A 72,089-nucleotide genomic window follows, 5' to 3' on the forward strand; every position below is an offset into this window, starting at 1 on the left:
TATATATATATATATATATATATATAATGTAACACAAATTTGATTAAAATTGATGTGTCTCTCTTAGCCTGTGGCAACAAGGGAAAGTTGTGTTCCATCAACCGATTGAAACTTCATATAGTAAAACATATATGTGTATATGTTTATGCTTACATTATTATATGAAAGTGTGAAAGATTTTTAAAAAGTGATTTAAACTTTATACTTTATTAAAAGTCTCCGCAATAGGCAAAATTATTTAATTTTAAATAATTAAACGTTATACATGCAAGACACGCGCGGTTAAACTAGTATATATATAATGACGAGTTCACATATAAAACCAAAAGAGAACACAAGGATAAATTTATTTATTTATTTATTTATTGTGGGAGGGGGGGGGGGGTTAGTTGTTTTTTGAAATTTCTTTTACGTCAAATTTTTAGTAATATTTAATTTGAAGGCAGATAATGTTGATAATATAGAGGTATGGAATAATATCCTCGGTTCATTTTTACTTGTCTACTTTCTATTTTGAAATGTCCAACAATATTTGTTCAATTTATATTTATCTATTTTCATCCATTTTACTCTTGATATTAAATACAATTTATTATCTGATGTATTGTCCGAAGCATTAAATTTAGTTATATTCAATGAATAGTATAGTAAAATTATCCCTATTATTTATTGCTTTTAAATCTACATGTCAAAAGAACAGTAAACAAATAAAGATGGACGGAGAGAGTTTAACTTTAAAAGTAATTTAGTTTTAAAGATTTTTTTTTCTTTTAATAATATTACGTATCAAGCAAAAAATGTTTTTGATACATTAAAGTTGAAGAAAAGAAGATATCTGATTAAGGATGGAGGAGTTTCAATAATTCCATCATAATCCATCGAATTATGAATTTCCCAAGATAATCATGAGAGTATGTTCTTGAAGTATACAGTAAATACTCAGGAGTATGTTCTTGAGTAGCTGGTAAAGTTGTTGTCATGTGACCAGAAGGTCACGGGTTCAAGCCTTAAAAACAGCCTCTGGCAAGAATGCAAGGTAAAGCTCTGTACAATACACCCTTGTGATGGGGGCCTTCCTCGGACACCGCGCATAGTGATAACTTTAGTGCACCAGTCTGCTCTTTTATTTTTCTTGACAAACAATTGTAAATTGAGAATTTTTTTCCTCTAAATCTTGATATATCTTAAGATCAAGACAAATTTATTTGTAATTTCTATAATTTTACTATGTTAAATTTACTTGTGATTTGAGTTAAGTTTTTCACAATTTTAGTATGTTCTTGAAATTTACAATAATAAATTATCATGTATTATTCTTAATAAACAATTGCTAATTGAGAATTTTTTTTGTGTGTGTGGAATATTAATAATATATATGATTGAAGAAATAAATTTTCTTATGATTTGAGGTCAGTTTAAAAAAATTTTAGTATGTTTTTTATGTTTACAAAACAAATTTAGTATGTTTTTTTTATCTTTACATCCTCCTATGGTATTTATGTATAGTTTTTGTCTGTCGTTTTGTGAATTGATTTTATGTGTTTCAATATATATCTTCTATATTTGTGGTAGATATTGTGGCAAAGACTATGATGTTATTAATCTCTTGGTGGATGTCTTTCAATTTTCTTCCATTACAATTCTGCTTTACCATAATCTGTTCTGTTATTTTTAATTTGTTATAAGTAGTATTATATTATTATGTTCATGTATCTCTGTTGCCCTAGCTTCCGCTACATGATTTTGTTCGATAAGACAACTTAAGCTCATAACCTCTTCTGTCCTTTATACACGTTAAGAAGATGTTCATATAGTTAAAAGACATTGTTTAAGATTTCACTATTGAAAGTAATTTGAAGTTAAGCTTTTTGTGTTACTTTAATTTTTATTTTATAACTTATTATTTATTAACATTATATACACGTGCAAAAAAACCATACACTTGACTAGTATAATGCATATTGTGTACATGAAATGTATAATAAATAAATAAAAAAGACTATTAAAACATATTATAAATGTGTGTGTATGTAAGTATACCTTTAGCTACAACCACCAGAGTTGGCATAGTGGTTCAACGCTATGTCTCTTAAGCAAGAGGTCGGGGGTTCGATCCCCGCCTCTGCCGCATGGAGCAAACTCTGTGGCCAGTTCCCTACCGCAAAATGCGCTGATCGAGGAACGAAGGATTAGTCTCACGCAAGAGGTCGGGGGTTCGATCCCCGCCTCTGGCGAATGGAGCAAACTCTGTGGCCAGTTTCCTACCGCAAAATGCACTGACTGAGGAATGAAGGATTAGTCTCACGGCTACCGGCTGTGGGGATACCTTGGGAAACCAAAAAAAAAAATACATTTAGCTACAATGTGCCTTTTGATTTAGATTTAGGAAAAATTATGTATATACACAAGGTAACTATTAGTTATTACATAAAATTTCTATTTTGAAAAGTAATTACAAAAATCACATATTAATTACATAAAATTCCTTCCTTTTAGTCTTTCTCTCTCCCTCATACATTCCAAATCACCCGTATTGTGTTACATATCTGTCCGTCTTTTTCTCCATTATTGTACTCCTTATTAGGAGAGGGCATTCGGTATTCGGTTCGGTATTTTCAAAGTTCAAGTTCGGTAATTCGGTAATCGGTATTTGAACATAGATACCGCATACCATACTTATGAACATCGGTTCGGTAGTTCGATAGTAGGTAAATTAAACTTCGGTGCGGTGCGGTATTTGATTTTACCATATTAAAGTTGGAGAAGTGCAAATGTACGTTTAAACTTCAAAGAATATATTTAATAGAAACCTTATTTAATATTCTTTTTGTTTCTTTTTACGAATATATTACCATGTTTCCAAAGATTTTTTGGCATGACTAATACTATTGACTATTAGGTTGGTTATATATATATATATATATATATATATATATATAATTTGATATTCAGTAAATATCGAATGCCAAAAGGTATTAATATCTTGAACCAATCCCAATCCCAATCCCGAATACCGAAATGTTAAAATTTTACTCCCAAATACCATATCAAATCCCAAATTATCGAATGCCAATTACCAAATTTTTTTATTTGGTTCGGTAATTCGATTTTCGGTATTTTATGCCCATCCCTACTCCTTATTATATACCTAAAATAAAGCTTACGTGATTTGGAGGTTTCAAATTTTTCAATTTTTCAAGCATTAATTGAACAAGGTAATTAACTTCATCACCTTCTTCATTTAATTTTGAGGTTTTTTTTTTCAACTTTACCAAATCAAAATTTGTTCAAATTTTTTCTGTAATCCAACTGCATACAACAGAAACGTCCATGGAACTCCGGCATCCCTTCCACCGTCTCCGGATAACCTTTCGGCAACAACTCCACCCATTTCGCCACCAAATATAGCGGCATAGTTGTGGTAGAAGACGAAAACTATCGTTCATTCACCGTCAAAGTCGATGCCTCTACACTCCAAATCAATTTTCGAGGATACGCTCTTTCTCGCGGCGATCTAATTTGTAGAATCTCTCAAATTCTCAAATCACCTCTTTCAACTTCTTCCGATCTTTTTAGATTGGTTACATTATACATTAAATTGGCTACATTATACATTAGAATGGTAATATAACTTTTACCTTAACTGTGTTAACCCCTTACATAACAAAACTTATCTTAACGGCGTTAACCTAATACATTAAATTGGTTACATTATACATTAGATTGGCAACATTATACATTAGAATGTTAATATCACTTACCTTGAATGTGTTAACCTACACATAAAATTTTTACATTATACATTAGAATTGTAACCTCATACATTAGAATGGAGAGATAACTTTTTACATTATACAACAGAATTTGTAGTCTGATACATTAGAATGAAAAAATAACCTAATTTGACTGACTTAACCTCATACATTATAATGGTGATATTATACATTAAAAATGGTAGCACAACTTACCTTGATTGTGTTAACCTCGTACATTAGAAATGGTAATATTATACATTACCAAATCTTTTTTTAATTTTGAACTACTTTTACTGATTTTAAGAATCCACCAAATCAGTAAATTAATGAGTTTCGTTAATTAAGTTAGAGAATAACGGCGGCTGATTTCATTTCCTTAATTATAGGAAAAATGATTTTCCTTATCTAATTTTATCTCCTAATTTTAGACAAAACAGTTACCTCATGCATTGCACCAATGTATAAGATACAGAGACGTATATATATATTTTCAAATATGGAAGAGAGAAACTAAATCCGGAATCCTATGTAATTACTTTTATTCAAGATGGGATTTCTGTTGTTTATACTTTGATTTATGTGGTCATGTAATTGTCAATATATATATATATATATATATACTTAACTCTATTAATTAATCTATTATAATCTGTCCAAATTCAGTCAATCCATCAATTTGACCCCAAAACAATATTGTTTCAAAATCACAAACTTTGAGATTTTGTTGCTATTGATATATGAGTTATATACAACTTTTATATTAACTAATTTAGTTGTACGTGTAACTTTTGATTATTTAAAATTAAATAATTTTATCTATTATGAAGGTTTTAATGAAGTGCAAAAAGTTTAAAATATATATTTTATTGTAAGCAAGTATATATTTTACCACCATAAATTTCAAATGGTTAATGGATTTAATATAGCGTAGATATAAATGTAGATTTATAAACTATTTAAATCTTCTTAAAATCAAATTTAGTTGATTTACAATTCTTAAACTAATAAAAAATATTAGTTGTTATTAATTGACTTTTAATAAGTAAAGATTTTACCATAAATATATTTAAATAATTTTTAACTCTTAAATATTAGAAAAAAAATAGTGGAAAGACGATTTTGTCTAAATCAAAAACTTTTAATGAAGGGCAAAAAGTTCAAACGATATCTCTAAGGCTCTTCACACTTTTAATATATTATAAATATAAATATAAATTATAGATATAAATATAGATATTAATATATACTTAGCAATCTCTGATGTTAGAAGGAGGAAATTTGTATTAAGTTTTTACGTGGAAATGATCTCATAATACAAAAAGTTGACCTTTTAAAGTTTCTCACGTGTAATTTACAGTGTAAATATGAAAATCTTTTATAAAAATATAAATTTCTAACAAAATGGACACAACTAAAAACAGATTTACAATAAGGGGTACAAAATGATATCTTCCAGAGGCACATGCAACAAAAATATTGTACAACGTGCCTCAGTGCTTGTACAAAAAAAGCTATTGTAAGACGTGCTTCCATGCTTGTACGTCCATTTGTCCTAAAACCCGAATCCAAATTGCTAAAGCCCAGCAAGCAACACCAATTCTGTTCTTCAGTCCATATAACCAAAACAGATTACACATAAAAGGCACAATAACCCCCTTACTCCAGTGCTGACTAGAGTAATCCCGGAGCTCCAAGCACAGTATTAAACGGTATTTTTCTTCTCTAATTACTATAATTATCCAAAATTAACCAATTTCTCAACACTTTTGTTATCATTTAGGTGTAAATTCAACAACAATCATGAACGCCCTAGTGAATGAGTTCATAATCAAGCTCAAAAAACGGTAATTGCAATCTCGCTATCTCTCTTTTTGTGTGTGTGATAATTATTACAGTATTATTTTTGTATGTATTGAGTGTTGTGTGGTGATAGGAAAATTGAGGGGTCGAAAACGACGGCGAAATTGACAGCGGAAGTGTTACGTTCATGTATATCGCAACAGAGACTTCCGCAAACGAATCAGGCGGCTGCGCTAATTGATACAATTAGAGCTATTGGGGAAAAATTGATTGCTGCTAATCCAGTAGGTAGGTAGAAGATTCTGTTTATCCTTTTATGCTTATCGCTCGTGGTTTTTAGTAATAGTTTCGTGGCTGGGTTTAGGTTAGTTTAGTAGAAATATGAAATATTGGTGCATTCAAAGAGTTGCAAATTAACATAAGTAGAAGTGTCATGTCTCTAAGGGCTAGTTTGGTACAAGGGATAAGATATTACTAATCCCTGGATTAATTTTAGAATGAGTTTATCGCATATTTGGTTGGGATAAAATGCATGGGATAACTGATCCCCAGATTGTAGTGTCATTTTTATCCGGTATTGATATTGTGGGTGGGATAACTAATCCCTTGATAACTTGTTTCCTACCAAACAATCCCTAACAGTTTAAAGCTATGCTGTTTGAACTCTTCAAAATTTCAACATGTGTGTCGGACAGGGCCGGCTCTACATAGTTAAAACATAGGCAATCGCCTTAGGCCCTCAAATTTGAGGGGCCTCATTTTTTTCACAATAATAGATTATAGACTTTTTATAAAAAAAATTATTATGTACTATTCGTAGAAAAACTAAACTTCTTATATAAAAGTAAAGAATTATTAAAAATTTGATGTATTTAAACTTTAAAGTACTGTCTCAAGAAAGATTACATGCATTAGTTATATTAACGAAAAAAATTATTAAAAGAAATCGACTATAAAAAGATGTTAACAACTTTGTACTTCAAAATATCTAAAATATAGACTTTATAAGAAAATATATATTTATATTTTCTTAAAAATTTAAGACCTCCGTTGATTTTCGCCTTAGGCCACTGAAGTGCTTGAGCCGCCCCTGGTGTCGGAGTGAAGTTGCTCAAGCTCTTCACATTTGATGCCGCACTCATGTTGGATTCACCAAAAGTAGTATATTTTTGGAGAACCCAGACCTAGGGCAAGTTATATTTTCAGGTGAAGTGAGGGGGCGAACATATTTTAAAAGTTCATTAAAGAATTCCAGATGTACTTGCTCTTGACACTAGAATCCTTACGACAACAACTGATATCTTGACTTTAATTATTACCAATGGTTAGAGTGTGTTTTTCCTATCCAAAGAGGAAAAAGAACAAGGATTATGCTGAATGAATCTGCTAATATTTTGACTGAAGGGCTTAGGATATTAGCTAGTTTAAATTTCTTATGCAGGATGATTTTATTTTGTGTTCCTTCTTCTAGATGTACTTTCTTTCTTTGCTAATTTAACTTTTGGTGATATCGCATGAACATCACAGAGCTCGCTGTCGGTAACATTGTTAGGCGAGTTCTTAACATTATAAGGGAGGAGGATGTATCTTTGACAGCTGCTGCTGTTGGTGGGTTGGGTGTATCGGCTGGAAGTGATGATGAGGATGACTTCAGGCAAGATGATCATCCAGGTTTATCTGCCGCAGCTGTGGCTGCTGCTGCTAGAAGCACCTTGAGACCACCTTCCTTGCAGACTCTTCTTGAAGACCTCCCGCAATCAACAGCTCTACCTCGTACATCTTCTTCTGGTGGTGATTCTGATGGAAAAAGCAAATGTAAGCAGTCTATAGATCATTATATAAGGCATTGTTTTTGAGTGATAAGTTAGATCGTGATATAAAACTGATTTGAGAATCTTTAACACATTCGACTAATTAATGAGTTAGCAAATTACCAGTTGAATTTGTGAGAAATAATGGAGAAAAATATTATTGAATTGTTGTCTCTAAATTATTACATTGAGACCCTATTTATAGACACTACATTCCAATCCTATTCCTAACAGGACACTACATTACAATCCTTTTCCAAGTAGAATTCAATACGTTATTCCTATTCATATTCTAACACTCCCCCTCAAGCTGGTGCATACAAGTCATATGTACCAAGCTTGTCACAAATGTAATTAATACGGGGACGGGCGAGGGACTTGGTGAAGATATCTGCAAGTTGATCACTTGACAAATTTTGTAACAATATCTCCCGAGAGTATCTTTTCTCTGACAAAGTGACGATTAATCTCTATGTGCTTGGTCCTCTCAAGGAACTGGATTAGATGCAATATGAAGGGTTGCCTGATTATCACATATAAGTTTCATCTTACCAGTTTCTCCAAATTTAAATTCTCTCAGCAATTGCTTGATCCAAACTAGCTCGCAAGTTGCTGCAGCCATCGCTCGATATTCTGCTTCGGCACTAGATTGAGCAACCACACTCTGTTTTTTAGTCTTCTAGGATACCAAATTACCTCCTACTAAAACACAATATGCAGATGTAGAACATCTATCAGAGGGTGATTCTGCCCAATCAGCATCTGTATATCCAATGATATGCTCATGGCATCAATCCTCGAAGAGTAGTCCTTTACCTGGAGATGACTTTATATATCGTAAAATCCGAACAACTGCGTCCCAATGACTATCACAGGGGGAAGTCATAAACCGACTTACAACACTCACTGGAAAAGAGATGTCAGGTCTAGTTACTGGGAGATAATTCAACTTTCCAACCAACCGCCTATACCTTTCAGGATCACTGAGTGGTTCCCCTTGTCCTGGTAGAAGTTTAGCATTTGGATCCATAGGAGTGTCAATGGGTCGACATCTCATCATTCCTGTTTCCTCAAGAATGTCTAAGGCATACTTGCGTTGAGAAATAACAATACCTGAGCTGGATTGAGCAACCTCAATCCATAGAAAGTGTCCGCAGTAGGGGAAGCGTCAGGCGCAGGACATGAATCATCTGAGACTGATACTGGACTTGGGTGCCGGTGATAAGTCAAAAGTGGTGGCACTGTGGCTGGAGATGGAGAAGTAACCGTAGATTCCTCAAAGATTAGTGTGGGTAAGACTGGAGGTATGGGTAAAACCTCAGAGATATTAAGATGATCAGAAGATGTATAGTAAGGTTGAGATTCAAAGAATGTGATATCAGCAGACATAAGGTAGCGGCTCAAATCAGGTGAATAACATCGATACCTTTTTTGAACTCGAGAGTAACCAAGGAAGACACATTTAAGAGCACGAGGGGCTAATTTATCTTTTCCTGGGGCTAAGTTATGAATACAACATGTGCTCCCAAAAACACGAGGGGGGATAGAGTAGAGTTCTCTTAATGAGATAGCAAGATGTGAGGACCGCATCGCCCCAAAAACGCAGTGGAACATGGGATTCAATGAAGAGTGTGAGCAGTCTCAATGAAATGCCTATTTTTTCTATCTGCTATACCATTCTGCCGAGGGGTGTATGGACATGATGTTTGGTGAATGATTCCTTGATGAGTCATAAACTCCTGAAACTGGGAGGATAAGTATTCTAAGGAATTATCACTACGAAAAGCACGAATAGAAACACCAAATTGATTTTGTATTTTAGCACAAAAACTTTTGAATATAGAGAATAAATCGGAACGATCTTTTATTAAGTAAACCCCAGTACATCTTGAAAAATCATCAATGAAAGTAACAAAGTAACGAAATCCTAACGGTGAACTGACTCTACTAGGACCCCAAATATCGGAACGAACTAATGAGAAAATAGACTCTGAGCAACTCTCAATACTACGTGAAAATGTAGCACGGGTGTGTTTCCCAAGTTGACACGACTCACAATATAATGTGGATAGACTAGACAAACTAGGCACCATTTTTTGTAGCTTGGATAAACTAGAATGTCCCAAACGTTTGTGAATAAGGTTGGGAGGATTTGTAGCGGAGCATGTTGTGAAGGAATTTGAAGCGGTAAGATGGTAAAGGCCTTGTGATTCATGTCCTATACCAATTGTTTGTCCCGTTTTGCGGTCCTGCATTAGAAAAGAATCATCAAAAAAAGTTATACTACAATCAAGGGCACGTGTCAAACGGCTAACAGATGCAAGATTAAAAGGACAACCAGGGACATAAAGAACAGAGTCTAGAATGACAGAAGATAGGGGTTTGGCTTGTCCAACTCCTTTTGGCTCTGTTCGAATTCCATTAGCTAAAGTAATAGTTGGAACTTGGAAGAGATTGTGAATAAACAATATTAGACAAAAGTGATTTATCACCAGAAATATGATCAGAAGCACCCGAGTCCACAACCCATGATCTAAAGGTAGGAGATTGTGCAGTTGAGGCTATTGGTAGAAATATATGCTTATTTGCTTGATATTGAAGATACTCATTATATTCCTTGTCAGATAAATACATCCGTTGATCACCTGTGGTGTTAGACTGAGCAATATGAGCATTTTTAGTTGGTCGACCATGCAAAGAATAGCATATTTCACGAGTATGTCCAAGCCTATTACAATAACTACACTTAGGTCTAGAATAACATACGCCACGAGTATGTCCAAGCCTTTTACAATAATTACACCTAGGACGAGATCGTCCAAATTGACCTTTCCTTCGTTGATTCTTCATGGACTGTGACGTTTGATTTTCTGATCTTCTCATTAAGGGCTCAGATTTAATCATGGGACTTAAACTTCCAATTTCAATATTTTTGGAGCCAAAGAAAAAAATATCATGCTCAAAAGATATCTTGGGAATTTGACTTGAAAATCCCAAGAACCATATCTGAATTTCTGAAAACAAAAATCCCTGGAAAAAAAAACTGAGTCCCGGAATTAGGGTTCCGGCGGTCGGAATCTCAAAATAATTATCGGAATCTGGAAAGGAGCAAGTAGTCGGAGTCAGAATAGACTGGCGACCCCAACAGAAAAAGAAACAACTCAAAAATTGACCGGAGATGGGCTCACGCACCGGCGCGTGACGCAGATCTCACCGGAATTTCTGGATTCCGTTTGGCGCGTGGCGGCGTGTGGAGGGTAATTTTCCGGCGATTTTCGTCGGGTTTTTGTCGCCTGATCTTTCTGATCCTTTTGGTGGTGTTGTATTTTTCACACAACCCACAAAATAAAAATTGACCCAAATCAGTCACCGGAATTGACGCACGGTGACTGCGTTATCTTTTCTTATATTTCTAACCTGCTCTGATACCATGTGAGAAATAATGAAGAAAAATATTATTGAATTGTTGTCTCTAAATTATTAAATTGAAACCCTATTTATAGACACTACATTCCAATCCTATTCCTAATAGGACACTACATTACAATCCCTTTCCAAATAGAATTCAATATGTTATTCCTATTCATATTCTAACAGAATTCAACTAGCAATCTAATCTTTCAAATAGGTCTATGAATTTTGGGATGTCTAAGAAGTTCAGATTTTCTCATGGGATGGTTACTACTTTCTTTTGTTATGCTTTACTTGAGATGAAGGTCTATTATGAAACAACCTTTCTACCTTCACAAGGTAGGGGTAAGACTGCATACAGTCATACACACCACCCTCCCCAGATCCACTTGGGGGATTACACTGGGTATGTTGTTGTTTTAGCAAATTACAATGAGGCCACCGCCCACCAGCTGTTGTGATTGGATTGGTGCTGTGAAATGCATTTAAACACTTGATGTTGTTCTAGAAATGATAAACTGTTGGTACTGGGATTAGGAGAAATGTCTCTTGTCAGGTTGTGACTTGTTTCACATTTTCTTTACAGCTGCTGATAAGAATTCAACGAGCAAGAAACTAAAGCATAATGTCATTGAGGCTGTTAATGAACTTATTCAAGATATTGCTACTTGCCATGAACAGATTGCTGAACAAGCAGTTGAGCATATTCATCACAAGTATCTGCCTTCACCCTCTTTCTGATTTGGCTGTCAGTTTTTTTCCCCAATCATATTTCTGATATTTGGCGTCACCTTAGATCTGGCTGGGTATGATGAATTCTGGTTTTGCCATAAATTTTTTATTTTTTGACATCAACTTACTTTTCAAATTAGCAATCAGCTTTAACAGCCATCCGTTATCCAAAAGGTTTCCTTTCTTTTATCTCTTTAATGAGTAATTTGCTGACAAAAACTGCACAAGGAACGGAAGTGGTGGAATTTGTACTGCTTGAGAGACTATTGGTTCTTTCTATTGTACAACAATAACAATAGTAATATCTATGTCTCAATCCCAATCTAGTCATGGTAAGCTATATCTCTCCTTTCTTTACAATAACATCCAAAAGAGTATCAACATGATCTACATTGTTCATGTTACGCTAAAAAGCCAAAAACCGTAAACCTCTAAATTTATACATGAGGTGCTTTCCTATCTAGACATCTAGATTTTCTTCCTTTCCAGAGAACTTTTTGTAGAGGAATGTTTAATGCACCGGGCTGCCCTTTTTATTTTCCAATTTCTTCAGCTGCTGATTGCTTCCATAAGTTTGCTACACGTCACCCATTCGATACCAAATAGGCTAGTGAATGATCTCAGATCTGCCATGACACTGAACAGTGCGGCAACAAGTGTGCTGTAACTTCTACTGGACCTTCACATAAATAGCATTTACTGCACATGCTAAGCTCCCTTTTCTCTAAGTTTTTCCCGATTTAATCACGCTTTGTGTAAAGCAGTCTGAGGCTCTGAGCAAAGAACACTGATGGTGCTTTCTCTTCCTCAGATTTCTCATTTCTCCGTGGCCATTGAGTATACCTTTCAATTTTCATTTTTGTCCAGTATTCTACCGCAGGATTTAACAGTAAAAATAGCCATTCCCATCTGTCTGCCAGATCAGCCTAGTCTTTTGTGACCCTATATTCAAGGTTCTGTTGTGTATAAATGATCAGGTTGCTTATACTCGTCTCACATCCATGTGGGGGGGGGGGAAGCATTTTTTTAATCATTGCATGTGCACCATGACTGTTGAAAGACCACAAAGAAATGAAAAGTTAGCACTATGAGTACACAAGGTTGTCTTGTCATACATGGCTGTCATTAGCTTTGGTGAAGAAGCCTATTCACATATAACTAAGGACCCGTTTGGCCATGAAAACCAAAAACATTCACTTTATTTGGCATTTTTGAAGTTGAAAATAGAGTTGGAGTTGTGTTGGGCCATAGTATTTTTGAAATGGGGTATTTTTGAAGTTAAAGATTATAAAAAGTGAAACAAATTTTAAAATTTTTGAGTTTTATGAAAATTAGGTTATTTTATGAAAATAAAAAATTTAAATTTTTTTGAAAATGGATAAATTAAAAAGTGCAAAAGATGAATCCAAAAATAGCGAAAACACCTCTTGAGGTGTTTTTCAAAAATCCAAATATTGTGAAAACATATTCCGGTAATATTTATGGCCAAACAAGTATCCCTGAATAAAGTGAAAACACATTTCAGAATATTGTGAATAATCTTTATGGCCAAACGCCTACTAAGTCAAGCTTGGAACTACCACATCAACAATTATGTGTCAATTGCAAGCTAATCCAATTGCTTAGTGTGGCTTGTTGCCCAAGTGGGGCATTAGAATCTAAGTTGCGTGGACTCTTCACTTTTGATGCCGCACCCATGTCGAATTCTCCAAAAATACACTAGCTTTGGTGAATCCGACACGCACCCATTGGTATTTTTGAAGAGTCTGAGCAACATAGGTTAGAATGATGGTACATTTATAAAAAGATCCCTCAAAAAATTATTTATCTAATTACAATGTAATAAAAAATGATGGTACATTTATAAAAAGTTTCCTCAAAAAATTATATATCTAATTACAATGTAATAACCTTCTGCTGATTCTTTTATAATAAATAAGCTTCTGTAAAACCTTACAAGACTCTTATGCTAAGCCTGCCATTTGGATTTTCATATTGAGTATAAAACTATTCTGGTAGGACTGCCGATGGAATTGTTAGAAATCTATTGGTGATATCTGCTTTAGTAACAATATTTTCTGTTATCATGAAAAATGACAACTATTTCAACCCAGGATGTCCTCTGCTACCTGGGGATCATATTAGTAGTGGTTATGTAGAACTGTGATGGTCTATGGTATCCCCTATGCAGCATTCCTGCAAACTAAAAGCATAAGAAATTCAGTTTGGTTGATCGATATGTTCAGTGAAATCAGACAGATGCGCACTCAACTAGTGAAGTTGAACTGACACAAAAAGAGGGCTTACTATCACTTCAAAATTATTTTCAAATGCATTGTTTTATGTTTCATATAAATTCTTTGCTATTTCTAGTAGCTGTTTATGGATTGAAAAGTATGGGAAGGTTGATGCTATCCTCTCTGATCCAGCTATCTGCGTTTCAACTCTTTCTTCACCTATTAATTGTTGTCCGTTCCTACTTTCTTTCAGTGAGGTAATTTTAACTTTAGGCAATTCAAGAACAGTGATGGAATTTCTATGTGCTGCAAAGGAAAAGAAGAGATCTTTCCGGGTTTTTGTGGCTGAGGGTGCCCCGAGGTTGTAGAAGTGGTTACCTTTGATCACTAAGTGTTGTAATACTGTACAGTTTCTGTAATTTCCTTCTTTTTTAACTCTATGTTTCTTCTACTTGTTTGATTGTTCCTACATGGTTTTACTTAAGGTATCAGGGACATGCCCTTGGAAAAGAATTGGCTGCGAGGGGTCTACAAACCACAGTGATCACCGATTCTGCTGTTTTTGCAGTCATCTCTAGAGTCAACATGGTATGTCAGTGCTGTAACTTCTTACATTTAGCTATGAGGCCATAGTCGTTCTACCTAACTTCTGATATTTCCTATGAAAAGGTGGTTGTTGGAGCCCACGCTGTCATGGCCAATGGTGGGGTTATTGCACCTGTTGGAATGAACATGGTGGCTCTAGCAGCTCAGAGGCATGCAGTTCCCTTTGTTGTTCTTGCAGGAACTCACAAGGTATTTTAGCATCACTAAGGCACTGGTTTGTTCCTTCAGGAAATTAATATTTTTTACTCTCTCTAGTTCGATTGAAAAATTTAATGAGCTAGTTCCATAAAACAGATTATATAAATATTGGAATCTTCTGCTCCTGACTGAAATATAGTCCTTGTGGTCTAGAGTCTGTTTTTGATGCTGCAGTAGTAGCACCTATGATTTTGCCTCTGACACTTGATGAATCTGATATTTGAATTTAAGTAGAAGTTTTACTTGGGATAAGTATGAGAATAATGCAAAAAGGCAGGTCCCTCTTGCTTTGATTTTGTGTCAATAAAAGGTCGAGAGCATTTCTTAAAAGCTTTGAAGAAGTCATTTCACAGCTGGAGTGTCGTAATAAAAGGTTAATGCTCACTATTTAATTGTGTTGTCTATGCAAAAGAATGCAAGTAACTTATTTGAAATAAGCACTCAGTGAATGTGATGTTGCAATTTCGTGACATTCATCCGGTTTTCGTTCCCCACTCATCTGCTTTATATGTCTCTCTTCTTTGGTTCAGCGTCTGTATCCTTCCTAGGCTTTTGGCTAAGATCAAGGGTTTATGTCATCTATTGTGTGATGGATTCTTTTTCTAGTTTTTCGGGTTTGGTTCCTATATTGGCTTTCATCAGATAAATAGTGGAAACTTACTTATCCATTAACACATTTAAATATAATTTTCCTGTGACTATTTTGTCTTTATTTTGTTTAATTTCCTACAGGAAATCTTAACTATCCTTGCTTATTCTCTAAGATGTAGTGCAGCTTCTTCAAGATGTTGAAAGGCCGTAGGTTTGTGTTATTTGTAAAATTTAAGTGATAATTGTGCTAAAGAAAAACTAGTATGCAAGTTCAAAATTTTGGAGAAAGTAGCCATCGTTCAGTTTGAAAGTAACTCTTTAATCACTGCCCTATTTTTAAGAAACTTCATAAAATTCTCCACATTCGAGAGTAGAACAGCGCAGCCCTGTTAAACTCTTTGGGTGTGTTTGGTACGAAGGAAGATATTTTCCGTCTTCTTGGTTAATAAGTGGGTTTCTTATTTCCTAGTGTATGGTTGCAAGCAAAAAATATTGTGCCAAGAATATTTATATGTAATTGAGGAAAACACTATAGCTGTGAGATGGGGTGGGGACTTGGGAGTGTTTGGGTGGAATGGTCAAGGGGGTGGGGGTTCGGGACCGGTGGAGGATGAGGAGAGGAGACAATGAGCTTGGGAGGCTATTTATGAAACTTGTTTCCCTATTCCCACTAGGAACATCATTTTCCTGATTTTAAGGTTATGCTTTTCCTAGAGAAAATATTTTGACCAACCAAACATGGGAAAATTGAAAAACTTTTTCTGGAAAATGTTTTCCTCCATATTAAACACACCCTATATTATTTATAAACTTACAATCTGTGTTAGATTTTCCCGAGACAATAGGAAGGTGTCAGGTTCTAGTTACATCATAGCAGTTGTAACATGGTTGCTTGCTACTGATGGAAACAAAACAATCAAGTAGCCGGTCCTCTGGTGGACTGTCTGCAAAAAGAAAAAAGAGAACACAGCCTTAAACAGAGATGTATTTTTTGTTAGCTTTTTCATGCAATCTGGTTATTGTACATGATTTACACAGAATGTTGTTAGATGGTAATAGATGGACTGCACAACCTTTAATTATGCTTGCTGCACTGCCTTAATGCACAGATTAATAAAACCTTAATTACTTGTCTCAAATAAAAAACCAATTAAATTAGCCTATGGTAGAATACCAGAGGGAGATTGAACCAGACTTTCTTAGCATACAAATAGGAAAATGCAGAGCTGTCAACTGCTAATAGGCAGTGGTGGTAAAGATAAAGGAGAGGGAAATCCACCTTTGCTGGGGTCCTCAACACAGGTTCAACTCAAAGACATCTATCCGTAGTTTGTTTAAAAGAATTAAGATTTTAACTGACACGTGGACTAAGATTATTGCCACTACTAAAACGGTCTCGGACCTAAGACTACTCAGTAGGACACAAATGAATCACTAGAGGTCGAATCTGTTTATGCTTGCTTTAAGAAAAGGTATGAGTTTGACCTTCACAGAGTTGAAGAGAGAATAATTTGAATGAGTGATAACATTTGTGCTTAGAAGATGTACAGAAGACAATGGTGAAAGTCTCGAAGAGTGTAAGGATGTTACATTAAACTGAAAATAATATAATGCAGCATTCCTATGTATTCCTTTGTGTGGGGGTTTTCCGTTTAGAAGGATTGAGCTCTAGTTCAGGCTAAATGCTCAAATTAGTGCCTAGTCGCAATTCAAGTCAAACCTATTCAGTATTCACTATTTTTACAGTCAAGCTTGAGCCTACTAGTGATTCTTAATCAAACTCTCATCAAACTAAGGCTTGATTTCATACCACCTCATTTAGTTGAAGATTGATTGCAGAGCTACCTGGGACACTTAATTATAGATGGCACATTTTGGCTTCCAAATTTTATATGTTATTATCTAGCTAATTGCTCGGCGGTGTCCTAGGTGAAATTCGAAAAGGATTGTGACTATGTTCTAGCTAGCAGTGGTTCCATCCTATTCAATATGAGATTAGTCTCCCACTTTGGTATTCTTCCATCATAGTCATTGCGACTCAGCTCACTACCAAGTATCAGAAGCTGACTACAACACTACCACGCCACATCTTGGCTCCTCGATCCTCACTATGTTAGAAACCACAAGAAACACACAAATGCATCTAATCTTAAGAGTCATGCCACTATCAATCTCTAGCCAATAGCCTACTTAGCAGTGATGCTGAAAGAACTATTCGATGTATTTCATGGTTGAAGTTGCATTGTTATAGGGTACTGTCCTATGGCAGGATTATGATAGTTCACTCCGTAAAGGTAATGAATATATCTCATTAGTCATGTCGCGATTAATAAGTTTGAAATGGAACCAGAAACATGAAATTTCATGGGGAAGCGATACTGGTTTTGTATTCAACTACCACAAAAAAACATAATTTTACAAATGCTAACTGAAACCGTGCAAAGGGCCATAAATTTTCCATCTCGAAAGAAATATATGATAGATTTTAAGCATCATATGATGGTATTTAAATTTGAATAAAATCACATACCTATTGACATGGATAAAATAAAGAGAACTCTTATAAATTGGAACCTGAGCATGAAGAATGAAGAAGGCAGCTAAACAAATCGCACTAACATTGTAGGACATGCGTTATTTTAAAATACTACTTGTGATTTCTTGGTATTCTCGTAGTTGAGTGAAGGAATACCATAAAAATTGGTGAACTATTTTTCTCTGGTCAAATGTCTTTTCTTACTGCATCTGTTTCAACTGAGAATCATTTGGAACTCTACTTATTTGTGCAACAGTTATGCCCTTTGTATCCGCACAATCCAGAAGTCTTGCTAAATGAATTGAAATCACCAGCTGAGCTACTGGATTTTGGAGAATTCTCAGATTGCCTGGATTTTGGGAGCAGCTCTGGTTCCCCTCTACTTCATGTTGTTAATCCTGCATTTGATTACGTGCCACCAAATCTTGTTAGTTTATTTATAACAGACACGTGAGTTCCCCTTACTGCTAGTATTTTTGAGAATGTATTTCATGTTATATTACTCCTTGGGGAATGCTAATTGATAGTGATGTAACCCGACCTTAACATGCATGAGATTAATTTACAACTCAATCTACGTAAATGCAAGAAGAAATTTCCCTGGGAAAACTGTCTGATCAATATTGACTGTACAAACTAACAAGTTTGTGAAATATTTTGTTTTCTTATATTGTAACATGTTCCCTTTTTGGCAATACGGAATCATATGACACTGGTTCTCTCTAACTTGACTACATGATCTTCTATTATGTTTTTGATTTCTTTTCCCTTTTTTATTTTAAAACTCTTGAGTTTATTCTCTTTTCCTGTTTCAGGGGTGGACATAATGCTTCATACGTATACAAGCTCATAGCTGACTATTATTCTGCTGATGATATTGTGGTGAAACAGAAATTGATTTCTTGAAATAGTAGTATCAAGCTTCAGCTGTTCTATAGATATTAGTGAGGTATCATTCCTTTTTTCCTTCTTGATTAGGTTTCTTAGCATCAATGCATTTCTCAGTTTTGGTATGGCGTCCAATAATTTGACTCTGTAGTAGGGGTGTGATGTAGCAATAAGGCACGATGAGAGACATTTTCTTTTTTCATTGCTTCCTCGTAATTGGACTCACATTTAAAACATCTATTTTCCCTCTTTTATTTGTTTATAGCACTGTGATTTCAAATGTTCTCTAAACCAGTTCAATTCCTTTTTAAAGAATACTCTGCAAATATTTAGTTCCAGCCAAACAATTTCTGAGGGCCATCGGACTGGATGAAAACCCTGAATTACCCGTGGTGCACTTGCGGGAAACTTCTTGCCGAGGGCCTGTGCACCCTCGGGATTAGTCGAGACTCGAAGAGTCTCTGATACCCGGTGCAAGTCAAAAAAAAAAAAAGAAAAAAAAAAAAAAAGAGGCCTGTTAGGTATTTGTATCTGAACACTTTAGATTTCATTATGAACTAATTCAGCTATATACTAACTATCTGCAAATATAGTTGATTGATGTTAGGCAACTCATTCAGCTGAACCTAAAACAAGCTGCAGGCAAGGAGTGCTCTCCCAGATTTTTTACAAGTACATGATACAACCGTATTCTTTTATGAAAACACACACCCCGATGAAGTTCCTGTAGAGACACGCCTTGAACAACTGGCGTTATAGTCAATAACACAAGTTTGGTAATCATTGTCCCAGAGGCAACACTTACATTGTACTGAATGCTATAAACAGATGAAAGAGCATCCTGATCTTCGAGTATGGATTGATTCGGGAGATTAGATTTGTTCTTAAATTTTGTGCTTTTGGATGTATTTGACGCACTTCTTTTTATGGTCTTGAGGTAGTTTTCCTTTGTGATATTCTCATGCTATTTGTTGACTGAAAAGTTTTGTCCATTGATTCATTCGTGTGTTGTCAACAATTGAAACAGTGGTCTAATGTTAGAGAATTGATGAAATTGTTTTCGCGAGAATATTTTAATCTTTTGCCTTTGAATTTAGGTCCACTCAGTTTAATCCAAGCTTAATTTTCCAGTGATTTAAATAGGTGTATCATAGAGAAGATGATTATCGAACCAAATTCAATGGAACCACAAAGAAATGGAACGTCATCACTTTTGAGTTAGATATTGCTTCATAATGTACCATCGGTAACAACCATACAAACAAGCTGCAAGAGATGCGATGGTTCATATAGCACAATTATTCGTCCGGAGAATTTGAAAAATGGCCAAATTGGCAGGATTCACTAGACAAGTGAACTGAGATGTGGGCCTGTTGGGGACGTTGCAATTTGAAGCAACTGAGAGGGGGGCCTCTTGGAGACGACGCAATTTGAAGCAACATAATGTTCTTCATGCTGCCAAAACAATATAATTATACAAGATTCTGTAGGGGAGAAATTAGGTGTTGGGGTCTGGCAAAGCTCCTTGTAATGCATCAGCAACAGTGAAATGCTTTTCACTGGAAGAGCTACTACTGTTATTAAAGAACCAAGAACTATTACACAATGATACATTAAAACTGAGTACAGAATTAGAAAAATAAGGTACAGCCAACACTCTCTCAGGCCCTTCCTCTTTTACAAGATAGGTGACGAGAGGATAACGACAATTGGAACCCAGCGGAAGTAGATTGACTAACTAATTGGCAATTCAACGGATGCAGGTTCCACAGTATTCTTGTCGCCGTCTTCTACCTCAAACCAGAAGAAGAGTGATGTACGAGTATAAATGACTCGTACTCGTTGCAACGAAAGTGTCCCACTGGTTAGGACAGCTTTGGCACCTCCTTCAATTCGAGTTCTCACAACCGAAACACCATTATTACAAGTCTCGAGTGCTGATGAGACAACCTCAGCAGCACCAGCAGTACTGATAATTGCATAGGAGAGATGGTCCAGAGGGTTCGACTCACACTGAAGAATGCACCCATCAATTGTGAGCTTCCCGCTTCTATGAAGCAAGCAGCAACCGAGCTCTGTCCTCACAGTCAAATTAGCCAGCTTGCATGTGGACATGAACTCTAATGCGCTGTTCAGAACAAAGAACAAAGATGCATACAATAGCGAGTGAAAACAGTTCCACATATCAGAGAGCAAATCCAAATTCGGGTTAACTGGTCTTATACAAACTTGAATAAGCATTGCACAGACTGAATTGAAGATGGTGTAATGTAATCTTGTTGTGGTTCGTTTAATATTTTGATCAGAATTGCAAAAAGAATCTGATGCTCTAATTTAAGGTACAATGTCAAGTTGATTAAGGAGAAAAAGTAGTAGAAAAGTAATGAAGGTCTCACAAACCTGTCTGAACTGCGGGAGCAAATAAGAGTTGTATCATCAGGACTCTCACCTGCGCCAATCTGTAAAAAGGAAGTTGAGGCCGCGAAAGTCTAGTGCCTTTAATCTGATAGATAATTTACATGCATTTATTTTTCTCTTGCAAGGTATATGCCTATATGGCAAGGGAGAAAATCTTGACATGGGTGCATTGTATGTGAACAGTCTAGGGTTGGACAACCATCACAACCAGAAGCGAACCTAGGATTTGAAGGTTACCGAGGCACTACTACTTAAAATAGAGACAAAAAAAGCATTGTGCATTGAGTCAATTAGGGGAAATTTGGGTTCATTTGGTTCAACTTATCGAAGGGGAATCTTGGAGCAATGGTAAAGTTGTCTCCATGTGACCTAGAGGTCACAAGTTTGAGCCATGGAATCAGCCACTCATACCCGTGTGAAGATTCGCATAAAGATTGGCTGTCTAATTACACCCAAAGGGTACAGCCCCTTCCCAGACACCGTGGATGCCGGATGATTCGTGCACCAGACAGCCTCATTGGTTCAATTTATTAGGTTTTTATTTGAAAAAAAAAAAAGACTAACCAAGTATTTGGTTCTCTCAATTTGCAATTCCAACAAGTATACCATATAATATGGTTTTCCAGCATTACCTCCATACATCTAATGAATTTACATTACTATAACTATTCGCGTGCACATCATATCATCCACAAACTAAATAGAAGCTCTACGAGTGGGAACAGCTATAATGTGACTTCACATAATTATATAGCTTTGAAAAAACTCTCAGAAATCTCAAGACTCTGAAACATCAAAAGATCCAGCATCTTGTAGGCATTAAGTATGTAAAGTAATCTGAGGTTAACATTTCAAAGTTACCAAGCAAAGTGGCTTTTCAATCTGAATATTTGATACACGATGGCTGCCTCCTGCAGCAATCAGTATAGAGTCCCCAGGCCTGAACAGCATCTATGACATCAGCTTGTAAGCCCAAGATCAGAACAGAGAAAACAAAGTGGTATAAAAATGCTAACCTTGCAGCAGATACGGCCATCTCAATGTTCGGATAAACTCCAGGATGAGACAAATCTTTCACAGAACGATCTACTCGCAACCACAGCCGAGGGTGACATGCCAAGAATCGCCATCTGTGGCAAACGAGGGCGGTGTTATACCGATCTGCAACTCAACAGCAAGTTGTGACAGAAAAGAATCACATAGCACTATAATGTGGTCTACACTAACATCAAACAGATTCATCCTGTTGGAGCACACTAGAAAAATGAATCACAGTGCACACATGCAAATGAAAAAATGAATATCAGTGCAAATATGGAAATTATTTCCTCCTCCCAAATACACACAAACGAAAAAACTAATAAGGTTTTCCAGATGACCACCCACAATAAGTTCTAAGAAAGAAATTAATCTCTTCTTGTAATCCAATAAATCAAGTATAGCTTTAACAGTGGTGCCGGTGCTTAAAAACTACTGCTCATTGCCTTTAAGAAATCTGGGGTATGAGTAGACAAACTTTTTTATTATTTGCTCTTTTTAAAAACAAGTAATGCTAAGAGCTCTTAAAATCTTTTTTCCACAATAAGACTACTTGCATTACTCAAGCCTCACGACAGAAGCAGACGCAAATGCTGAACTGTTCAAGTATATGCTCCTCCACCAGCATTGAGCTAACAGGTTAAGGTTGCTTGCCCGGTTAATTGGCTGAGCTTACAAAGAAACAATAAGGGATAATTTACACGAAATCATAATTGAGGGGAAAAAGGGAAAGATGAGTATGTAATCAGGCTACTGTGAGAGCTGGTGAGAAGTCTATAGTTACCTTTCACAGAGATCAATGAAAAAAGAGCAAAGACAAGAGAAACTCATAGGCAAAACCAAGCTGCTCTCTAGATCACGTGTTCAAAGCCTAACATTCAGCTGTTTTGAATGGAAATATAATAATAAACTAACAGTTCTCAGGTGATAAGGTGTAAAACAAGTTCATATCCAAGTCACATTTTTTTTGTGCTTTGGTTATTATTACTTTGTTCCCAGCGACGCATGGTTCGAATCTTGGAAAGAAGAAGGCATAATCCAGGTGCTACACTAAACTAGGCAATACCTGGGTCCACACGACACAAGCAGTCTCTAGCTGTGCGCGTGCCTATTTTGCTTTAGGAGGTATCAAAGCAAAGTTTTGGGTAAAAACCTTTTGATTTATACTAATTCTCTTCTTGATGTATCATGTGCATGACGATAGCAATGGAGTGTTGTTGCTTCCTTTTGCTAGATTAGGAACCCCTATTGATATTTGAGAATTCAAGAACCAAGATAGCAATATACAAAGTTAATGCCACTCATCTAGAGCTTGTCAATCAATAAGCAGCTACGAAATGGGCATGCATAATAAAACCACTGCTAATGGATGTAAACCGAGGGTCTTTCTGAAACAGCCTCTCTACCTCCCTGAATTAGGGGTAAGGTCCACGTTCACTCTACCCTCCCTAGACCCACAAGTGGGATTTCACTCGGTATGTTGTTTTTTCTTATGGATGTAAAGAAATCTGGGGTGTTATCCATTCATATGTTAAACACATTAACCATAATCTCGAGCAAGTATAACACAAACAAGACCAGAAATTGGACATAGGAGAAAAAAGAAAAAAGAAAATTTTGGAGCAAATAAACTTTCACCTAAGCTAAAAATTAACTAGGATGAAGTCCGTAAGGGCATACAAAAATCCAATCTTTACAACCTTTTATTGGGTTTTGCAAAATTGAACTAAAGAAACAGTTAATTCTAGCTGTAAATCAACTATGATGAAAACAATCAGTTGAATTCCCCCCCCCCCCCCACCACCACCACCACAAAAAATAGAATGACTTTTTGTAACCTTCAAGTGATAAAATCAAGAATTGGGTTTTGCAATTCTTGAACCAAAGAAATATAAATTTAACTGAAAATAGAAAACTGTTTAAAAAGATAAGGAAATAATAGAGAAAATTTTTTATATGAAAGAGAGATAGGAGAGCGCACAAGCTGTCCCGGACAGCGGTTATTAAGAAAAACAAAAAAGATAGATAGATAGGTAGGGAAGTAGTAGTTACTGTTATTATACCTGGAATAGGGTGAAGAAAACTAAAGATGTGCATAAGACAGCCATCGTCTAGATTGTTGATTAGAGAAAAATCAGTGGAAAGCCTCCATTTTTTCTTGTGTTGCTCCATTCAGCGTTGGGGTTGTGCGATGAGAATCAATAAAGGATGCGTTTGTTGATGAAGACCGACAACAATGCTCTTTTCACTCTTTCTCACTCATTCACTCATTCTTGGGCTTGGGTTTGGGCTTCACTGACATAAGTATTTGGTAACTTACATAAATCCCTCAATTTATTAAATTAAATTATATTCTAATTTTTAAATTTATGATATATATATATATATATATATATATATATATATATATATTATAATATAATATATATAATTAGTGATATATTTAAAATAGAAAATATTTTATTTTAGAAAGTAATGAATTTAATTATTACGGAGAGTAAAATTAGTTACAAATTATGAAAAAAATATATTTGGTTCCAGATGTATCACAATGATATATCTAGTTCTAGATGTATCACAATGAAATATTTCGTAAAATTACTCATTAATCATTAAAAATTTAATATCACATTAAAATAAATAATTTACATATGTCAAACATATGTTAAATGTATCAAATATACATCATATTTTGGATTTTTAAATTTGTGATACATATGTTATAACGTGATACATATAATTAGTGATATATTTAAAACAGGAAAGATTTTTATTTTAAGAAGTAACAAATTCAACTATTACGTGGAGTAAAATTTTGGCACAAATCGTGAAAATGATACTCCAGATGTATCATAATGATACATCTGGTTCAGATGTATCACAATGATATATTTCGTAAAATTACTCACTAATCATTAAAAATTTAATATCACACCAAAAATAAGTAATTTACGTATGTCAAACATATGTTAAATGTATCAATATTTATAAATAAACATATTTTAAAGTTGTATTAATTGATGATAATTTGGAAGAAATTTTAGGGATGAAATATTTGAAAAAAAAATCTTCAAAGTTAAATAGATTGCATGCATTAATTGTGGAGTAAAAGTAGGATGAGATTTTTATTCATATGTATTAAGAGTAAAATATAAAATTTGATATTTTAAGTAATTATTTAAAAAATAGGAAATTTTAGATAATAAATTCTCTTAAGTTTGTGATTTTGTGTAATTTAAGATGGAGTTGGGCTTAAGCAGTCCGTAGCCCATCAATATAAGCTTATTAAGGGATAATAGAAAATTGTGAAAAGAACACAAATGGCCACACGGCTGAAATTAATTCCACAAAAATAGTTATGGAATTCAAATTTTATTTTCTAGCCATTTTAATTCGTTGGCATGTTCTATGCAATTTCTATACATATCTTATACATATAAATAGTCTATACGAAAATTATATAGTTTCGATACACAATTTATACAATAATTGTACAATTTTTTTTACACATTTTTTGCAACAATTATATAATTTTTATACACTCTTTATATATATTTTTATATATATTTTATACATATACATAATTGATGAAACTATACAATTTCTATACATATATCTTATATAAATACAAATTCTATATAACAATTATACCATTTTTATACAAGTATATTTAATTGTTATTTTTAAACAACAAAAAAAAAAAAGCAGAATTTTTAAAAAAGAGCCGAATGACCCAAGTTGGAAATTGTATCAATATTGTATATGCACTGTATCAATATGATAAATAAACTGTACCTGTACTACATGAGCCAAAATAACCCAAATTAGAAAATGACTATAATGTGAAAATAAAATAGTCGACTGACTATTTTTTGACTAAATACAAAACTTAGGCTATTTAAATAAAATATGACCATGTCGTGTCTTTTTTTCAATTTTGATTGGCTATAAAAAAATCTTAAGCCAAACCCATCGACAACCTCCTAAACTTGACACGATCTTTTATATTGGCACCTCAAGTGAACGTTGTTCACTTTTGACACTTCAAGTAGCTATAAAGTGTGTCATTTTGATACCTTTCGACATCAACATTGGTGAGTGTATCTCACTCACTGCCAACGTGGATAAAATGATCAATTGATTTGTGCCAACTCATTTAAATTGCCACATCACTATATGCATCTATAATTTTTTTTTTTAAAGACTAAAACACATGAAATTTATGTTCAATAAATTAATGACACATGTTTTTTTTACTAAATAATTACAAAAGAGCCCCCAACAATGTCTTCCCCACCCAATCTTCTTAACCTCCATTAATGGAGGTTAAATTTTCTAAGGATGACAAACATATCTCCCCATTCTCTAAGGTTGACAGATACACATTAAAAGCTTCACGAATTTCAGACAAGCTATAAAATGTGTCATTTTCAAACACAAACTTTACGAAAATATACCTCCCCATTAAAAATTGCTTCACGAATTTAAGAAACAAAAATGGTTAAAATCAATAGAAGAAAAAATCAACCATTCTTGTTTCTTAAAAGAAATTATTTTTATTTCTTAATTTCTTGTTTCTCAAAGAAGGAAAATTTCATTACAAAATTGAAAGAAATCAAATTTAAATTGTTCTCCACCTAGAGAGATTGGCACTACACCATGGTTGTTAGAAAGTGAAGGAGACGCAAACTCCTTAGTCTGTGGGTTCAATTTCGAAAACATTATCTATAATTCCCTCATCTCCTGTCAAAACGTTCACCTCCCTCAATTGTATCAGCTTCACCATTCATTTTCTGATGTTGAAAATTATGGTGGTCCAGCACTCCATTACTATTGATGCTTTGCTGAAAAATATTAAATTTGTGGCTTATGCTGGACACTGATTTTCTGAGGTTGCTGTGTTAAGAAAAGAATAAAAAAAATGGTGGAAAAGTTAATGGGTTGAAAGAGTGAAGAAGAAAGAGAAGAAAGATGAAAAAATTACGAAAATACTCCTGCCACGCGCCCAAAAGCAAGTGTGATACACTCTCTTTACTGAATCAGCAAAAAGTGTCAAAATGATATACTTTATAGCTATTTGAGGTGCCAAAAGTAAACAACGTTCGTTCACTTAACGTGATAAAGTGAAAGATCATGCCAAATTTAGGGGGCTGTCGATAATTTGGCCAAAATCTTTAACATAACTTTCCTATAATTATATTTAGGTCCTTATCATTTATTCTTCTGCCTGAGATTTGAGTCGTGTGAAATTCCTTCTTACACGCGTCATGTCACGTGATTTAACATCTATCAAAGTTAGTCTTTGTCAAAAGCTAATCTGTTGTTGCCAAATGGCATGACATTTAACATTGTAAAAAGAAATTATGAAATTAATTGCTAAAGAATTACAAGCTCCATTTTAGTTTTATGAAAATTATCCGATTGAATTGGTTGCAACTTGAAGTTTGTTTCAAATGAAACAATAGTCAATAGCTACCACTCTTCTGTTTTTCGATGATTAAGAAAGATGTCTTTTTAATTTAGAATGCTGGCCACCTTATTTAATAGATTTGTTGGTTAGAAAATTTAAATAATTTTCTAAACGTTGTTAATAAATTATGTGTGCATTTTTATTAAACCTAATTTCTCTTATAATTTATAACAATTATTAAAAAAAATGCATCCTTCAGTACTTGATTACAAGTTCATTTAACATTGATTTTAATTTATCATACGTCCTAATAACTCAAACGTCAAAAAGGAAAAAACAGTAACCATTTGTATCTCCAATGAAGTAAATGAGGGTTAGGAAAAAAGGCAAATGAGCGAAGAATCATTTTTAATTCGACAATTTCAAATTGCTTCACCAAAATTTACTACCTTTCTATAATTCAAAAGAAATTTCAAGATTTTCTTTTACAATTAATAAAAGTGAAAATTATCTTGTATATAATTAGTAGGTTGTTTATCGCAAGTTATATCAACACTTTTACATAATTATTGAACTAAAGATTTAATTGTAAGTTATAACAATTTTTAAAAAATATATATATTTTTTAAATAAATTCGTTTGTTACATAATTATTAGTCAAATTATCTCCTACTCCCTCCGTCTCATTTTACTTGTCCCAATTTGATATTGTACATTGATTAAGAAAAATAATGGTTACTTTACCATAGTACCCTTATTAAATAATGTTTGTATTTTAATTTGAAGAAAAAATAATTAATACTAAGGGTAAAAAAGAAAAAAGAATTTTTTTTTGTCTTGATTACTGAAAAATGACAAGTAAAATGAGAAATCAAATTAGAAAATTTGAGATGAGTAAATGAGATGGAGGGAGTATTTCTTAGTCTTTAATATTCTATCTCTTCTCATTAACTCTTTTGATAATTATGGTAGGAATAAATTTTGGTTTCAATAATAATCTTTCTTTATATATATATATTTTTTTAACTTTATCAATAAAATTACAACATTTGTTCTTAAATTAAGGAGTAAAATTTGATAAAAATATTTTTTATATTAATACACATTATTCCTTCAAATCTTCTTCCATTTTTGAAGATAATCACAGATTTTATCTTTTTACCATAATATTTTTTCTTACTTTTTCAGTATGAACTTATACTTCTTCAATATAAATTCAGATATATCGTATTTTTTTTTAATAATCTTTTCAGTATGAAAGATTGTAGTGTTCATTCAATTGCACCAGATACTTTTTTCCTCTAATTTTCACAATGAAGTGATATGTTTCAACATTTTTTCCTGTGCCCTATTTGAAATAATGAAAATTTTGTTTGTTCTTATCCTTTATATCGTAGTTTTTTATTGATAATTTGACCGTTCAACTTATTGTCAACAACATATTTCTTCTATTTTCTTCTTATTTATAGGATATGTTTGGACTTTTTGGTTTCTTATCTTCCTTAATATTGAGATACATGGTTTGCACGTTTTAATTTCTTCAAATTCAATAACCAAAGCTCCTCCTCCTCCTCTTCTCCTCCTCCTCCTCCTTCTTCTTCTTCATCATCATCATTATTTTGTTTATGATATTGATATATAACATGATTTAAACTTGGTTGAAAAATTAAATAAAATGTAATACACATAAAGAGTGTGTAATTAATGGGTATAAATTTATTTTTCACACATATTCACATAAAAATCATAATATTTTTTTATTGTATTTTTGTTACGAATTATATAAATTGAGATCCTGCTAAGAAATATCATTTAGTAAATGAGATGGATATATAAACTAATTTCAATATAATTTGTTATAACATTCCTCATTAGTAGATTTTATATCATTTTCAAACACTAAATATAGAATTTTATATTATTTTCATAAATCAAAATCAAAGAACTCAGTGGCAAGATGAAAGTAAAAGTAAATTAATTAAGGAAGAAAGTGTACAGAGGCGGATTCAGGATCCGACTCTGTGGGTGCCAATTGCCAAGTAAACTTATCGATCAAATAACAACAAAGATAATATGCGATATCTTTCTCCACACTATACTCCAATTAAATCGAATGTGAACCTTTAAACCAACTTGAAGCAAATTGATGCATTCTACCTCCTATTTCACGTGAAGGGTATGATTTCAAGACAGGTTGACAAGACCCTTTTTTAATATAATATTTCCTTACTTCATCTCGTATTCGACGATCATAATCAGAAATAGGTCTTCTTTATTCCAGATCAGCTTTAAGTGAACACAAATCGAGGTCAGTTATAAGATAAGAACGATTGACATTGACATTACTAAAACTTGATTGAACATAATTAACCTTCTAGAACTTGATTGAGAATAATTAACCTTCTTGAAAAAATTCTCCATCTCAATTCACAAAATTAGAATATTTTCTCCTAAATCAAGATAATTCCAAATTTGAATTTCTAAGCTCAACAAAAGAGAAACAAAATAATTTTTTAAAACAACTTACAAAGAGGGCAAGAAGCAACCAGAGAGAGAGAGCAAGCAGAGCAGCAACAACAAACCTCAATAGCCAACAACAAGAAAGCATTTTGATTAGCTCTGATTTGGAAATTGCCAAAAAGGTTTTTTTTTGTTTATTTTAATGTGAGATACTTTATTAACCTTTTTAAACAACAATTAAAAAAAAAGTCAAAAACTAATATTACTTTTCTATAAAAGTTAACTGATAATACACCTTTATTAGGTGTAAAGTATCCTTTTTTGCTGTTGCCTTGTTTTAATGAAGCAATTGTTAGCTAAAAAAATTTAAAAAATCAAGTGCAGCTAGCCAAGTTCGAACACACGACCTTGGGGATACAAAAATAGCACTCTACCACCTACAATAAACAATACTTTGTTATTGTGGGTGACAGATCTAATATATAACTATATTCTTATATATATATAACTATATATACAGTGTTTCCGTCGAAGTTTGCGAGTGGCGTGCCACCCCCACGAGCCTTAATAGATCCTCCCCTGAGAGTGTATTAATGGAAAGAAATTTTCAATCTATAAAGAAAATAGAGATTTAAGCTTGTGTGAAGGGATTTCATCATCAAAATTGAAATCTGCAACTTGCTCAGTCAAAATATTTTTCCTCTTGTTGTTCCTTTTTTTTTTTTTAGGAATAGCAGATTTCTTCGACAAACTATCACTACGCATGTTCAAAATAGGTTGCTTCAACGGTGATGTATGTTCGCATCAACAATTATATCCGAAACCAACTTACTTTGATTGTTTAATATACTTTCAATCTTAACTTTCTTCTTCCTTGGTTGAAGAAGGGATGAAGCAACCAAAATCGAACAAAAATTTGAAGAACTTGAATTTCACATAAAATACTCAAATTTCTATTTCATATCAATTTGAAGAACTGCAATAGAAAAAAATTATGAAATATTTTGGTTGAAAACAATATATGTTTGTTGATATGTTGCAGGAACAAGAACAAACAAAAACTTAAAACGTTAAAGAAGAAGAAGCATTTTAAAAAGAAAAAAAAAGATAGAAGAAGAGGCACTTAAAAAGGAAAAAAAAATGGTTCAAGAGAGATTTTGGGGTGCGATTGATATCTATTATTAACTACAATCTATTTTAAAGGAAGATTTATTTAATTTGGTTATATAAAATCTGTTATTTCCTTATTTGATTGGTGTTATTTAATTCTTTATAAAAATAATTTTTTTAAAAAAGAAAAACTTGCCATAAGTTGCAAACTAAAAAGATTTGTTATAACTTGTATTAAACAATCTAATGTTGTGTATTTTTTTCCTTAATAAAATAATTTATAGACACATAAATTGTTATAGACTATTTTAGACCATAAATAAAATATTTCTTTTTTTCTTAAATTCAATGTCATATCAAATGATGACACATAAATTGAGGAGCAAGTATTAAGAATAAATTGTTGGACCCGTGCTTAGCTCGGACATCGCCACACGAGTAAACAACATAAATCCCACTATTGTGGAGCTAATTACTCTTTATTCAATATCTTTTTGTCACGAACCGAACCAGGGCCTAGCCGTGACGGGCATCTCAAGTCCCACATGGACCGGAGACCACCCCCTGCACCTAACCAAGTGAACACAACATCCCAAGGTCGGATGAATTCTGAGCATATAACAAGATAGCATAAAAATAAGCTTAATAATATTTAAATCATGTCTATAACCGATAATCGGTAACCGGCCAAACAACCTACCAATATCACCCAAGTCCATAGTAATCCAATGAAGCCTTCTAATAAAAGAATAAAAAGTTAGTCTTGATCGAAACATGTCTCCGACTCTGACAATGGCAATGATAATGTTAATGATAATGAAAACTCTCAATTCTAATCTAGGATAAGAACTGAGGAAATGTTTAAGCCTTCCTGAGAAAGGAGGCTCACCACTTTACCACAACGAACTAATGAATCGAGCTGATCCACCTAACTCTGCACAGGAAAAGTAGAAGTATCTCCGAGGCCTGTATCGCATGGGGATATAATGTCTGGAGATGGTAAGTTGGGTGAACACTAGCATGTAAATCAGGGATAAGGATTACATAATATTGTGATCAACAGTTTAAATCATTCAAATTCAATGCATATATATATATATATATATATATATATATATATATATATATATATATATATATATATATATATATATTAGGAAACAAGGCTTAACATGCACTTTAAAACTTTAGCCTGAATTGTGTAGCTCAACCGTCATAACATAAGAAGGCACCCACAACTATATGGGCCCAACTCTCCCCAAGCTGGAAGGGCCCAAGTGCTTGTGGTTGCAAGAACCAGAGAATATACATACGCTCTATGGGAGACTCGAACCTCCTAGCATATCAAGGTGAAACAAACACCCATAATCATGTAATATAATATGGGGGACTCGAACCTCCTAATCATATGATAATAATAAGGGGGACTCGAATCACCCAGTCATTTCGACCCCTACGTCCGCAATCGCGATTTCTAGTATCGGTCCCTCAGGACCTCAAATTTCATGACTCAGCTACACAACCCTCATTAAAGCCCAATTAAATCATTTACCACACATTCTCATTCATTGAACCATACTACACATTAAGGCATACATTGTTGGTATCATCATACTAACTACACTTGCAAGGTAACATCAACATGCCAAACTAATTATCATCACTTTGGGGAATTCACAACCCCCTTGGTCTAATTATACATTATCTTAGGGAATTATGTAACCACTTAAGGTTCAATTCAAAAATCATTATGCTTCATTGACTTTTCACATTATACAATAGTTCAAGAGTAGTTCAATATGGATATTTTACATATTCAAAATCGATTTCACAATGTAAGGTTGAGATTATAACAACTTCAAAAGTCACAAGTTAGGGGAAATCACAATCTCCTTGTTTATTCACCATACCTATGCACCCACAGGTTCGAAACCATAACTAAAGCATGAACAGCCATATGTAAACCATGGGAAAACATAGTTCAACAACTAACATTCAAAAACCTCAACCCATGTTTCAAAACAATTATCAATACCATATGAACAATACTATAAAATATATGCTTTTAACAAATTAGCAATTAGGGAAGAGTAACATGCTTGTAATATCCAAGTTTATGGAGAGAATTCTACTCTTGAGTCCTTGGATGATCTACCTTTTCGAAACCCTAAGTATGGCTGCTTGGGAGAATTGAGAGAGTTTTGAAAGTCTTTGATCATGTTATGAATGAGAAATAACCCCCTTAAGTGTTTTATGAACGTGAGGTTTTAATTGGGTAATTAGGAAATTGTCCAAAGTGCCCTTAATTTAAAAACTGAAATTTAGTCGTCAGTGACTACAAGTCACTGTACGACTCGTAAGGTTTCATTACGACTCGTCGCCACGAATTGTAGCCAAGACAGTTTTCAGGGCACCCACACATAATTAACCCTATAACTCAACTGGTACGACTCGTAATGGGACCCTACGACCCGTAGGGTCCAGTCGTAGTCAACACAGAACCCATTTGAGGGTACACACTGGACGTCCTACGATTTGCACCCAACAACTTGTAATGAGTCCTTACGACTCTTAGTGAGCCACTCATACTCAGAGCAAAACTTAGGCTACGATTGGGTCCCTAGGACCTGTCAAGACTCCCTACGACTCATAAGGATAAGTTGTAGTCAAGGCGGTGAGGATAAAATTTCAGGAATTTTTCAAGAACCAAAAATCTGGGGTGTTACATACATACCCCCCTTCGAATCATTCGTCCTCGAATGATAGGACAAGACATTTATTGGCACGATTTGACTCTAAATACAACCACACTTACTTTTAACAAAGACAAAAACAAAGAAACCAAGGAAATCAAAATTTTCTTTAACAAAGTCAGAAAACAAAGATATTAAGGAATACACATACCTCAAGCACGATTTTTTGAAGCGGGGAACAAGAACTAGATACTTGGACTTCATGCCCTCCTCGACTTCCCAAGTAGCTTCCTCAATCATTTGGTTTCTCCAAAGAACCTTTACTGAAGCCACATCCTTAGTCCGCAACTGACAGACTTGTCGATCCAAAATCTCAATCAGGACTTTCTCATAAGACAAGGAATCTGAAATGCCTACCTTTTTCGAGGGAACAACCTTCGAAGGATCACCCACGTACTTTCTCAATGTCAAAACATGAAATACCGGATGAATGGAGATCAAATTAGAAGGCAACTATAATTCTTATGCAACATTACCAACCCTCTTCAAAACCAAGTACGGACAAATATAACAGGGACTGAGCTTTCCATTCTTACCAAACCGCATTACTCCCTTCATAGGAGACACATTTAAGATTACCCAATCACCAACACTTAACTCCAACTCCCTTCGCCTCACATCCACGTAGGACTTTTGGCGACTTTGAGTGGCCGGCCTTAAGTATATCCTTAATCACCTTCAACTTTTCCATGGATTGGTGAACTAAATCAGGTCCAAATAACTTATTTTCACCAACCTCAAACCACCCAATAGGAGACCTATACCTCCTACCATTTAAGGCTTCAAATGGGGCCATACTAATGCTAGAGTGATAACTGTTGTTGTAGGAAAATTCTATGAGAGACAAGTGGTCAGCCCAACTTTCACCAAAATCAAATACAAAAGCCCAAAACATATTTTCCATGGCCTGAATAGTCCTTTCCGTTTGCCCATCCGTCTGCGGGTGAAAAGTGGTACTAAGGGTTACCGTAGTCCTCAAACCTCGTTGGAACGACCTCCAAAAGTGAGATGAGAATTGGGTTCCTCGATCATATATGATAGAAACTGGAGCACCATACAACTTCAGGATATCCTTAATGAATAACTTGGCATAATCCTCAGAAGAGAAATTAGTCCTCATTGGTAAGAAGTGAGCAAAGTTAGTCACCCTATCCACTATGATCCAAATCAAATCAAATTGCTGGCGAGACTGCGGAAGACCGGTAGTAAAATTCATATTAATTATTTCCCATTTCTATATCGGTAGCTCAATCTCTTGAGTTAACCTATCGGGCCTCAAGTGCTCCACCTTCACTTGCTGATACACCATGCACTTAGCCACAAAATTGGCCACATCCCACTTCATATTATCCACCAATAAATTTTCTTAAGATCATGATACATTTTTGTCAAACCAGGGTGAATGGTATAACGCGACTCATGAGCTTTGGCCAAAATTTTTCCTCGTAAACCATCAACATCGAGAACAAATAATCTTTCTTGGTACCTCAAGATACCACCACCATCAATCTTGAAAACCATCACCTTCTGCCTACCCACATCATTCTTAATTTGTATCAATATAGGATATAATATATGTTTCTCTTTTACTTCAGCTCCAAGAGATGACTTCTCCATCTCTTGAACAACCACACCACCGTCCTCGAAATCCAAGAGACGGACTCTTAGATTAGGCAAATAGTGAATATCCTTTACCAAATCCCGTTTATCCTCATCCACATTAGATAAGATTCCCATGAACAACCTTCTAAGAGCATCAATAACCACGTTAGCTTTACCTGGATGACAGTGGAGACTCATGTCATAGTCCTTGAGCAATTTAAGCCATCTTCTTTGCCAAAGATTTAGCTCCTTCTGAGTGAACACGTATTGTAGGCTCTTATGGTCAGAATAAATATCAACATGGACCCCATAAAAATAATGTCGCCAAATTTTTAATGCAAACACCACAACCAACAATTTCAAATCATGAGTCGAGTAATTTTTCTCATAGACTTTCAGCTGCCTAGAACATAAGCAACCACCTTGTCATGATGCATCAACACACAACTCAATCCCACTCAGAACGTATCACAATAGACAATAAAACCCTCAGTGCCCTCAGGTAGAGTCAAGACTGGAGCCGAAGTTAACTTATCCTTCAACTTCTCGAAACTACCCTCACAAGCATCAGACAATAAGAACTTTACCTTTTCTGAGTCAACTTAGTTAATGGGGCAGCAATAGAAGAAAAACTTTCCACAAACCTTCTATAATAACCGGTTAAACCCAAGAAGCTCTGGATATTAGTTGGATTCGTTGGTTTATGCCACTTCTTAACCACCACAACTTTATGAGGATCCACCATGATCCTTTCACTCGAAACAACATGACCTAGATAAGTCACAACATTCAACCAAAACTCACACTTAGAGAATTTAGCATACAACTGCTTCTCCTTAAGGGTCTGTAATACTAAATGGAGGTGATCGACATGATCCACCTCATTCGTAGAATACACCAAAATATCATCATTAAAGACAATGACAAACAAGTCCAAAAATTGACTGAAAACCCAATTCATAAGATCCATAAATACCACCGAGGCATTTATCAAACCAAAAGACATTACCAAAAACTCAAAATGACCATATTTGGTTAAAAAAGTAGTCTTAGGGACATTCACATTCCTAATTTTCAACTGATGGTACCCAGACCAAAGATCAATCTTAGAAAAGTACTTAGCACCCTGAAGCTGATAAAAGAGATCATCAATTCTCGAAAGGGGATACTTATTATTCAGAGTCACCTTATTTAATTGGCAGTAATCTATACACATCCGAAGGAAACTATCCTTCTTACACACGAAAAGAATTGAAGCACCCTATAGAGACACTCTAGAGCGGATAAAACCCTTATCCAAAAGATCTTTCAACTGCTCTTTGAGTTCCTTCAACTCAGTCGGAGCCATCTTATAGGGAGGGATAAAAATAAGATGAGTGTCCAAAAGAAGATCAATCCCAAAATCAATTTTCCTATCGGGAGAGATAACAGGAAGATCATCAGGGAACACCTTGAGAAATTCACAGACAGGGACAGTCTGAAAAGAAGGACCTTCGGATCTAGAATCCTTAACATGCACTAAGTGATAGAGGCACCCTTTAGAAACCAATTTTGGGGATCTAAGATACGAAATGAACCTTTCCTTAGGCGCTAGGAAACTACCTTCCCATTTAATCATCGGCTTATTGGGGAAATTAAACCTGACCTTTTGAGTCCGATAATCAAGAGATGCATAGCACGAATGCAACCAATCCATCTCTAAGATCACATCAAAGTCTACCATGTCCAACTCTATCAGATTCACCTAGGTTTCCCTACCATAGACCAACATCACGCAACTCCTATAGACCTTTTTAGTCTCAGTGGAGTCACCCACTAGGGTGGACACAAAGAAGGAATCTGAAATACACTCAGGGTCAAAACCAAAATGAATAGCCACATAAGGGATCACAAAAGAGAGGATAGACCCGGGATCAAATACAGACACACAATGTTTAGGCTATAATTAGGTCCTTAGGACCGGTCAAGACTTCCTACGACTCTTAAGGGTAAGTTGTAGTCAAGGTAGTAAGTAAGGATAGAATTTCAAAAATTTTTAAGGACCAAAAATCCGAGGTGTTACACTTTTCAATATTACATAAAATCTCCCAAAAAACTAAATCTCAGATACATTACATTATCACGATACATTGCATTGCTCAAAAAACTGATATCTCAAATACATTGGTTGTTACATATCATGATCATAATTAATTCATTATACATAAGTTAACTCATGGTATCTACTGACTTTTGATACATTACTTAACTTTCTTCGAATATATATTATCTTCGGATATATTACTTAACTTTTTGGATATATATTAACTTTCTTCGGATACATACTGTCTTTGGATATATTACTTAACTTTGCGGATAAATATTGTCTTAGATACTTTACTTAAAATATGGAATGAGATGCAATTAAATAAAAGATATGAAATATTATTAGGTATGATAAAATTATTAGTGTTGTGGTGTAATTTTTCCGAACATCAAAACAAAGCCCAATCAAGAGTCCAATATCAAAGTTTTTGGGTTTTTACTCTTTTGAAATTTTTAGGCCACATGACGATTTACAAGCACTATTTTGTTTAGGAAAAATTACAGAAAATAGCATACTTAACACTATAATTATAATAAATAGCAACACTTTTATAAAATTACAGTTTATAGCAAGAGTAACATTATTTCACTCATTAACTAGGCAGGTGCATGTTTTACTCTCACTACTTTACATTTTTCTATTTTCACTCCACTATTTCACCTCTCCCAAATATAGCCTTATCTTTTACCCTTTTTTTTTCATCATATTTTTTTTTATCATTTTATTCATTTTATTTTTATTTTTTTATTTTCTCTCTTCTAAATCTCTTTTTTTTCCTTTTTCCTTTTTTTCCTTTTCCATATTTGAAGATAATTATCTCCATGATCTTCAAGATTTCAAAATAAAACATCATTATTTTTTCCATTCTCTTACATTTCTACCTTTTTTTTCTTGTTAGTTTTTTTTCATCTTATTTTTTTATAATTTTATCATTTTATTTTTTTATTTTAATTTCTTTTTCTTTTTCATTTTCTTCTTTCCACTTTATTTGCTCTCTTCTATTTATCCTTTTTTCCCTTTTTCGTTTTCTTTTTTTCTTTTTCTATTTTCATTTTTTTTAAATTTTATTTTGTTTTTTTTTCTTTCATTTTTACACTTCTATTTCTCTTTCTTCCTTTTTTTTTTTTTTTTTTTTTCACTTTTCTTTTTTCATTTTTCTCTTTTTATATTTTTATTATTTCGTTTTTTTACTCTTCTATCTCTAACTTTTATTTTGAAAAGACAAATATGTATATCACATACACATATTCAAAAAATATACAAAATACATAGCCATACAGATCTGGATATGTATTTACAGTACAAAACATACATATGTATTTACAAAATACATATCATATTAAACATTAACAAACATAACTATATCATATATCTTCATATGTATTTGAATACAAAGGTGACTCATATAAAATAAGAATATACATATGGATCAGGTATGTATTCTATAAATATATATGCAGAGCTATATGTATTTTATACGGTGTTGAATTTGTCTTTGAACTGTACATACTATGTCATTTTAGAGGGTAACATATGTATTTATTTATTTTCTTTTACTGTTTAAGATGTATATCATGTATTTTTTTTATTACCGATATGTATATGTATATAATTGTTATTTTTGTTATAAAAATTTTGTGTCTTATATGTTTATATATACATGTGACTCAGATATGTATTTTTGTAAATACATATGCAAATATATATATATATATATATATATATATATATATATATATATATATCTTTTTACCGTAAATATATATGCGGATCTGTATGTCTATTTATTTTCAATATTTTTTGATTATGTATATATGATATAGATATTCGTCTTTTAAAAATAAAAGATAGAGATAAAAGAGTAGAAAAAAATAAAACGAAAAATAAAAATTCAAAAACAAAGAAGTGAAAAACAAAGAAAGAGAAATAGAAACTAGAAATACAAGTGTAAAAACAAAAGCGAAAAAAATTAAAAAAAGAAGAAGAAGAAGAAGAAGAAAAATATGAGAAAATAAAGTGGAAATAAAAAATTGAAAAAGAAAAAGAAATTAAAATAAAAAAAAGGATAAAAAATGAAAAAACTAACAAGAAAAAATAGTTAGAAATATAAGAGAATGATATTTTGAAATTTTGAAGATCAAGGAAATAATAATCTTCATATTTGAGTTTGATTCGAAAAAGAAATCTACTAATTTAAATAAAAGTAATTTATGAAAATTTAATTAGATGGGGTAATTATTCCTTATTTAACTCAACTAATTTGAGTAAAACAAGGGCAGTAATCTTGCTGTATATGTATTTGTATAACAACAGTTTACTTAAATACAAAATACAATTTGCTATTTTTCGTAATTATGAAACTGTTGCTATAAAAATTACAATAAGGCTCTATATTTGCTATTTCTAAAATTTCCCCTTTTTTTTTAATATAGATACTAGTTCGTTAAAGTAAAAGGAAACCTTGGAATGACCGATAAAGTTGTTGACATGTGACTAGTAGATCATGGATTCAAGCGTGAAATAGCCTCTTGTAGAAATGTGGGTAACGTTGCATATAATAAACTCTTGTGGTTTGACTCTTTTCCAAATCCTGTGCGTAGTGATAGCTTTAGTGCACTGGACTTTCCCTTTTTAGTTCGTAAGTTTGAAGTAACAATTGAATTGTAGCAAATTTGTATCAGTATTGCGTGATAATTGTATGATGAGTCATATGAAAATTGAATTTTAAGATTCATACATTGTTGTACTTGTATTAAAGTTTATCTAAAAATATGTTATGACAATTTAAGAAGATGTTATCATTGGTATATCAAACTTTTTGAAATCAATATAAACTTTATACAAAATTTATATAGTTATATACATATATTATACAAAGCTGAGGGAGATTTGAAGCGTGAATCAGAAGCCTAACATAAACTTTAAACTATTATATACATATTTCATATCTATACTAGTTTAAACACATGTGTCTCGCACGGTGTAACTTTTGATTATTAAAATTAGACGATTTTGTTTATTGCGAAGATTTTTAGTAAAGTGCAAAAAGTTCAAATCACTTTTCAAAGATTCTTCACATTTTAATTTAATTACATAAAATATATTTTATTGTAAGCACATATATATTTTTACCACCATAAGTTTCAAGTGGTTAATGAATCATCACTTTTGCATTTATTGTACGATTATTTCTTTTTTTATATTTTAATTTTTTTCTTTTTGTTAAAGTTAAATCTTAGAAATTTTTTGATTACTTACTTAAAACTTTTAGAAAATTGGTACTTTCTTTATTTTTCTCTTATTCTAACTCTTTCATGTTTATTTATATATTTTTCAAATCTTCTTAAAATCAACTTTAGTTGATTTAGAATCCTTTATATGTTATGAAACCTTATATGTATTTTGATTGACTATATTTAGTGGATCAATTTCATAAAGGTAGAAAATAATTTTCCTTCTTTAGTAAGACCTTTTCTCCCTATGAAATCTAAAAATATAATTCCCTACTTAAAAAGTCCAAATCATAACAGATATAACAAGAAAATTGTGTAAGAATAAACATCAAACGATATTTTTAGGAAATGATTTTTTTTTTCAAGATAGCTCATTTTACTTGTCACAAGAAAATAAGTGAACTTACCCCCTCTCATACTTACGGCGCCCAGCACACATCTAATCGCGACCCTGTACACTACCACCCTATGACAAGTTGTTCATAGGCTAACCATGATGAGTCTATATCGTATGAACCTGGAGAATTTAAGAATTTCAAAATCAAAAATAGAGGAACCAAACATTGAAGCATTTAATATAGACAAAACATGTTCGTGTAGTTTTTTTTTTTTTAGATTATAACTATCATTATTTTTGGTATTAATATAACTATTTTTGAAAAATATAATCCCATAGCCATACAGGACTCATTACTTAGTTTGCACAAGAGTCCTAATACAATGAAACTTTAATTCAATTAATTCGGCCTCCAAGAATTTCTTCTCCAATATATTTTAGGATTGTTTAATTTTTTAATAATTAATTTATAATTGAAGGAAATAAGTAAAACGATACTTTTATCTATTGTGGGGTTTTTAATGAAGGGTAAAAAGTTCAAACAATACTTGTAAAGCCCGTCACACTTTTAATACATGAAAACATGTGTTGCACGTTTATTCCTAAATGTTTAATATACTTAAATTGATTATGTAAATAATAATTTTGACGTATAAAAAAGTGGTGTGTATATATATGTATATATTTTCTCCATTCCTTTAGTTGCTCCATTTGGGTTGGGCGCACTCTTTAATAAAAAACCCTTACTCTTATAAAATTCAAAGTAATTTAACCAATATATCACTAATTAAATTTATACCTCTTTCTAAATCAATAATGGTTGCATTTATTGACAAGGGTATAATCGAAAGATTTTGTTCAAACTATTCTTGAAAGATTAAAGGAGCAAGTATTTAGGATTATAAACACAACCCAAATGTGTAAATAAAAATAAATGGAGAGAGTATTATTCGACTTTCTCTATGCGATAAAATAAAAATCAAAACATATAAAAAAAAAGTAACAACTTGTAAGAGGATTAGAAAATCTTGCAAATTTAATGTCACTTTAGCGATATGTATAATCTATTAATTTAAATATATGCATGAATAAAAATATATACCTCATAAATTATACAATTATGCACACTCATCCACCTCGAGATCAAATTCCTTAGCAACAAAATCACTCTTATTCTTTTAACTTCCCCACTATTTATTTCAAAAATATATATAAATATATGAATTAAAACAGTATGAATAATGTGCAGTTCCCTCTCAAATGTCTTTTCAGAACATGTGCCAAAAATGACTAACATAAATAAGTCCAACCTAGGCCTAATATTTACTCTTCTTTCAATAATTTTCTTGAACACAAAAGTACTTGGTACAATATACTCACGGCCTATGGTCACTGTCCATGCACAGAATGTTTTGTACTAATATTCTGCCACTCTTAAGTTGTTTTGAAGGTCAATTCTTATGCTGTTGTAATATTGTGTAATCCCATAAGTCGGGTTTGGGGAAAATAAGATGTAAGCAATCAGATCATACCCTTATCTTTTCAAGATAGAGAGGTTGTTACCTCCGACTGAAAAAATAACAAATTTAGATGAATTTACTAAAATTTATTCAGATTCTAGCTAATGAATATCAATTAGGATAACTATGAGATTGGTCTTTTGGTAGTTGAGAGGATCTGTCTAGCATAGAAAATTAACTACAGAGAAGGCCCTGCCTTATTCGGTATTTATGCTTGTAGGTTATATAGGCTGATAGCAGATCACTTGATAAATTAGATGGCGTATGCCTAGCCAAACAACATCACACCATTATCGTTATTAAAAAGAAATATTGAAAACACATTGAAACTCACAAATTTTAGTCTTCAATAGAATATACTATCACAGTGGAGCTATTAATTTGAGAAACTTTTACATGATGAATAGTTGGACCTTTGCACTGATGGAGAAGAAGTGTGTGTTTGTAAAAGAAGTCATATGTTCATTGAAAAAGTTTGATAAAACCCTTTCTTATATAAGGTGAAATTCTAATTTCTTTTTGTTTTTATTTTTTTCTGTTGGATATAGAAGTTTTGCATACTTTTTACATCTCAATCAATTTGGTAGTAATTTAAATCATAATAAGAGACTAATATAAGAAGAAGAAAAGAGATGAAAACTGATTTCTAATATACTACGTATTAAAATTCCATGAGCCGAAAGGACATAAATCCAATTTGCTCGCAAAGAAAAAGAGAAATTGTTAAAGGAGAATTAGTAGAAGAGTTTAATTAATCTCACAGTAGACAATAATTAAATGACAATTGCTGGATAAAATAAGTGAAAAGATAAAAAGACTTACCATATATTTTAGGAGTCCTAATTTTATTTTATCATGATTCTTTCCATATATTTAGAAGTTAATATTATAAATAAAATTAATTAATAATTGAAGAAAATAAGTAAAATGACGATTTTGTCTAAAGAAGAGACTTTTAATGAAGGGCAAAAAGTTCAAACGTGATTTATAAGGCCCTTCACACTTTTAAGATAATAGAGATTATACAACTTTTTTATACATGATCTGTTTTTTTTTTTTTTTTGGTTTCTCAAGGTATTCCCACAGCCGGAAGTCGAGAGACTAATCTTCCGTTCCTTCGGTCAGCGCACTAAATGGTAGGGAACTGGCCACAAGGTTTGCTCCATTCGCCAGAGGTGGGAATCGAACCCCCCAACCTCTTGCTTAAGGGGCGAGGTGCTGAACCACCACATCAACCCTTGTGGTTATACATGATCTTTTTTTTCTCTTCAGAAATCGAACATGAACATTACTCAAAATTTATACAATTATATACATACTTCATATCGTTTTTATACAATTACCTACTACTTTACCATTTTTGTTTTTGCCCTTTCTAGCTAGTTGTTTCTTTCAATCTCACTCACAGACTACTGCACTATAAATGTATGATATTCTTTATTCATCATGTTCGAAGTGATATTATGTGTTCTTGGCCATTGTTTGTTTAGCCTAAGAATCATTTTGTGAAATAAATTTTTAACTCACAAATTCGAAATTAGGTTAGTGTTATTTAAATGGGAGAACATTGAAATTTATACTTGATATGGACTAATAATTTTCAATGTGAAAACAAGAAGTAGAAGAGTTCAAGAACTCCTTTACATCTAGGGCTCATTGAACTTGATTATTATGGTTTATAAAATAAGTTAAACATATATAGTTGGTTTATATTGTCGAAAAAATTACTATAATATTGATATAGAATTGGAATTAATAATAGTAATAAAATATTCATAAATACTGTGTCGTGGCAAGTCATTGTCTTGAAAGCGATTTTGACTCGACTCCGGTGCAAATCTTTCTAACCGATCATTCCCCAAGATTTCACAGCTACTTCCAAATACGTGCACTTATGGCTGAAAGTTTGGAAGTTGGTCAAAACTATTGCCCCAAATTAGAAACGTAGGAAGGAGGAAGGGAGATATTTTTTTTTTCACTTTGTTGGTATTTCTTTTGTTCACAAATAGAGTGTTTTATATAGGTGAGGAATAAAGAATGTTACAAGAGCGAATTAATGATGAATTGAATGAATTATCTCATTAGTTTAACAAGAATTATCTTACCAAATGAATTCATCTGTTCAAGAAAAATTAAAAGGACACAGTTACAAAAGAATTAAGAAGTTACAATTTCTTACAATGTATTTAGTAAATTTTTTTGATAACAACATATTTGAACTTCTCTTTTTGGATAAGATTAAATAAGATTTACACTTTTACTCTGCATTTAATAAAAATGCTTTCAATCTCCAACAAATGCAAAGACAAAAGAATAGTAACACTTTTTGGCAAATAAAAGGAACATATTCTTGAGTGTCAATATCTTTTGATTTGAATTGACACATAGTGATATGAGGCAACAACAAATATTCAAAAAGTGAAGTACTCTTGAACTAGAAGGACATAAGTTGAGACCCTCACAACACATATCAAATCCTTGATTTTAAGCAACCTCCGTGATATTATAAATTGATTTTATGGTCATGCGCACAAATCTTGGGTCTCATGAGTGTTCTAGAAAGACGCCCCAAGTCTTTTATAAAAGGCGACCAATCCTTTACAGTCACGTCGGTGATCTATCAAGTCTATCTCATGGACCACCTTAAGACTATAGATCACTAAGAGCAAAATTAAGCTCAACCTTATAATACACTAACTCGCGCCATAGAGATAGAATATGTAGTGTTTATTGAAGGCCTATATGGCTTCATTTCATCACAAATGAGTATCCACCATATTACCTGAATCCATGGACTTTAGCTCCATCCTCCTCGACTGTTGAGGATCATTTTTCTTATCAAATCCCTGGTAATAAAATCGATCAAATTTCTTTTAGACCTTACATATTTTGAGAAAATAACACCATATTTCAACAATTATTTAAATGTACCATGTCTGATGCAAATATGTCTTTTTTTTTATCACATACACTATTTTTAGCAATTTTAGTTGCCGTTTGTGAGTCACAATGTAAAGAAATTGGCAATACTTGTCTTTCCCATAATGACACATCTGCCAAAAGGTATCTCTGCCGCTTAGCTTCTTGCCATGCTAGCTCAAGAGCAATGAATTCAGATTCCATGGTAGAACTTGATATTCTACTTTGAAGACTTCCATGAAATAGCAACTGCACCCAAAGTAAATACATCGCCACTGGTGGAGCTAACTTCATCATTGTCAGTTACCCAGTTTGTATCACAAAAACCTTTTAAAACAACAGAAAATTTATTAAAATGCAAACACCAATTCATAATACCTCTCAGATGCCTTAACAAGCGATGATGAGCATTTCAATGTTCACTACTGGGATTATAACTCAATCTACTAATAACATAAGCTATAACAGGTCGAGTATAGTTCATAAGAAACACTACACTCCTAATTATTTTAGCATATTCAGTTTGAGAAACACTAAAATCTTTATTTCTTTCCAGGTCCATTCTAGGATCATAAGGAGTTCTCACTGAAACTACATCAAAACAATCAAATCTTTTTAACATCTTTTCAATATAATGAGACCGACACAAAGAGAAATCATTAATAGTTTTTTTGATTTTAATCCCTAAAATCACATCAACTTCTCCAAGGTCTTTCATTTCAAATTTAGAAAATAAACATTTCTTCGTATCATTTACAACATTCACATTAGGACTAAAATTAATATGTCATCCACATATATAATCACACAATTTGATTCTATTATTTAAAAAAATACAAGTATCAAATGAATTAACAACAAAGCCAATATCTATTAATGTAAAATTAATTTTTTCATACCACTGCTTAGGTGCCCGCTTAAGTTCATATAATGACTTTCTCAATTTGCATACTTTATCCTCTTGTCCTAGGACAACAAAATCCTCAGGTTGAGTCATATAAATCTCTTCCTTTAAGTCACCATTTAAAAATGTAGTTTTGACATTTATTTGGTGTACCACTAAACTATGAATAACGGCTAGTGTAATAAGAGTCTCAATGATCTCTATTTTAGTCATGGGAGAATAAGTAACAAAATAATCAACATCTTTATTTTGGATAAAACCTCTAATCGAAGTCTAGCAGTATATTTATCAATCGTGCTGTCAGGCCTCAATTTCTTGTTAAATATCCACTTGCTACTAATGGGTTTACAACCTTTAGGCAAAGCATACAAGTCCCAAGTATGAGTAGAGACTGTAGAGACTATAGAGTCTAATTCACTTTTAATAGCCTCTTTTTAAAATATTGCATCTATTGAACTCATTGCTCCTACATAAGTCTTAGGGCCTTCTTCTATTAAGTAGATAGACACTATTCATCATTTAAAGTATCTAGATCAAAATCCTCAATTAAGAAGGTGGTGATAAAATCATGACCCAAACTAAGCTAGTTCTATATCATTTACTCCTTCTAAGTTAATTTTCATGTTCATTAACAATAACATCAGATGAAGGCCTAATATGAGAGTTAGCAAGCATAGATATAGAAGTATTATTTTACACATCATTTTCCAAAGGAAAAACATGCTTAAAAATTTTGCATCTCTAGATTCACAAATAGAATAATTATTTAATTATATAAATCTATATGCAACACTATTTTGAGCATTATCGATAAAGATAGTATCAAAATTCTTAGAGCCTATATTTACCCATCTAAAATCAGGTAGACCAACCTTATCCAAACACCCCAACACTTTTAGAAATTTCAAGTTAGGGCAAACCCTTTCCACAATTCATATGAGATCTTGTCTAACTTTTTATGAGGATCTCTATTAAGAACATAGCATGCAAGCAAGAAAGCTTCTCCTTATATATAGTCAGGTAGATCCGAGCTTAAAAACATAGAATTCATCATTTTTATAAGTGTTCTGTTCTTTTGTTCAGCTACACAATTTGTTTGGGAGAGTATAGAGAGCACTAAACTCATGGATAATACCATTTTTCTCACACAAATCTTCTAGAATGTAAGTACTATATTGACCGCTCCTATCAAGTCTAAATGTCTTGATTTTTCTGTCTAATTAATTTTCTACTGCTTTGAATTTTAAAAACATATTTACAGCCTCATCTTTAAAATTAAGGAGATATACCTTAGTGTGCCCAGAAAAATCAACAAAAGTAATTTAATACTTATTTCCATCTTTGCTAAAAATATTCTTGAAATCTGCTAAGTCTGAATGTACTAGCTCAAACAATTCGGTCTTTCTACTAGTAACATATTTAAAAGATTTCTCGGCATGCTTTGCTTATACACACACAGAAAATTTAGAAATATCATCAATAGTTACTGCAGGAATTAATTCTATTTTTATAAGTGTTTTAATAGAAGCAATATTAACATGATCTAGTCTTCTATGCCACAAATTAATAGACTCAGTAATAGTAGCAGAACTGAAAATATTTGCATTATTTTCAATCTCTTGAGTAGTTTTTAGTATAAACACCCTCCACTAAGATATTTATTCCCAACAAAGTCTCCTCCACGATAAATAATTAGTTTATCAGCTTAAAAAATAAGTAGAAATATGTGCAAAAAATACCTGTACTTAGGCAAAATTTTCAGCTACGCACCCTGAATTTTGTGGGGGTCCTATGACTTCTCTAGACTATTTTTAACTGTATTTAACTAGCATATATTTGTCCCTTATCAAATATTTTTCTTACGTGCTCAATGTGCATAAAATACATGTAGTGGTATAAGTGCCAAATATATGTCAGTTAAATACAGTAAAAAATAGTCTAGGGAGATCATAGGGCCCCTGCAAAGTTCAGAATGTATAACTGCAAATTTTGTCAAATTATATATATTTTTCACACCTTTTTTTCTGAAATAAGTTCAAGGTCGACTTTATTGAGAAGTGCTCCAAAAACTAAATTTCTTCGGAGTGAGGAAATATACAGAACATTGTTCAAGGCTAATATTTTTTCAGAAGTTAATTTAAGTAAAAATTTTCCTTTACCCATAACTCCAGCAGTAGTGGAGTTACTCATGCGGACGCACTCGCTATTAGTGAACTCGACAAAGTCATGGAAAAACTCTTTATGAGTGTAGAAATGCCTTGAAGCGCCTATGTCCAATACTCAGTTAGTCTTGTTAGCCACCAGGTTCGCCTCGGCGACTATTGCAGCGATCACTTCATCACACTCGACAAAATAAACTAGAACATCATTTTATTTTTCCTATTGTGAGTTTTGTAAACTATCTCATATTTTTTTAGCAGATTTATAAGTAACAAATAAATCAAACAAAGTATTAGTCATATGAATCAATAAATGTCCTCTAGCAGTTTTCTATCCTTTTTCAACTTCTTTTTAGCAAATTCATCAACAATAATAATAGTGTTAGAATTAGTAGTAATGTTAGAATCATTTTAAACAAAACATAATCAACTTCTAATTATTCTAAGAAAATCAGAAGTTTTGTGATTAACGTTTAAAATTATTTTTGTCCAACGGCTCAAGTTTTGACAAATAAATTTTGTTCAAAGAAATAGCCATTTATTAATATTATATGTAAGAAAATCACTTTCAAATTGTTGGAAAAATTACTACAATATTGATATAGAACTGGAATTAACAATAGTCATAAATACTGTATCATGGCAAGCCACTTTCTTGAAAGCAATTTCGACTCGACTCCGATGCAAATCCTTCTAGCCGATCGTTCCCCAAGGTTCCACAACTACTTCTAAACACGTGCACTCATGGATGAAAGTTTTGAGATTGCTCAAAACTATTGCCCAAAAATAGAAACTTAGGAATGAGTGAGGGAGATATTTTTCTTTCACTTTGTTTGTGCTCCTTTTGTTCACGAATAGAGTGATTTGTATAGGCGAGGAATGAAGGATGTTACATGAGTGAGTTAATGGTGAATTGAATGAATTAACTCATCATTTAAACTAGAATTATCTCACCAAATGAATTCATCCGTTCAAGGAGAATTGAAAGGACATAGTTACAAAAGAATTAAGAAATTACATTTTCTTACAATGTATTTTGTAATTATTTTTTATAATAATGTATTTGGACTTCTCTTTTTGGATAAGCTTAAAGAAGCTTTACACTTTGACTTTGCATTCTTACCATTTAATAAAAATGCTTTCATATATCATTGGATTACTTGTTAAATCTGAATTACTTTATATATTGTTATGGACTGACAATAATGTAGGCCTTGTTTGATACCTAATAAAATGTAAAAATTACCTCTAATATCTCTAAAGTGTCCGGTCTTGAAATTTTATCCCATAAATTTATGGTCTTGAATTTTTGTTCCCCTAAAATAAGTTTTAATGTTTGCCTATAAGGTAAAACTTATGGTCAATTGAGTAGGTTTATTGTGTTAAATATCATGAACGTGTGCCTTATAAACAAGAGTTAGAATATGTGCCTTATGAGCAACATACCTAAATTCTAACGCTTTTCTATAAGGAAAAACTTCTGGTCAATTGAGCAGGTTCACTATCTTAAAATTTCTTGAATGTGTGCCTTATGGGAAAAGATTAGAATGTGTCTTATGAGCAACATAACTAAATTCTAAAGTTTTACTATAAGACAAAACTCCTAGTCAATTTGTAGGTTCATTATCTTGAAATGTCATGAATGTTTAGCGTTTTGGGCAAGTGTTAGAACGTGTGTGTTATAGGCAAGAGTTATTAATAGGGGTCAAAAAATCAAGACCATCCCTTATGAAGGTCATTTTTTAAGACTTTTTTTGGGGGGGGGGGGGGGGGGGAGAGGGGACAAACTATCAACATCAACATATTTTAAGGCCATTTTGAACCTAACCCTTTCTCAATCCTACGCAACCTGCCATCAAAATATTATAGGACTTCAATCCCCGGTTAAGTTTTAATTAATTACAATCTGTAGCCAAATTTTTTGCTATCCACCCCCTTCTCTCCTAATCTCGCTCACCTCTCTTCGTTGACTCTCTCCCTTCCTTCATTTCCTCATTGCCCTCCTCTCTCTCTGTACCATACAAAAACGAATATAAAATATAAGATTTTTGTATATTATTTTTTATATAAAGTTTCATTTGTATCGTTTGTTCTATAGCTATTTATAACTGAATTCATCATTTATATTTTATATATGTAATGTGATTGTATTTTGTATTTGTATCAATAAAATCAAGTATCTTTGATACTTGTAATTTTGTATATGTATCGTTTGTTTCTTAGCAATATATTTCTTGAATTCGTATTCATACAATTATACATTATAGTTTAATCATTGTATTTGTATATTGATTTTGTGTATCAATGAAATCAAGTATCTTTGAAAACAATGAGGGGTATTTTGAGGTTGTAAGAACTACATTTGAAAGAAAACTATTGGTTAATCTTTATTTTTTTGAGAATTGAGAACTAGAAGACAATCCTAATCTATATCTGAACTTTAAATTAGGCAATTTTTACTATTCCATCAAAATGTTAGACCTGCACCCGCCTGACCCACCGCCAAATCCCCCAATCATAAACTCCTCTATGGATATAGACCCATCACCGGCAAAACAATCCTTTAAGGTCTTTTGATGGAAAAAATCCCAAATCTCAACAAATCATATCAAATTAACCTCTCTACTTCACTACAAGAGAGCGAATCTGAGAAAGACCGAATCTTTCTCTCCGATCAGGACAAGGAGCGTATCTATCAACCGTGGAGATTCGATGTTATTGTTAAATTATTAGGGAGGAAAGTCTCCCATCAACTACTCAAATCCAAAATTAATGACCTATGAAAGCCAAAGAAATAATAGTGCTAATTGATCTGGGTTACAACTTCTTCACTGTCAAATTTAACAAAGAGGAAAATATGAAGAAAACCCTACATGAGGGACCTTGGTTTGTAGTAGCAGGTTTCCTACAATCATAAGATGAGAACCCAATTTCGTACCATGCACCTCAACAATAAACCACACAATAATTTGGGTTCGGCTGCCTCAACTACCGATGGAGTTCTATGAACAATAAATTTTCGAGAGAATTGGAAAGAAATTAGGCTTACTGCTGTGAATTCATTCCTGTACATCGTCTACTCTTAGAGGTAGGTTGTAATACCCCACACTTTTTCTGGCTTAAATTCATTTCTAGAATGTTAAGAAATAGATTCCAAAATGAAGAATATATATTTCGTGTAGAATTTTCCAGATTTAGACCTCCCATTGTGTGGGAAATTGAATAAGGGTTCCATCGATATCAAATTCGCCCAATTCCAATACTCGATTGAGGAGTTAGAGCATTTTTAAGTTGACAGTGTGCCACCTGGGCACTTAACGCGTTGCGGAGGTGGGTGAAGTGATGATTGTCAAATTCCAGTGGCCCTTCGAGATAGTCATGCATCACGGAGTCATCCCAGTTCCTAATTATCCTATTTCCAGTGAACCACCGTGATGGTGGCGCGTCGCGGTGACCACCCAAATCGAAAAAAATGCTACATTTTCTAATTTTGCTTAGAAGTTTAAAAAGGGTATTTTGGTCAATTTTCAAGGCCCCAATCCATCCAAAACACAAGATTAATCATATTCAAAGAACTTTGTGCTCATTATTCATCATTCTCTTCAAAAGCAAAACCCTAGAGCTCTAAAACCTCTTCTCCAAGATATCAAAATCCTCCATTGATTCTCTAAGGAAGCTTAAGATTGAGGATTCCCAAGGCAAGATAATCAAAAATCCATCTCCAAGAACTCAATGAGGAATCAATAATTCAAGTTTCTCCATCTAATCATCTATCAAGGTATGTGGGGTTTATGAAAAAGGATTTTCTTCCATTCTTGTGCCCAAAATCAAGATTTTATTTAAAAGTTATATGATTTTGAATGATTATTCATGATATTTGAATTAGGGTTCATACCCATTATTGCTCTTTGCAAGATTTTGAGATTTCAAGTATTTTAGTAGTTGAATTGCATGTCTATTTTTATATTTTCATGCCTATTGCAGTAATTTACAGATTTTGAAATGAATTATCATTGTTTTCAATATCAAACATGATTATTATGATGTTTTGACATGAGATTGAAGCATGAGTTATTACCCCAAGATTGAATATTATTATTTCAAGAAAGATGATGCTTTAAGATTCCTATTATCAAATTATTTACAAATTTTTAGTAAAGCTTTGATCTTTCAATCATCGAATTAGCTATGGAATTCACTTTTCAGATTATTACAGATTATAGAATTCAAATCAACTTTATTTATAGATTTTATCAGGTGAATGCATAATTGATTTTAGATAAACCCTTATACTAGTTTTAAAGTGGATTTCCAATAGAATGAGTGTAGCAAATAAAAAGGGAGTAGTATTTAGCAATGAGCGGGAAGTATGGGATTAGCGTGCCCTATCTTCCACAAAACTACGTAGCCAACATAGGTACAAATTATCAGATTATTCCCATTTCTATATGGATGACAGACTTAGCTTGTGATCGATCACATAGAAAGTAGGTTATACTCCCTGGCAAGAGTATGACACCTCTTCCCAACGTGAGGTTTCTTCCTTATGAGGACGAGACGTTGGACTCCATGTAGCTCGCATGGTTTATGTCGGTTAAGATAGCCTCCCTTAAGATAAAGTGTTTTTCCTACAGTTTAATAGTAAAGATTTTTAGAAAAACTAAGTGTAAAGGCTCACAGTTTACTCAGATTATGCTTTATAGAGAGATAACAGTTACAAACTTCAGCTTTTAGATTTTAAATTTCAGAAGTGAGCTTTTTCTACACATAGACAATATGATTTACAGACAGAATACAAGTATAGATTTCAGAACTAAATGTTATGACTCACTAGATTTATAAAGTGTGATTGATTTATTATTCATGATCTCAGTATTTCAGATATTCCAGCTTATGTACGTCATTTACATTTAGCATGTATTGTTTTATAAATTATGATGATGAGATGATGTTTTACTTATGCATTTTACCCTCATATACTCAGTACATCCTCAAAGTACTAATCCACATATATGTCTATGTGCTACATTGTCTCATAATATAGGTTCAGGTGCTTAATATCAGCAGCATGAGTAGTCCGAGCATCTCCATCTATATCTTACAGTTGGTGAGTCCTTATAATTTGGGGACTTGTTCACTCAGATTTTGCAGCTATTCAGTTTACATGATTTAGTAATCTTTTCAGAAAGTTTGAGTTAGCTAGGGGTTTATCCCAGTGACTTTTAGATGTTAGTAGTAGAGGCTTGTCAGACTACTAGTTGTGATTCATCTTATTTAGTATTGATATTTCATACATTATATTCAGATTATTCTTAGTTATTTCAAATAGTTTCCGCATTTAGTGTGACTTTTATGTCTATATTACCTTGATTATAAGATTTATATATAGTATAAGGCATACAGGGTTAGCTTAAGGCTACTCGTAGTCTTGAGCACCGTGTGACGTCTCGGGATCAGATTTTGGGGCACTACATAGGTACACACAAATTTATATACAAATACCCCTAGAAAATCTAGTGAAGAAGAATGTAATCATCTGGAACCATATGCAAATAGTGAAATACGAGGGGGTAGGAATCTTTTGTATGAGATGCGGTAGAGTGGGTCATACCCACCGGAGTTGTCTCTCCACCCCATACTCCCAAACCTGTAAGTACCAAGCTCCTCAATAGCTTTGACGCCAATAGCTACACCAACGGAATTCATGTGCAAGCTGGTGAACTTCCAAAAAAGAGAATAATAAGGAAACCCAATCCAATCCAGGAATACAACCCAAAAGCACCACCAGGTAAGTTTTTGAAATCTTCTACAACCCCTCTACACTTGAGCTATAAAAATAACACTATGGAAAATAAAACGGCCGAAGCAGGCATAAAAAATGCCAATAGCTCCACTAGCAAGATAGTCCCACCCCTAAATTTGATTAGCACTGCTGGGACCCAAACCAAGAGCAAAAAGCCTCTCAGAGCACAAAGTCCCAAGAACACTGTTTAATGGACCCACACTGCTAGGAATTTACTATCTTACACTGAGAACAATAAGTTCCATATCCTCAGCAAGATCATTCCTGAGGAAGGGTATATGCACCAAAGCTATGTTCTTGACAAGACGACCAGAGTCTTGTCTATTAACTCTCAAGTTGAAAATAGCATTACAAAACCCTTAAATGTAACCCCTATTTGCCCTGCAATGGGAACTTTGGATGAATGCCCTGCTACTGACATGACCACTGAGGTCATGTCTATTTACTACCCCCAAACCAACCACCAATCGATTACTAAAAACGGTAATACCCAGCTATCCACCTAGCACTACAACCAGTCTCAAACTACCAATAGACAAGGCACAGGGCTCAAACCAAGCTCATGCCCCCTTTCCCCCACAAAAAACTTTAATCTTTATGGTAACAACTCCTCCCACCCAAGCACATGTGTCATCTTCATAGATGGAACTCCTACTGAAGGATTTCCCTCAAACACTGAATGCCTACATTAGGGACTAACCGGTAATCCTATTACTACAGGGCCCTCACTACTTAGCAAAAGTAGTGAAGGATGCCATAGATCACTCAGTTTAACACATGAGCAACCAGTTATGGATGCAGACCCTACTGTAAGCCCAACTTCTGAAGGACACAGTACACCTCTCAACCCAAGACCATAATCTTCTCCTGAACCAGCTCTTTCAGAATCTCTCATTCTTCTATTCTCAGAACTCCAATGCAACCCTACTGGGTTCTAAATTCATACCGTGGAACCTAATGGGCACCCTAATAAATTAACTCTACCCCCTCTCAACCAGGAATCTGGGAAGAAGACCATTAAGGGGTAGAAAGCTCAAATCTCAACTCTCTAAAATAATGCAGCCATGACTTGGAAAAAATCTTGGAAAGCATTGGGGGTCAAATGCTAGAAACATTCTTACTAGAGAACACCTTCCAAAAAGAGTTCAAAGAGCCCTTGAGAGAAGCTATTATTGTGCAATGCCCCCAGATAATAATAAGCTTCTCTCTGAATCTGAGGAACACGAAAGACCAAACCCTTCAGGGCTAATGCTGAAAGCAATCAAACAGACCAATCCCTCTCAGATCCATGGGAAAGGGAAAATAATAAATCCCATGCCTTCTCCACAAACCGTCATAATAATGAAGCTGATCATTTGGAATATTAGAGGGGCAAATAGTGCCACCTTTAAAAGGCAATGCACTACCCTGGTTAACTTCCACAAGCCAACCATACTTGGCCTCCTGGAAATAACAATGGCTGAGCAGAAGGGCATAACCATTAAAATGGTATTTGATGACCAAATCCAATCTCCAACCATTGGTAGATATGGTGGAATGGACATCATGTGGAAGGACAACATCCTAAAAATTAAAGACATATCCATCACTCCTTAAGCCATCCACACCAAGGTTAAGGTAATACCTACTTTCCACACTTGTTTTTTTCCTACTATTTATGCTAGCACTGACTTCTCTCTTAAAAGATCTCTTTGGGATAACCTCATATCTTTCTTTCAAAATTGCCAAACTGAATGGTTACTTGGTGGAGACTTTAATGAGGTCCTTCAAGCCAGGGAAAAGTTTGGAGGAAACAACAATAGTACCAATAGAACTAACCTATTCTAAAACTGTCTTAACCAAAGTAGCCTTGTAGACCTAGGTTATAGGGGTAGTAAATATACTTGGAGTAATAAAAGGTACAATAAGATAAATAGTATTATACTTGAAATACTGGATAAGTGCCTAACTAATAACCTTTGGATCACTAAGTACCCTGAGACCAATATCGCCCACCTCCCTAGGACCCACTTTGACCGTTGCCCTCTTTTGGTCAGCTCCCTAGGCAAAACCTAACCAATGTCAATAGGCCTTTTAGGATGGAACCATTGTGGTTCAGACACCCAGAATTTATAGGAGTTGTTCACAACTCTTTTGACCCCTCCAATCCCATCCTTGAGGCTATATCTAAGCTCCAAAAGAATTCCACTCAATGGAATAAAGAGTCTTTTGGAAATATTTTCCAAAACATGAAAAAACTGTTGGCTAGAATTGAAGGTATTTAGAGGTCCCCCTACTACTCCCACAACCTTTTTCTCCAAAAACTTGAATCTTGCCTTGTGTTAGAGTATGATAACCTTCTGAAATTTGTGGTGGATTTTGAGAGAACCAAATACAGAATTAATTTGTTGGTCCAAGGGGACTCTAATACCAAATTCTTCCATACTTTTGTTCTCAATAGGAGGAGAAGGAATAGAATTCTCAACCTGAAGGATGAAACTGGTAACTAGATTGGTGACCCATCTTATATTACCAGGCACATCACTAAGATTTTTTTGAATCTCTACACCACTGAGCATCTATTTTCTCCTAATCACCATCAAACCCCTTATCCTTATAGTGGTCAATATAAAACTATCCTCAGTAATGTTAAAGCTGAGAGGCTAAATATACCTTTAAAGGATTCTGAAAACATCAATGCCCTAAAATCCTTCAAACCCCTCAAAGCATCTAGTCGTAATGGGATTCAGCCACTCTTCTTCCAAAAATACTAGGACATAGAGAAGGATAAGGTGATTACTTTCTGAAAAAACACCTTCACAACTTATACTATGGACCCCACCATAAATGAAACCCTCATTTGCCTTATTCCCAAGAGCCCAAATGCTTGCCAAATTAGAAACTTTAGGCTTATTGGGTTGTTCAATACCCTCTACAAGCTAATCACCAAAATACTTGTCCTCCGAATCAAGCCCTTTCTTCCTAACATAATTAGTCCCAGCCAAGCCAGTTTCATTGCAAATAGAAGAGCCTCTGACAATGCTATCATTATTCAGGAATACATAACCCGCTTCAAAAAAATAAAGGAAAAGCAGTGTAATATGATCCTAAAAATTTACCTTAAAAAGGATTTTAAAAGGTTAGAATGGTCATTCATTAAGGATGCCCTCAATTTCTTTGGTTTCCCCCCTAACCTTATCAAACTCTTCATATCATATATCTCTTCTGCATCCATCTTAATCCTCATTAATGGTTCCAAATCCACCAAGTTCAGACCAACCAAGGTAATTATACAGGGAGATCCCATATCTCTTTATCTCTTTATCCTCTGTATAGAAAGACTTTCCAGAGAAATTGACTCAAAGATATGCTCTAAAGCATGGAAACCCATAAGTATCACCCACCAGGGGCCATTCATCTCTTATCTCTTCTTTGTAGATGACCTAACCCTTTTCGCAAGAGCCACTCTAAAAGCTTGCTAGAACATCAATAACACTCTCAATGCATTCTGCAACCCCTCTGGCCAAAAGATCAATCCTCTCAAATTTAAGGTGGTTTTCTTCTCAAATTGTAATGCTGAAATAATTTCTTCTTACTTCCCTATCCCTGGCATCAGTAGTAGTGACACCTTTGAAAAATGCCTTAGATTTCCCTTCTTTTACTCAAAACCTTCCAATAGTGATTTCCAATTTGTTATTGATAACATGCAAACCGACTAGCAGGTTGGAAATTAAAAATGTTAAACATGGTTGGTAGATTGGTTCTTACCAAATCAACCCTCAACAACATACCCTCCCATGTAATGTAATATATCCAGCTATCTCACAAAATCAATAATTTCACTAACCAAATCCAAAGAAACTTTATCTGGGGAAGCGATGCTGAAAAAAAAGATTCACCTCTTTAGTTGGGATAAAATTTCTAGAACCAAAAGGATGGGATGGCTGAGACTTCCAAAAACTGAGCTAAAAAATAAAGTTTCCCATGCTAGTCTTTCTTGGAGGATGTATAATAATACCCAGAGCCTTTGGGCTAGAACCCTTTACAATAAATATTGTAGACAGTCCCTCCCAAATCATAGAAAAGGGATTTGTTCTAGAACGTGGAAGTGTATAAAGGAGGGATGGAAAACATGCCTCTAAAACTAGAGATAGGTGGTTCGCAAAGGGGATAAAGTCAAATTTTTTGAGTATAAGTGGATCTACAACCACAAGTCCATCAGAAGCTGCATTAAAGGCTCCCTAAATAAAGGTGAAGATAAACTTTTCATGACTATTCATAATCAGGGTCTTTGGAACCTTAACTGTATCTTCTTCATTCTCCCTCCTAACCTTCAATGCATATGACCAAAACTTATCTCCCACCCTTAATCAACCAAGAGGATAAAATCATCTGGGATAATGCTCCTGATGGAAAGTTTACTTTTTACAGTGCTTACAGGATTCTTGAGTCCACTACCACCCCTTCCAACCTGTCCCTGTTGACTACCTCTGGATTTTGAAACTTAGAACAACCGGTAAGATTAAAAACTTCATGTGGCTCCTTCTTCATAATAGACTACCTACATGAAGCTATATCAACCATATTGGTCTTGATGTCTCACCTCTTTATAAAAATTGCCAAAACCAGCAGGAAGACATCTCCCTATATCTTCTTCCAATGTCCCAAGGCTATCAGTTTCTGGAATAGTATTGCCCTTAACAGTACTTCTACTATAACCTTTACTCCTACTATGAATGATACTTCTAAATAGACCAGTACTTAGGGGCTCCTTGGTAAGAAGACCTTTAACAATTGGTATACTTGGGAGTCCATTATTCTTTTCTACATGTGAATATCTGGCTAACCAGAAATGATAACCTCTTCAAACACTAAAACAATTCCATATCGGTGGAAAAGACTCTTGCAAAGGCTACAGAATATGCCATTATTTCTGAAAGCACTAGCCCTACCAACAAGCCTATAAGTATTATTTATCTTATGTGGGAACCTCCTAACCAAGGCTTCTATAAGCTAAATACTAATGCAAGTGTTAAATCCCAACCGGGACCTGGTAGGATAGGAGGTGTTTTTAGAAACTATAAGAGAGACTGGATTATGGGATATATCAAGAACATCCTCCACACAAATGCCCAACAAGATGAACTATTAGCCATCCTTGAAGGCCTTCGAATAGCTATTACAAACCAACTATCTCCACTGGTGATCAATTCAGACTTATCTACAGAAATTGATATGATATTCTCTAACCATATTGGCTACTGTAATATTATTTTAGAGTGCAGATACTTAATACAGATGCTGGGATCCCCAATCTTGAAGAACACTTGAAGGGAGAAGAATAGGGTTGCTGATGCCCTGGCTAGGACGGGGACTGGGAATGCCTCCTTTGATCAGTTGTAGATTTTGACAATTCCTCCTGTGTGTGCCATCTATGCTTTTGAACACATCATTGGAGGCCAATGCATAAAGACTTGAGACTTGGTCACCTCGAGGACACAAAAACATGCATGGATGACCCGTTTTGAGTATGACATAAAGCAAACCCATGTGTGGAAGATTGTGTGGGGTCTTACCTTTATTGCCAACCTGAGTCCACAAGTGTTGAAGCATGACTCTTTGGTTTTGGAGCATTGAAGAAGAATCTTTTATTAAGGGTATTTTGGGGATTACACTTATTGGAAAGACACTCCATGACCGCCCCTTTCATTAAGGGTGTTTTGACCATTTTCCTATATAATAAGCTAGCCTATAAACAGTCATCTATTTGGTCATTTGCTCTTTAGTTGATTACGGATATTTGAGAGTCATTGAAAGACTTTTTCTTCTCTCTTTGAGAGTGTAGTGTAGGGCTTGGAAAAGCCATTATTGATCCTTGCTTAGAAATGGTGGTTGTAAGGTGGAGTTGATTCCCTTAGCGGTCACCGTAAGAGTTTGGATTATTGTGGGTCTTAGGGGCCTTGTCGTTTGATACATGATTTGGTTCCTATTTCTTGTAATCTCGTATGTTAAGCTATCTATCTTACTTTATTACATTTGTTTGTTAACTTGTTTCTCTTAGTCTTTATCTCTTTAGGTCATTCTTCTATCATTTGGTATCAAATCAAGGTTTGATTTTGTTCCAACAAAATCAATATTGGGATTGTTATCTTGAAAATTAAAAAAAAGTGAAAAAGAAAAAAAAATTAATTGTTCACGTTTTTAGGGGTTTTCAATTTTTTAGACTTGATGTTTCTAGTGTTAGATCCTTGTTCCTAACAGTAGAAGAAGTGTAGAAAATCAAAAAACTCACAAAAAAAGTGTTAATTCCATTTTTTGTGTTTGGGAAGATTTTGAAACTTAGATCTACATTATTTACCCTACTTTTTTGTAGTAGCTTCCGTAGCCTAATTTTATTGTAGGTTTCATATTGTTGATGTATAACAGTATGTAATGATGCAATACGATTCAATCAATCCAAGCTTTATGATAAGAGTTATGGTGTTTTTTCTAATCAACAGGTGTGTATTTTTGGTTGCAAGTTTCATTGTTTGCTTCATTGAGGCATCCTGGTCCGATCTATATATGTCAAAAATATTTGAAGGCCGATAAGCGTGTTATTTTAACACAACGCTGCTGGAGATGGATGTGGATAAGTGGAGACGTGAAAATTATACAAGGAAATTTGAGAATTCGATAGTTACTTAAATATTATTGTATCCATAAGACCATAACGACAAAAAGTATCATTTTGTGTAACGACCGATTTGATGTGATTACGACATTATCTTATATTGTTTTCTCACTTTGAGTTTACTTATTATTTAATATATAATCGTATTTTATTTTTTATCCTACCTTTTTGTAGTAGCTCTCTCTACTTTTATTGTACGTTTCAAATTATTGATGTGTGATGTTTTCTAACGAAAAAAATGCTTCAAGGGGACTATGTTGAGCTGAGCATTGTAATTTTCTTGCATAAAGTTGTATCAAAATTTTGATATTCCATCTGAAAACTTTTTGCGGCATAATTTGCTTTGTCAGGTGCTTAGAACTCGAGACTTTCCACTTCAAACTATTTTTGTTCTGTCACTGTAGTTTAAATTTGGTTGACAATTTTCTTTGTGAGTGATCTGTGGTCATTTGCTGAGTACATCATTAATAGTTGCTATAATGATCTATTTGAAATAAAATTGTGGCCTTATCATTATTAGTTGATCCTTTTCTCTAGACTGCGGAGTTTGTTTTACATGTTAACAGATCGAAAAGACGAGAATTTTTTTTAATTCCTACCCACTTTCAAAACTTATTTTGATTCATAGACACCAAATTTCTTTTTGATTTATTTTTTAGGATAAGGTCTTGAAAAAGGTAAAAAGTGGGCCAAGTTTGTGGGGTCATGAGTTCTTTTAACATTTTTAAAATTTGGGGAAAAAATACAACTTTTTAAAACTACCACATGGTCCCTTTTATATTTTTCCAATTTCAAAATATTTACATTAAAATCATTTAATATTTTCAACTACACATTTTTCTCTCCTCAAAACCTTCCTTCTCCCGTTCTTCTTCCTATTTTTTCGAACAAAACAATTTGGTTCATTCTTGCTTCCTCAGGTGAAATTTTTGAATTTCTCTTGCTCAGGTAAGTGTAATTTTCTTCCCCAATCAGTTCTAGATCCATTTTAGTAATTTTTTTCGATTACGCTTTGTGTGGGGTTCTTCAATTTTGACAAAAATGTACTGCTCTTCGTTGAATCAGTCAAAATTTGAGTGTTTTTAGTTAACATTGTCGATTTCGCTTGTTTAATCGGGTTTTGCTTTGGATAATGATTAGAAATTTTTTCAATTTTTGTAGTTATATTGCGTTTGATTTTGAATTTTTTGTACTGAATTGGACCCATTTTAATGGTGTTCTTGTTATTGTGAATTGCACTGTCAATGTTGAAACTTGAATTGCATGTTTGATGTGAGGCGTTTTTCTCATTTTTCTTAATAGACCAGTAGTCGATAGATCGACCACTGCATATTTATTTTTGCTGCATTTGTTCATTTTTTTAATAGACCAGTGGTTGATAAATTGACCACTACAGATTCGTTTTTTGTTGTAGATCATAAATGGTGAGAAGGGTTCATAGAGTGGTTAAAAGGCCTGCTTCCACTGCTTCTACCAGCATGAAGAGAAAATCCAAAGAAGTTTTGAAAACTTCCAAGAGGAAAAAACCCGTAGTCGATGAATCGAACTCAGAAACCGAATCAAGAATCCTTGCCGATATTTCCAAATATGATGAAAGTAGTGCACACGAGAGTGAGGATGCTGAGGATACCGAAGGTAAAAGCGAGGGGGAAAGCAAAGAAGAAAATGAAAGTGATAACGGGGACGGTGAGGATAGGAGAGATAGCGGAGACAGGAAGGAGGATCTCCTATTCTTAAGAATTTGTGCAAAAGATGTCTCCGTTGAGTCGTATGGTCTAACAATCTGGATAGATAATCTTGACTCTTTTCCTGCAAAGATTTTTGTGAGAGCAAGAATGGCTGTGTATCGAGAGTTTAGACGGGTTCTTGTTGAACAGAAGTTGTATTGTGATTTTAAGAAAACATGTTTCGGACACTTGAGGCATATTTCGGAACATTTTAAGTTTAATGGACATATGGTTCATTATATGTTGCTGCGATGTATAAAAAGTCAAAAAAAACTGCATGAAATTTGGTTTTACGTGAACGGTAAGCCAACTTATTTCGGCTTAAAGGAATTTGCTTTGATTCCGGGGCTGAATTATTCAGCATATCCTCGTGAATAAAAAATGAACAAAGTCCTCCAAAATGGAGAAAGCTTTCATTTTAAGGTGACGAAGAACAAGAGCATTACTGCTGGAAAGTTGATTAGCCTGATGAAAGGTAATAGGCTGAATAATCAACAAAAGTTGAAGTGTGCTTTGGTTTGGTTTGTGCACGCGATGCTGTTGGCAAAGAAACCATCAAAGAAGATGGATTTGGACCACATCAAGATGGTGGCTGATTTAGAATTCTTCAGGGGGTATCCATGGGGAAAAGAGTCCTTTGAGCTGACCATGAGCTATCTGAAAAAGAAAACTGATCTGACCAAGCAGAAAAAAGCTTTTGTCAAGAGGAATAATGCATCGTACGCGTTATTTGGCTTTCCCTGGGCATTTTTGGTACTTATAATCAACCAGCCTATTGATTTATTATATACTCCTACATATTTATTGAGTAATACATAGACACTGTAGACTTACTTGTGCTTCTACTGATTGCAGGTTTGGATATATGAGGCTTTTCCTCATCTGGGAAGGTACGCCAGCAAGTTGTTGGATTTTCCCCTGCCCATTCCTTATCTTCTTCGATGGCACACGTCTAAGTGCAATAACATAATGGAAGGCGACCCATTTAAGTACAAAGGAAACAACACAAAGGTAAAAGTATACTTATTATGATATTAGTGAATGTCTTGTAATTTTTTTTTACCCATACCTTACCCCTACTGTTCGTGAAATAGAGCAGAGATACATGAAAAATTTTAAGCTATACATGGACAAAGTTAAGGATACATCCATCGATGCATTGAAGGCGCAGCTAAAAGGCGTGAATACCCTAACTTTATCAGTAGAGGTCGCGGACGAAGACGAAGATTTGTGTGGCCACCATTATGTCCACCACGCGTTTGTGATCATGCTGGTTCAAGTGGACTCAAAACCTTACCAAACTCTTCTAATGATGATGACCTACGCAAGCGTGTTGCCTTACTCGAGAAAAGTCTACTGGATATTGCTTCTTTTGTTAGAGATGAGAGGCTGCGTAGAATCGAGAAGAACAAGATGAAGCAACAAGAAGAAGGTAAATTAATTTATTTTTTACTCTTCCAATTTAATTTGGCTGCATATGTTTAGTAATCCTTTCAAAACAATACAATGCACCTCAACAACCCCTTCTTTGCCGGTATCAAGTAAACCTCGAAGAACTTGCAGTCGCAGTGACGGACATAGAAGCAGCATATGAAAAAGGTAAAGAAGAGAGGAAAGAAGAAAAAACAAAAGAGGAGAATGCAACAGACAAAGAAGAAGAAGAATAAAATGAAATAGATGACGGGATGACAGCTGAAGAAGAAAGTGAAGAGAAAACAAAAGAAGATGGTGAAAAGAAATCAGAAGAAGAAAAAGATAAAAATGAGAAGGTAGTTGAAGAAGAATCAGTGGTCGAACAGGAGGTTGAAAACATTGAAGCAGAGAAGAAATCAACAGAAGAAGAAGAGAAGGAAAATGAGAAGAAAGAAGTTGAAGAAGAGGAGAAGAAACAGGAAGAAAAAGAAGTGGATGTGATGGGCATTGTTGCGGAACTCAATCAAGAAAACAAGTAGTTTTGTGGATTTGGAACAAACAACTTTCTTAATGATTTATTTTTTTAGTGATTTGTTCTTTACTGATGAAATAATGTTCAGTTTTTCCATTGTCTCTTTAGATTAAACAGCTGGTTGCATTACAGTACCAGTTCAGCTGTTGTCCTAATTTATAGTGGTTGATTGGAAACATAATTGAAGATGTTCTCTATATTTTATAGACTTAACATACTATTGATTGAGTAAATCATATATTTACTTACCGAAACTATCATGGTTTATAGAGGTCGATGATAAAAGATGTAGACATAATTCTTTATTAATTATAGATTACACCCAGGATTGATTTAAGAAACCTTACGTCTATTTATTCAGTTTTCAATATCCCTATTACACCTTTCCAGAAAACCAACAACAATAACAAACCATACAATAAATTATTAAGGACTTTCTCTTTTTCCTCAGCCAAAATTAGCCTTTGCTTTACTTGATCCTTCTCTTTTTCGACTTCTTTTAGCAATCCTTTCAAGTAATCTCTTTGCTCTTTGGCTTCTTTTAGCAATGTCATGAGTAGATCTCTATTTTCTTCAGATTCTTGAAGCCTTTGGAGTATATAAAACTTGGAAGCGCCTAAAAAATTTGATGTAGATGGGCTGCTCGTCAGTGAGTCTTCGTCAAGCCACTTAAAAAAAGATCATCCTGCATTATCCTTTTCTACCGCATAGTTAAAGAATTTTTGGCCTGGACTCAAATCAATGTGTGACGTCCTAAAAATAGCTGGATTGGCACAATGACATACGGAGGACACTTTTGCATTTGATTTTTGGGATGCTTGGACATGGTAGTTGTTAACAAAAATTAAATCCAGAAAACATGAGAGTTTTAACACAAAAATAGCCTTCCTTTTATAGAATAAAAAAGTGAGATATTACCGTTGGGTGTTGATTTGACGTGTACTTTTTTACCATTGTAAAATCTGACATTTTTATTTTTTTTCTGCTGGTCTTGTTTCATAGACCTTATTTATAATCGATGCCTTCTCAGGATTTTTGTAGATGCTTAACCGAATAGATAGACAGTCTTTCAGCTTTTTAATTTTTTAAGCACCCACAATCCTTGTCCGCAATTGGAATTGGTAGTGCTTGAACAACAAACATACTTGGGGCAATGTTTACCCAAAGCACAAGTATATTGTGGATAATTCATTTGTTTAACCACAGCTCATCACCTCACATGTTGTTTCACCACTTTCAATTTATGTGGACTCTCATATGATCACATGACTTGTTTAGGATCATTCGATGGCATAAAATTTAATTATTTATTATTCTATTAATTAATTAATCCTTCTCAAAATATGTGCTAGTTATGGTCTATGAATATCTAGCACAGTCTAGCGATTTATTTGTGGAACTATTAGTTCATCTTGAATGCTAGATTTAGTTCATCTTTGTTTGGTTGTTAAGCAAATAAAATGTGAATAAAAATAAAAATATTTCTGCCTTTTTTTTTGTACGAGGAGTGAATCTAGTGAGGTTGTTGATGCCGTAATTATGCGTAGTCATTGCTGAAAACTTTCTTATTTTCGAATGTCTTCTGAAGACTTTTGTACAAAACTTCCTTGATATTGAGAGATTAGAAATAATGCCTTCTGAAGACTTTTGCTTATGGTGTAGACTTTTGCATGGCGGATATCTTGTCATCAGCAGAAATTCTTATCATAGCGAACGTGTTGAAAAGGCATGACTAGGAATCTCTCAATATCACTTGATATTGAGAGATTACTGTTGATGCCTTCTAAAGACTTGCGCCCTGACAAGCATTTGTGGAGACGGTGTAGACTTTTGCATGGCAGATATCTTGTCATCTATATAAAAGAAGAGCGATTAATAGAAAGGCTGAGAGATTAAGCTCGTTTGATTTGTCCACTAACTCGAGTTATGTTTTTTGATAGGTTAATAAGCCTAGAGTTACATAACGTTTCATAGTCTTTGTAGAGTTTGTTTGGATCAAATGTTACGTAACTCCTTGCTTATTAATTTATCAAATCCTTTGAAGGTTGCTTGAGCAAGCTGCATTGAGCAACGCTCGATAAAAGTGAGTTGTTCAATGGTTGAGACCACATCTTGAGAGTGCATCAACATTTTTTGACCTAAAACAAACTCAACGACCCTCCATGTATCCTTTAAGGATTCTAAAGAAAGTATTATGAAGGCTTTCTTCAATGTCACAGCTTTGAAGGTAGTGTTCTTAGTCGAGCTCACAAGAGACCAGGAACTCCATATCAACTTCAAAGAAATCGGCAAGTTGAAGGCAAGCTTAAAAATTATCGGGATTCACATACTACAGTGATACACCCAAATTACACCTCTCTTACGAGAGAGTAAATGATCGTTGTCAAATATAGAACCCAACTAGGTTAGGTGTCAAATACCACAGGGAATACTGTGTTCACTAAGTATTATGATTGTATCAGACCGTTGATCAAAGGGGTTTTAGTTTATGAATTGTATTCTAAGTAATTGTAACAGAGTTGTTCCAACTAATAATTATTTCTGCAATTCATAATTCAATGGTATTAAACAAACTAGAGTCATGGTTACCAAGATACTTAAACAGTTAGGGTTTTAAATCACTCTTGAGTTCCAATCAATAACTTCAATTGCAAGAGTAGCTAAATTCTATTGTTTACCCATTAGTTTCTCAACCTTAATGGATCGTTTATCCTTTAATTCTTTTAAACTTAAAGAATGTACTGATTATTCAACCATTTTCTCATTTAGGTCAATCCTACTAAGGCATTTTCCATTAATATAAAGGTTTAGGCCTCTAGATTCTATGTAAACCCTTTTTTTTTTTCAACAAGCACTTTTCTATTTGAACAAGTGATGTTCTTACGCTCACCTTTCAAGTTTGTAACCAAGAAAAATCATGAAAGTGAAGAAGAGTTTATGCAATATCAATTACCTATAGACACTCAATTGGAATCACAACCCATATCAGTTGTTTGCATCAAGGCTTCCATAACCCTAGTTATGGGAGCTTAGCCACTCATCTCCATAGAAGAAAGAGAAAGAATCCTTGTATTATTCATAAATAAATTTAGAATTCACTTACAAAAGTTAGAAGAATTAGTTCTTGAATCTTTAATAGCAATGGAATGATTAGATCCACAAGTTCAGCTTGATTCATGAATTTCTACATTATAGAGAGTTTCAAAGATGGAAAACTAAGCTAACAATATCTAAGATTCAGAATATCCCTCAATAAAACCCTAACTGGGTATTTATATGCTCCCATGTTTATAAGATTTAAAATTTAAACTCAGAAAATACCACGTCCAAGTTGACGGTCTAACTAACGGCCCATCAAAAGTCTGACGGTCCGTCACATGGACCGTCGTTGAGTGGCCCAGGATATTAGGTTCTATTTAACCCTAATAGCTAACTTGGTGGACCGTCGATAGTCCGACGGTCCATCGCATAGTTCGTCTCTAAGACTTCCAAAATCCTGCATTCAGTTTAAGCCTGAAGGCCAGGTTGGCGGTCTGCCACAAGCTTGACGGTCTGCCACTTGGATCGTTGCATGGATCTTTCACTTGGAACCTTCTGTTTAGCTCTGACGGTGTACCCGACGGTCCATTGCATGATTGACGGTCCACCATTTTGACCGTCAGCTACTCTTTTCTTCTATTTTCCTGAGTTTTCTCCTTCAACTAACTCCTTAACCTAAAATCACTCAAATTCACTATTAAAAAACACTTTAGTTGCTTGAAAACACACAATTTTCCTGAGAAAAAGATGCAAAACATTTCATCAAAAGCCGGAACATTAACACCCTCAACTTAAGATAATTGCTTGTCCTCAAGCAACTCAGCACCAAATTACAAATATGAATAATACAATGACATACATTCAACTTAGTGAACCAGTTTTCACACAACCACTCACTTTTCATCCTAATTATATTGTTCAACATATTAGGATCCATAATCAACATTATTTCAAAATCAGTGCATATATACAACATGGATGTAAGAATCTACAGAGATCAGTCAAATTGAGTGTAACTCAGGTTGCCCTCACAGTCAAGAAAATCCACCACTCATTATATTTTGTGGATACAAATCATAACTTTCACGCTCGTCAAAGAAGTTACAAACATAGTACACATACCCATAAGTTTGCCCTTATCATCGCTCCCTTATAGTTGATTCTCCAAGACCAAACAAATCTTTCTTAGGCTTGTAATGAGGCTTCAGGGCTAGGTGAGAAAGGACTTTTGGGAAAAAGTGACTTAACACTAGGATTTAACTCTTTTTTCCCTTGAGTTCTACCTACCAAGGCCATTTCTGAACTAGCTCATCACTCTTTTCTTATTTATTTACAATTAACCATAGCAACCCCTCTTTTTTTTATATACACACAAGCATCAAACACCCTCAACTTATGCTGGTGCAATCAGTCAAGGTGCACAGTGTCTTGAGTAGATCAGGGTCGGATGCTCTAGACTACGCTCTAAGCCAACATTCCCTTAGATATCTAACAACTTGACAATAGCCACCTCAACCTAGGTGTTTTGCCTAAGTTTAGATTCATAATGCCCACTATTGTGTCAGGGCCAGAGCTAGGTGTTAACAACTTAACGAAAGTTAACTAGAGTGATTGGTGATGAAGCAAAATTAACGTAGGCTCAAAGAAGGATTCAAAAATGGAAAATTCTTTTTGGTGGGGTTAATTATTTTGGCTAAGTGGACTAAAAGTACAAGACAGCCTGCTATCATTTCTTATTTCATCAACTACAACACAACATCAATTGAACTGGGCAAGTTCTAGGTACTACACTATGTAAGAACTAATATAAATACTCGCACACACAGGCAACTGAGTCAAACTCATTCTACTGTTCTTAAGATTTACATCACATGTTATGCATATGTTACAAGTTACTACCAACTACAGATTCACTAATAGTTGATCACATATATTAGAATACAAAAGTAAACAGTCATACAGACATAGTCATAGCTTGATGCCAACATCATTCATCATCCATATTCACAACAAGGTGCTAACACAAATGACACTTTTATTTAATGGACCAATATTAACAACAGAACAGAACTTAGAAAGGAAAGATACAAACCTGAAGTTAATCCTAGAAAAGAAAAAAATGCAAACTTAAAGTTAATCCTAGAAAAGAAAAAAAATGCAAACTTAAACATAATCCTAAACATGCTGATTCTCCTAAATAGCACATGGGAGGAAAATAATATAGGCAATAAAACCCCCTATGGTACAAGTACACCACCCCCTACAGAATAATATATGCATTGTCCTCAAAGCATCAAATAAAAGTACAAAGGAGTGGGTATACTCGTATTGCCTCTTATTCATCTAAGGCTTCTATGAAGTGTGGTGAGAAACCTGTGTCCTCACCTACTACAAAATTGACCCCCATGGTGGTAGGAGTGCTCATAAACTTGCCCTCCAGAATTGGAGGTACCACATCCCTGACTGGGTCTGACGTCGGCCCCTTAACTGGGGCGGAACTGGTAGACATCCAGCCGCTTTATCTTCTACTCTCTTCTTTTTACCTCTTCATATTTTCTCGACCTTTTCTTGTCTTTCTTCATATCATGATGCTCTCACTCCTCCAGCATCATAGCCTCTCTCCTTCTTTTCTTTTTAGATTTTCATTGGCACGTTCATCTACCTGGTGCTTTCCCTTGTCTTTCACTGGTCTTCTCATCAGGTCAATAATTTCCTCATCGTTATCACTCATTACCAGGTCTAGATGAAAAGTGGGCTACTATGGCTACCTGCTCTTCAACTCTTTGATTCAGCTTGTGCTTTCTTAAACTCTGCCATGAGCTTTGCCAAATCTGGAATGGATAGTGAATCCAGTCTTTTGTTGATTCTCTCCATATAATCCATCCTCATCTGAATGTCTTGGAATAGATGGATTGCCTCAGCTATAATTCTGTCAACACAAGGCTTGAATTCTGTAGCCCAAGTGTCAAGCTGCTTCTTGAATTTCTTTTACAATTTTATAGACTTAGCAAAGTTTTCCTACGTCAACCTATATTCTACAAATTCTTCCCCACCCATTGGTGGTGCAGATTCTGACCCTGTAGACATACTTGATGGCGCATAATTAGGTGGTACGTAAGTGGTAATCGACAACGACATACTTGTTGGAATCTTTGAAGTATCTGGGGCTAGTGCTGACTGAGTTTGGACTTCTCAATGTCCTGTCTGTATGTCACACGAAGCTCATTATCCACCCCATAAATCAGAGGCACACCTGCCTACTTGTATAATTTCGTGATTAAGCAAGGAAATAGTAGAGCGCTGGCTACCTTATGTGCTTTCACAAATATCTCATTGACAATGATCTAATTGAAATCAATCTTCAATTCTAAAAGCAAACTAGCAATAAGTACAGCCCAGTGAATATCCAGATTAGCATCACCTCCAGTTGGCATAAGTCTCAATTGAACCACAACCCACCAAAATTTAGCTCTGAAGCTGAGGGAAGACTTTGCTATGCGCTCACGTGGGTTTGTTGCCTAGAATGGATTACCCTCATCAGTCAATACTCCATCCAACCAGGATCTTTAGGTAGACGCATTACGCAGTCGATACTCGAGTTTTGGAATAGCAGGTGAGGCTTCATAGTCTGGTCCAAACAACATCCTATTGATGGTTCAGGTTAAAATGTCAATGGTAACTCCTTAGACTGGCACTGACTCCCTGTTCGACATATCAGAAATCTTTGAGCCCTTTGGAATATTTTTTTTGTCAATACCAAATAGTTAGTAACGAATTCCCTTACCAGATTTGGCTGAGATGATCTAGGATTATTGCTCATCCATATCAATTCATACTCATTAAAATGATGCTTTAACTAAGGATATTCATGCAACTCCCTCATTACAATCTGATACTCCTCAGTAAATGGCCTTTTGATTTGCCTACTCGCTGTTAGTGCCAACCCATCATAAAATTTTTTCCTTGCTCCATCATGGCCTCTTTGATTTGAGGATCCTTATGTCTAATCAAGTTGGCATCCTTAGTCTCAATCTCCACATCGTCTGCTTCAGTTTGTGCCTCTATATTGGTAGCCTTAGTTTTGGCCTCAACTGGGTTGGGGTGAGATGTGACTACCCTTACCTCGTCAGGGATCGAGCTGGTACTACTGGTGCTGTTGTCACCCTCCTCTTCAGACTGTGAGAGTGTAGGAAGTGTTCGGTCCCTTTGATGAGTGTTGAAGGTTGGTGTCTCCTCACTCCTAGAAGGTTCACCTCGACCTCTTTCCCGACCACTGCCTCTAGTCAATAGGAGTTTTCATGCCATGATGCCTGAAAAAAGAGTAAAGAGTCAGTTACAAAACAAAAATATGCAAAAACAGTAACAAAAATTGGCTTGACGGTCAAACTGATGGGCCGTCGATGATGCGA

General features: G+C 34.1%; 2 protein-coding genes across 3 annotated transcripts; one reads left to right on the forward strand and one right to left on the reverse strand.

Annotated features, from left to right (window-relative positions):
- The first annotated feature begins 5,259 nt into the window (after positions 1-5,259).
- Positions 5,260-19,634, forward strand: LOC107850423 (translation initiation factor eIF-2B subunit beta). 2 transcript variants are annotated; one of them, XM_016694936.2, is made up of 11 exons: positions 5,260-5,464; positions 5,536-5,599; positions 5,689-5,843; positions 7,083-7,370; positions 11,364-11,493; positions 14,000-14,107; positions 14,232-14,334; positions 14,416-14,541; positions 17,934-18,127; positions 18,493-18,626; positions 19,159-19,634. In XM_016694936.2, the coding sequence occupies exons 2-10, from the start codon at positions 5,556-5,558 to the stop codon at positions 18,581-18,583; spliced, it is 1,239 nt and encodes a 412-aa protein (XP_016550422.1). In that variant the 5' UTR covers positions 5,260-5,464; positions 5,536-5,555; the 3' UTR covers positions 18,584-18,626; positions 19,159-19,634. The 2 variants fall into 2 exon arrangements, with proteins under 2 accessions (XP_016550422.1, XP_016550424.1); XM_016694938.2 differs by having other exon boundaries at positions 5,304-5,464; positions 19,208-19,634.
- Positions 19,635-20,096: 462 nt separating this feature from the next.
- On the reverse strand, positions 20,097-24,322 carry LOC107850424 (F-box protein SKIP5). Its single transcript, XM_016694939.2, has 5 exons — positions 24,085-24,322; positions 22,000-22,144; positions 21,845-21,923; positions 20,966-21,024; positions 20,097-20,693 (listed from the first exon to the last, which is right to left on the reverse strand). The coding sequence occupies exons 1-5, from the start codon at positions 24,191-24,193 to the stop codon at positions 20,300-20,302; spliced, it is 786 nt and encodes a 261-aa protein (XP_016550425.1). The 5' UTR covers positions 24,194-24,322; the 3' UTR covers positions 20,097-20,299.
- Positions 24,323-72,089: the final 47,767 nt, after the last annotated feature.

Source organism: Capsicum annuum, chromosome 12 (assembly GCF_002878395.1).
Source record: "Capsicum annuum cultivar UCD-10X-F1 chromosome 12, UCD10Xv1.1, whole genome shotgun sequence".
Lineage (NCBI taxonomy): Eukaryota > Viridiplantae > Streptophyta > Magnoliopsida > Solanales > Solanaceae > Capsicum > Capsicum annuum.

Excerpts from the sequence above, each read along its gene's own strand:
- LOC107850423 (XM_016694936.2), top strand. The coding sequence starts at position 5,556 with ATGAACGCCCTAGTGAATGAGTTCATAATCAAGCTCAAAAAACG. Across the intron at positions 7,371-11,363 it reads TTCTGATGGAAAAAGCAAAT|CTGCTGATAAGAATTCAACG; the intron begins GTAAGCAGTCTA and ends TTTTCTTTACAG. Across the intron at positions 18,128-18,492 it reads AGTTTATTTATAACAGACAC|GGGTGGACATAATGCTTCAT; the intron begins GTGAGTTCCCCT and ends TTCCTGTTTCAG.
- LOC107850424 (XM_016694939.2), bottom strand. The coding sequence starts at position 24,193 with ATGGAGCAACACAAGAAAAAATGGAGGCTTTCCACTGATTTTTCTCTA. Across the intron at positions 21,924-21,999 it reads ATGGCCGTATCTGCTGCAAG|GCCTGGGGACTCTATACTGA; the intron begins GTTAGCATTTTT and ends GATGCTGTTCAG. Across the intron at positions 21,025-21,844 it reads TTGAAAAGCCACTTTGCTTG|ATTGGCGCAGGTGAGAGTCC; the intron begins GTAACTTTGAAA and ends TCCTTTTTACAG.